Here is a 70,979-nt window from a genome sequence, read left to right as displayed (position 1 = left end):
ATTGGACAGAGTCTATGTAAAAGAATAAATGGACATAAATCAGACATCAGGAACGGCAATACACACAAATCTGTGGAGAACATTTCAGTCTCCCTGGACACTCAGTAACAGATTTAAAAGTAGCAGTCCTACAACAAAATATTTCAAAAATAAAATGGAGAGAGAAATCTCTGAGCTGCAATTCATTTGCAAATTTGACTCCATCAACCAAGGATTAAACAGAGACTGAGGGTGTCTGGTCCCTTCCAAAAGCAGTTTCTATTCTCTGGAAGTTCACACCTCCACATCAGAATCTGATAATGGGCCACATCCCCCTGACTGATCTGATTTGTTTTTTCTCCTCTCTTGATGTATACTACTGATAATGGGCCATTTCCACCCTGACTGAATAGACCTTGCCAGCTCTGGCCCTCCCTTTTACTGGGACCCCACTCTTTAAATACTCCTCTGAAATCCAACCCCCCCAATTATGCATCTGATGAAGTGGGTCTTTGCCCACGAAAGCTTATGCGCGAAAATGTCTGTTAGTCTATAAAGTGCCACAGGACTTCTTGTTGTTTTCGAGAATCTAGGGTGGTGGTACCTTATACTGTCTCTGCTTTATCTTCTTTGCAGAGATAGCAGGGCCAAAGCTAACCTGTGAAACTTCCTATAACCAGTGGGTACAGATCCAAAGGACTTGGCTACCGATGTGTTTTTTTTTTTTGTAGGAGTAGAGCTTGCAGTCTATTGTATCTCTCTTTTCTTACTATCAAAGTAGCAGTAGTGCAAACACAGCACCTGAAAGAGGACTGTCTCTCCCCGGGCAGGCTGGTGTGTATATTCAACCAAGGGTAAGTAGCAGAGCACTTACGTTTCTGTGTAGGGAGGTTCACTCACTGTTGGAGCGGTGCAGTAATTCACCTGTCTCCCCACATACTGTCGCCTGCTGACAGTCACTCTGTCACTGTGGGGGTTTCTGTTCCTGCTATTGCACTCTCTGCTCAGGTCACACTTTAGTCCTCCCCTTCTTAAGTAACAGAGAAGACTACCAAATTATCGTCCAGTGACCTTATAGCAGGGCACCCATCTACCACTGGACTCCATAGTCCTTACATCTCTTCCCCGCTGCACTTTCTTGGTAGTTTAAAAGGGATCCAACACCTGCCCTTTGATTTCAAGCCAAGGGACTCTGTAGCAGACAGGCAAGATCTATTCCCTCAGACTTTCTGTTGCCTCCCATGACCACTTCCTACCTCTTCCATCCTCCCTAAAGAGTGACCACAGATTCTCTCTCTACAGCCAGGCTCTGCTCAAAACCTTCTGGCTTTATAACCTCCACCCTGCTGCTCTCCAGTTCAGCCTGGCTGCCTCTCTTGTGTGCTGTCACAGGTGCTGCCAGCTATGTTAATTGGCCTCTCAGAGCCCCTTGGGATACACCCCCCCACAAGGTCTACATGGGATACACCCCCCCGTTTCTCACTCTTTGCATCCGTCATCAAGGTTTCTTCAAAAATCACAACCTGGATTCTAAAATAGATAGATAGAATATGGCTCAGTGCCCTCCCCCACCCCCAGAGCCAGGCACCCTCAGCCTGCCACTCTAACACAATCCCCCTCTGCTCCTTCAGAACCAGGTACCCCCAAGCTCCCACACTCTGACTCGATGCCCTCCTCCTCCACCACAGCTGCTGCCACCACTGCCGCAACATGCTTCTCCCACCAAGCACTGGGGCGCATGCTCAGAGCAGCAGATGGCACTCCTGGTGCACAGCTGTGAGGAGGAGCCGCATGCTCAAGAGCCACAGGTTGGCCACCCCTGTTCAAGAGCATGGAAGGACCCGGTCAGAAGGGACTGAAGATCACAGCAGCAGGCAGAGCTGTCTCAGGTTCTGTGCTCAAAGTAAAACCCAGACAGCACAGCCTGAGATGGGAGTATGCAGAGGCCACTCAATGGGGAAAAAAGATTTTCCACCACATATTTCTCAGCTGCAGGCAGAATGCTAAAATCAACAAGCATAGAATAACTGCAGATAAAGAGCCAAACAAAGGACACTGAAGGAGGAAAGTCAACATGCCAAGACCCACATTGAGTATACAGCTGACAAAAACTTTATAAAAGATCATACTATATGACTTATCAGCAAGGCGGGTTTTAAACTCTTAGGAGCCCAAGCAGAGTATTAGCAGAGCACCAATCCTTTTATTCTCTCCTTCACAATGCTAGTGTCTACTCTCCTGCAAGCAATATGCTTAGAGAGCAGCATGCACAATAATGCTACCCTGAATGTAGGATTGTCCTAGAAAGTGTTTCTTTGTATGGTTTTTCTTAGCCAAAAGTTTCATGGCTCCCAAAAGCCAGCTCTGTAAATCAGCTGCATGACTTAGACATAAACCTGTGGCTCAACATATATGTCTGGGAATTGTTAACATCAAGAGACATACTGGTATGCATTGTATATAAAATTTAAGGGATAGTTTTAGCCAGTGCCTGATTTAGAGATTAGGGATTATGCCAGACTTAATTACAATGGGTTTGACAGCACAGTATGGCACTCAGTAAGCAAAAACCCTGCAATGATTTAATTAGCAACTACAGTTGGAGCTGAGATTTGATGGCGTGAATTCAAAAGTAAGGACAAGCTGAAACTAATTGCTCCGTGTTCCTGTGGGTTTATGTCCAATAAGACTGCTGTATCATAAATCATTGATGTATTTTATTACCAGCAAGAGCGAATCAAGACAGAAGCAAAATGGATAATGGACTTTGCTTTAGTGAATGTTCCTAACTCTTCCTTCTCCTTATTTGCTATGTTTGCCATCTGATGACTATATTGTTCCCTTCAAATTATTCACATTGTCATCAAGCTTGTTTGCAAATGAAAATTATCTGCTGCATTTATAGGAAACATGTTCAGGATCTGGGGAGCAACATATAAAAAAAACGATGACAGTCTATTATACCTTCCTGCTGAAATCTAAATGGCTGGGATTCTGTAACCCCTGGGATGTTTGACCTCTACACTGGTGACACCTGTATGAAGTCCTGTGGAAGAAATGGAAAACCCATAAAAAGAAATACAACCATTTTAGGGACAATTCTCTTTTCTCTAGGAGGTTCATGGCTTTGGCTCTTGTGTTATTCATGGCTCACAACACAGCAGTGAAGGTTTGTGATCCTAATGTACCAAACAACAGATCCCTTTGAGAGTATGGTGCTAGTTTGTTTAATGGCTAGGCGGGTGGATTTTTGTTTTTGGAAGGGAGCTTTCATCTGATCAAATCACAGTTCTGTTTCAACAGCGCTCATGAGCTAAACAGACCTTTTCCTACCACACACACTATTTCAAGACATTCTTCTTTCTACAAGACAGACTATGTATGAACTAGATTTCAAAAAAACATTACCCTTCGGGACTATCATTTTACTTAACTTCTAATACATTGACATATTCTTCCCCCGCTCCCCACACCCAAACTTTCTATTATAACACCATGTATAGATTTCATAGCCTGGTTTTATTAACAAAAGATCTGACTGTGTGTTTGGCAATAATTCTTTTGATAGGAAGGCAGAAAGTCTTAGCATGATAGTCCTGCTTCTCAAATACATTTGTCCTACACTAGAGAGAGTCTTGTTGAACACCGCTATGCAAAAAGATTTTGTGCACACTAGAAAAAAAAATCTGATGAATTTTGATTCCAAGACTATGAAAGCTTATGTCAGAGAGAAAATTAGGCTGTTGCTGCACGTAGGAAAATACATTGACTCTTTTACTGTGAGAGGCAACTGATCTCCTTGACTTTTCAGTATAGTGCTGACTTGGCACAGAATACAGGTTGGGCTTCTATAGTCCAGACTTCCATCATCTAGTAACATCTGTGGTCTGACGTCCCTATGGGTGCTCCTGGGCTGAAGCACTCAAGGAGGAAAAATCAGGCCCTGATTTCAGCAGCTAATCCCATGCCCTCCTAGTGCTCCTGGAGTGTCACAAATTTGCAGTGCTCAAGCTCAGGGAGGAAAGGGAGGGAACAGGGACTGGGGGAGACCTTTGGAAGGGAAGAGACAGGGTGGCTGTGGAGCCCTGTGGCTGGGCATGGGCATCAGCAGAGAGGCCATCTCCAACCTCCCCTGGTCTGGCAAATTTCTGGTGCAGGACCACTCAGATCCCAAGGGTGCCAGACCAGGGAGGTACGATCTATAACAACATTTGCTAACAGACATCTAGTCCCATGTATTTTAAAATTTTTAAACCATTAAAAAATCTTGATGTTCATTAGTACATTTTGATGAAAATTGGAATTCAATGGCATGCATTTGATTTCTCTTTGCATTGTATTATTTCTTCATTCTCAATTCTAACATGGCCTTCATGTCTGCTAGGGAATTATAATTGCCTTAATTCATAGCTATATTATGTTGTTGATTTTTTTTTTGTAATTTATATAGGCCATTGTCATCTCTTAGCATTTACTGTGACAAAAGAGAATCAAGTAATACGGCTTCATTGTAATGTGTTACCCACTGAGCATTTAATTTTAAACACCCAGGCAAGGGGTCAGCAACTGAAATAACAAGAAGGGCCATTTTTTTTTTGAATTTGGTAAGAAAATCAATAATTCAAGAACCGCAATGCACGTGAATACTAGATGGTCCTTAACAAATAACATCAATCCATACTTTTTGTAACCCCTACTTTAAGAACAGCTCATGCACAATGACTTATAATGTGATACATGATTACTGTATGATGTCCATGAATTTTTTTACATATTCTATTTCCTCACACTCTACGTGTGTGTTGTATCACTGTCTTCCTGACTTTCACTCCCAAACCTTCTCTCTCTATGGAGGATGCTAGGGGAAGTTACCCAACATTTTAAGATCACATATCATTTGCTATTTGAATATGAGTTGTCCATTGTTCGACTTTGAGACATTCAGGCTGTGTCTACACTAGCCCCCACTTTTGGAGGGGGGCATGTTAATGAAGGATTTCAGAAGATGCTAATGGGGCACATCCATGAATATGCAACAGCTCATTAGCATAATGACTGCTACACCAGATTTGAAAGTGCTGCTTTTGGAATGCATGGCACCCATGTAGCCGGGAGCCTTTCAAAAGGAACCCCTAATTTCAAAAGCCCCTTCTTCCCAAAACCAAATGGGAAGAAGGGGCTTTTGAAATCCTGGGGTCCTTTAGAAAGGCCCCCAGCTACACAGGCGGCGTGCATTTTGAAAGCAGCACTTTCAAATCATGTGCAGCCGCCATTCTGTTAATGAGGAGCTGTGTATTCTTTTATAGCACCAGGAGCCACAAAGAAGTCCTTAAACAGCCGCATGCCCAGAGTCTCAGGTTGCAGACCCCTGACCCAAGCTATTAACTCTTTACAGTGGTGATTGAAAATATGTCCTAACTCACAACAGATGATATGCTTGTTTTGAGATTTACCCATATGCTGTACGTTTGTAGGGTGAAAGGCAATCAAGCAATAGGTCTGGAAGATTTTCAGTTCATTCTCAATTTACCTACGACTTTGTTAATCCTCTTGTGATTTATGCAATTACATAATTAAGGGTGCTATGTGTTGGTCCAGACAAGAGAAGAAACTGACAATAGCGTTAGATATAAAAACATAAGAACGGCCATACTGGATCAGACCATTGGTTAATCTGGCCCAGTATCCTGTCTCTGACAGTGGCCAGTGACAAGTACTTCAGAGGAAATAAACAAAACAAGGCAGTTATTGAATGATCCCTTTGCTGTGCCCAGTCCATCTCCAAGTAACAGAGGTTAAGTGATTTTCAGAGCATGGGTTCGCATCCCTGATTATCTTGGCTAATAGCCATTGATGGACCTATTTTTCACAAACATCTAATCTTTTGCAATACTTCTGGCATGCACAACATCCTCTGGCATTTGTGGCATTATATTGATTTTCAAAAATCATCGCATGGTAGAAAGGTTTGCTGAGGCAGAAAAGATTAAAACAAACAAATGTAATTTATAATTTATTACTTGGCTGAGCAAGGATGGGTGTGAAGGTGGGAGAAGGACATATCTGTCCACAGATACCGTACAAACTGGTTTTAGAAAAGGCAGATCATGGCAGACCAAGCTGATCTCCTGCTGTGAGACATTAACTGATCTTTTTTAGACAGAAAAATTTAGTAGATTTGATCTACCTGGATTTCAGTAAGGCATGCCATACAGTTACACATGATAAATTTTTAGTTAAATTGGAGAAGATGGGGATTAATATGAGAACTGAAAGGTGGATAAAGGGTAGACTACAGTGGAGCATACTAAAACATGAACAGTCAGATAGAAGAGAGATTATTAATGGTGCTCTTCAGAGACCAGTTTGGGACCAATCTTATTTAACATATTTATTACAGATTTTTGGCAGAAAAAGTTCTATCATGCTAATAGAATTTGCAGAGTTGGGAGGTATTGGTAATACGGCGGAAGATCAGAATGTCATATAAGAAGAGCAGGATTACTTTGTAAAGCAGAGTAGCAGAAAAGGGATAAAGGTGCTGGTGAGACCTCATCTGGAATACTGCATGCAATTCAGATCTCTAATGTTTAGGAAAGATGAATTTGAACTGGAGCAGGTGTAGAAAAGGGTTACCAGTATGCTGCAAGAAATTGAAAAAAAAACCTCTGTCATGTGAGGAGACTCAATGGCTACATCTACATTAGTGAGTTTTTTCAAAGAAGCCAGGGCTCTTTTGAAAAATCCCATTGAACGGCTACACACAAAATGCTTTCTTTCGATAATCGAAAGAACACGATCCTTTTTCAAGCAGCACTCTTCCGCTCCCAGATGAGGCAAAGCTCCTTTTTCTAAAATATTCTTTTGGTAAAAACATGTGTAGATGCCCTAAGGGCCCTTTTATCGAAAAAGCAGTCTTCCACGGCACTGAATTTTTTGATCCGTGGCATTTCCTGGCCTGTTCTTTCAAAAGAGCAGTCAGGGTGTGGCTGCTGTCCTTTGAAAGAGTGCACTGATTTTTCAATCCAGTTTTTTGAGCGTGGTCACTAGGGTGACTATCTTTCAAATAGCTGAGAGATAACGGTGTTAGTCTGTATCTTCGAGTACAACAAGAAGTCCTGTGGCACCTTATAGACTAACAGATATTTTGGAGCATAAACTTTCATGGGCAAAGACCCACTTCATCAGATGCATGAGTGATGTATAAGTGATTCTTTTTATCTTTCAAAAGAATTTTTTTTGGAAGAGGTCATCCAAAAGAACTTCTTTTGAAGGAAAAAAAAGCATTCATGTAGCACTTTAAAGACTAGCAAAATAATTTATTAGGTGATAGTTTCTGTTAGTCTTTAAAGTGCTACATGACTACTTTTTTGTTTTGATAGAATACAGACTGACACGGCTGTCTCTCTGTCACTTCTTTCGAAGGACTACTGTAATGTAGACATAGACAAAGAGTGTGGGTTCTTTAGCCTAACCAAAAGGATGCTCAGAAGAGATATGACTGCGCTCTATAAATAAAACACAGGGATAAATACCATGAAGGGTGAGGAGTTAAAGAGCAATGTGGATACAAGAACAAATCACTGTAAACTGGTTATCAACATGCTTACGCTTGAAATTAGGCAAAGGTTTCTGGGTCAGCCTTCCAGGGGAGTAGTAGGGGCAAAAAGCCTAATTGGCTTCAAGACAGCATGATAAGGTTATGGAGGGTATTGGCACATAGCTAGACTGTGACTACTAGCAGCAAACATCACCAAGGTTTTTGAGTTACTACAGAAGATTCTTTCTCCACTTTCTGGCAGGTGGGTCTTGCCTCCATGCTCAGAGTCTAAACGATCACCACATTTGGGATTGGAAGCGCAGTTTCTCCTGGGTCTGATCTGTAGAGATGCCATGGTTTCTTTGCTGAGAACTGTGTGGCATACTAAACGTTAAGGATGATCAATCCCATTTTTTTCCCATGATAGTGAAGCCATACTTAACATAGTCTTCATTGTACTGCCTTTTCTTAATTGTGGCCATAATATATTAATTCAAAAAACAACTATAAAAAGAATTTTCCTGATCAGAATAAAATTAATGGACACAAGTTACTTTGATAAGTTATCACGAATGTTTATTTACTATTATTACATATGGAAGCATGCTGCCTTACATTTACCCCATCAACAGTAACTGCACAAGACCGGCTACCTACTCCCAAGATAAAACAGTCCCAAACACTCCTATGAGCATGCCAGAAAGTTCAAAAATGTTCCATTGCCTTCCACATCATTCTTCAGCCTGCCCACTGACCAAACCAGTATCCCTGCGCATTGAAAGGCAAAATAAAATAAATTGGTCTTTATTTATGGGAAGGGTGGGGAACCTGTTTTGGGTCAAGGGTCACAGACCCACAGAAGAATAAGTCAGTGACCCCACAAGAGAGAAACAAAACAAAACAATTAGAATGTGGGGTTTATATAGCAGGAGAGGAGAAGGGAAGAGGGAAAAAGGGAATTGCCTGTCACTAGTAGGCTCAGTAAGTGAAGCAAATTAAATTAAGTGGGATGAGTGCTATTTGTGTGAATATTAAAGATAGGGAAATTCCTCAGGATAATGCATAAGATAGCTGAGATCTCTGTTAAGGCACAATTTAAATCTGTCAGCTTTGCAAATGAATTCCAATTCAGATGTCTCCCTCTGTAATCTTGTGGTAAAATCCCTTCATACAAGAAAGGCTACGTTCAAATCCCTTACTGAATGTCCAGGGAGGTTAAAGTGTTCCCCAACAGGTTTATGTGTATTCCAGTTCCTGATGTGAGATTTACGTCCATTCACCCTTTGATGCAGACTGGCTGGTTTGCCCAATGTACATGGCAGAGGGACATGGCTGGCACGTGATGGCATATATCACATTAGTGGATATGCAGGTGTATGAGCCCCTGATAATGTGGCTGATGGGGTTAGGTCCTGTGATGGTGTCTCTAGTAGAGATATGTCTAGCAAATGGATCTCTTGTATGGAATGGTCCAGGCTGACACTGGTGGTGGGGTGTAAATTGTTGAAATCCCTGTGGAATTCTTCAAGTGTCTCCTTACCATGGATCCATATGATGAAGATGTCTTCATTGTAGTGTAAGTAGAATAGGAGCACTTGGAGACAAAAGCTAGTAAACATTGTTCTAGTTCAACCATAAAAATGTTGGCATATTATAAGTATGTGAGTATCCATCTGCTGGTTCACAAGTACCTCCTGTTCCTTTGAATTACTTGTCCCTCTTATTTCTTCACCTTGTAGGACCTGGTAGCCACTGCACCCCTCCAATCCACTCTTTCTTGTTACTATCACTGGGTATTCACAGGAGTACCTGTTCCCAGGGTTGGTAGTCCTTGGCTAACCTGTCATAAGCTAATGCTTGCTTTCTGTGATTATTGGTCCTCTCTTCTCAGTAGTACTTCCATCCTTCTGGCTGCTACAGTTCTCTCCTAATTAGTAGGAGGGTGTTGGTCCTTTGCCCCATCAGCACTTGCAATATATTCTTTCGGCTACCTGTGATGGGGTATTCCTATATGCCAAACTATTACCTGGAGGTCTGAAATAAAAGACACAGTTTAAAGTAACAGAGAGAAAGCTGTGCTAGCCTATATACTATCAAAACAAAAAAAAAGCAGTCAAGTAGCACTTTAAAGACTAATGAAATAATATATTAGGTGAGCTTTCGTGGGACAGACCCACTTCTTCAGACCATAGCCATACCAGAACAGACTCAATATTTAAGACACAGAGAACCACAAACAGTAATGAAAGTTGACAAATCAGAAAAAAATTATCAAGGTGAGCAAATCAGAGAGCAGAGGTGCATGGGGTGGGGGGAATCAAGAATTAGATTAAGCCAAGTATGCCAAAGAGCTCCTATAGGCTACGTCTACACGTGAAGCCTACATCGAAGTAGCCTATTTCGATGTGGCGACATCGAAATAGGCTATTTCGATGAATAACGTCTACACGTCCTCCAGGGCTGGCAACGTTGATGTTCAACATCGACGTTGTGCAGCACCACATCGAAATAGGCGCAGCGAGGGAACGTCTACACGCCACAGTAGCACACATCGAAATAAGGGTGCCAGGCACAGCTGCAGACAGGGGCACACAGCGGACTCAACAGCCAGCTGCTCCCTTAAAGGGCCCCTCCCAGACACACTTGCACTAAACACCACAAGATCCACAGAGCCGACAACGAGTTGCAGACCCTGTGCATGCAGCATGAATCCCCCGCTGCAGCAGCAGCAGCCAGAAGCCCTGGGCTAAGGGCTGCTGCACACGGTGACCATAGAGCCCCGCAGGGGCTGGAGAGACAGCGTCTCTCAACCCCCCAGCTGATGGCTGCCATGGAGGACCCCACAATTTCGACGTTGCGGGACGCGGATCGTCTACACGGTCCCTACTTCGATGTTGAACGTCGAAGTAGGGCGCTATTCCGATCCCCTCATAAGGTTAGCGACTTCGACGTCTCGCCGCCTAACGTCGAAGTTAACTTCGAAATAGCGCCCGACGCATGTAGCCACGACGGGCACTATTTCGAAGTTAGTGCCGCTACTTCGAAGTAGCATGCACGTGTAGACACAGCTATAATGTCCCAGAAAATTTGCATCCTGGTTCAAACTACTTGTTAATGTGTCGAATTTGAATATGAAAGAGAGTTCAGTAGCTTCTCCTTCTAAAGCAGAGTGAAAATTCTTCTTCAATAATACGCATACTCTTAAATCATTAACAGAATGGCCCACTCCATTAAAATGTAGACTAACTGGTTTGTGGATCAGGAATGTTTTGATGTCTGTTTTGTGCCCATTAACTCTTTGTCTGAGAGAGTTTGAAGTCTGTCCAATATACAAAGCATCTGGGCACTGTTGGCACATGATGGCATACATGATGTTAGTTGAGGAGCATGAGAATGTGCCCGTGATTCTGTGAATAACCTGGTTAGGTCCAGTGATGGTATCACCAGAATAGTTATGCGGACAAAGCTGTCAGCGGCCTGTGTTAGAAGGAAAAGCCCCAGGACTGGTATTCCTGCGGTAGGTATAGACTGTGGCTATTGGTTAGAATCCTCACAAGGTTGGGAGGTCATCTGTAGGACAGAACAGGCCTGTTACCTAGGGCCTTCTGGAGTGTGGCATCCTGATTAAGGATAGGTTGTTGGTCTTTAATGATTTGTTGCAGTGGTTTGAATTGGGGGCTCTAGATAATGAGCAGTGGTGTTCTGTTCTTGGCTTTTTTGGGCCTATCTTGGAGTAGCTGGTCTCTGGGTATTTGTCTGGCCCTGTCAATTTGTTTTTTTATTTCTCCTGAGCTGCATCTACACGAGCCGGCTACTTCGAAGTAGCGGTGCCAACTTCGAAATAGCGCCCGCCGCGTCTACACGTGGCGAGTGCTATTTCGAAGTTGAAATCGATGTAAGGCGGCGAGAAGTCGAAGTTGCTATCCCCATCAGGAGATGGGAATAGTGCCCTACTTCGAAGTTGAACGTTGAAGTAGGGCACGTGTAGACGATCCGCGTCCCACAACATCGAAATATCGGGGTCCTCCATGGCGGCCATCAGCTGAGGGGTTGAGAGACGCTCTCTCCAGCCCCTGAGCTCTACGGTCGCTGAGTGCAGCAGCCCCTTAAAGCTCCCCGCCCCCATATTTCCTGTGCAGGAAGCTGAGAGCTTGTGCAGGCAGCAGCACTGCCACGTGCCCAGCCTGCACGGACCTCAGCAGCCCCAAGCCACCATCCTGCACCCCATGGCAGCCAGCCAGCCACCCAAGCACCCCCAGGGCACCTCCTCCAAGGGGACCCAGGGTTCCCAGGCTGGCAGCCAGCTGGGGAAGAGGCAGTGGGGCCCCTCCTGGACGGAGGCCGAAATCCAGGACCTGCTGGGGCTCTGGGGTGAGGAGGAGGTGCTCCAGGTAATGGGGAGCAAGAGGCAGAAAGCAGATGCGTTCGCTCGGCTGGCCGAGGGCCTGGCTGCCCGGGGTCACCCTGCCCGCACTCCTGACCACGTCAGGAGTAAAGTCAAGGAGCTGTGGCAGGGTTATGCCTGGGCCCGGGATGCGGCCAGCCAATCTGGGGCCCGCCCCCGCCACTTGCCCCTTTTACAGGGAGCTCAGGGCCATCCTGGGCCCCCGGTACACGCCCCGCCCCGGCCACTCTTGACACCTCGGCCGATGAGCCCCAGCAGGCCCTGGAGACAAGCCCTGCACCCCAGGGCCCCCCCCAGGAGACCACCCTGGGACACCAGAGGAAGAAGACGGGGATTCCTCCAGCAACAGGGGGCTCCGCATCGCCCTCCCGTCCCGCAGCTCCAGCAGGGTGTCCACCCAATGGGTGTCCCCCGAACGTGGGAGCGGACCATCAGGTATGTCCCGCCTCCCCCCGGTGCACACCCCCGGGGTTGAGGGGCCGGGACAAGAGACATGACCAGGGCCCTCCACACGCCCAGATGACCATGGCCCCAAGGAGAGCAGTGGCATGTCCCTCAGAAGAGTGCATCAGCCCCTGCCCCCCAGCAGGACAGCGCCATGCCCCATCCCTGGGGATGGGGGGAGTGGAACCTAGGGTCCCCCGGGGGCAGGGGTGGGACACCCATCATCAGCATCAGCATCTCCGGGGGATGGGGATGGGGAACCAGCAGCAGAGGGGTGGGGGGACAAGGGCCACGGGTCAGGGCCCACACTAATGGCTGTCTCCACTCTTGTTTCCCCCCCCCCCCCCCGTGTTCCGCAGCTGCACCATCGGAGGGCCCAGAGAGCGCCGGCAAGGTGCCCATGGTCCCGGAGAGCCCACCGGGGCCATCCCAGCAGGCCAGCCCCTCGGCGGAGCACCGACCAGCCCCAGGACAAGGCCGACGGAGGAGCCCCCCGCGGACGGCCACGGACCCCCCTGCTGCTCACTACCCTCCGGCATCAGCTGGAGGTGGCAGAGCAGCACCTGCGGGTGGAGGAGCGGCGGCTAGAGCTCCAGGAGTGAGGGCTGGCTTGGTGCCAGGAGGCTTGGGGGGCCTTCGTGCGCACTTTTGACCGCATTGCACAGCACCTGGCCCCCCTCCCCCCCAGCCGCGCTGCCCGCCGCTCTGCCCGCCGCGACACCTGCCGTCCCTCCACCGTCTGCCACCCTGGGGCCTGCTGCCGAGGGGGACCATGGGCCTGCGGACACCGGCCAGCAGTATTTTCTGGTTCTCCCGGCCCCCCACCCAGCCTTGACCAGGGCTCCGGCCGAGACGTGGGTTGTGCCTCCCAACACCGGGCGCTGGACATTAGGGTGCGGGGCCTAGGACGTGGCCCCCCCCTCCTTTGTACATATTCCCCCATTTTAAATAGTTTTTATTGGACTCCTGTTTTAGTAGCTGCCCCCCCATGTACATAGTTCCCCCCTTTTCTTCTGTTAATAATAAGGTTGCACTGTTTTGTTTGAAACAACATTTCTATTTATTTCAAAGAAAAGTGTGCGTGTGGGGGGATGCTCTCGGGTTCTCTGTGGTGTGGGCGTGGCGGCAGGGAGTGTTGTGGAGGATGGGGGGGGTGCAGTGGGTGGCTCACCCACAGCTGGCGCAGCCAGTGTTCACTCCACAGCCTGGTCAAAATGGGCCTGCAGGGCCTCCCGCACCCGGATCCCCTCAGGGTTGACCTGGCAACTGGGGGCAGCGGGTGGCTGGACATCGGCCCTGCCAGCCTCCACAGCCCAGCCCTGGAAGAAGGCCTGTCCCTTGCTCTCTACCAGGTTGTGGAGTGCGCTGCACGCGCCCACAACCTGGGGGATGTTGGTGAGGCCTTCATCCAGGCGGGTGAGGAGACACCTCCAGTGCCCTTTGAAGCGGCTGAAAGTGCACTCGACCACCTGGTGCGCATGGTTCAAGCGTGTGTTGAACCGCTCCTGGCTGGCTGTGACATGGCCCGTGTAAGGGTGCATGAGCCAGGGCTGGAGGGGGTATGCCGTGTCTGCGATGACACAGAGGGGCATGGTGGTGTCCCCCACAGGGATCTCCTGCTGGGGGGATGTAGGTCCCCGCCTCCAGCCGGCGGCACAGGCCCGAATTTCTGAACACCCGGGCGTCGTGGGTGCTGCCAGGCCAGCCAACATAAATGTCCAGGAAGTGGCCCCGGCTGTCCACCAAGGCCTGGAGGACCACCGAATGGTATCCCTTCCTGTTGAGGAAGTGTCCTCCACTGTGCTCCGGGGCATGGATGGGGATATGGGTCCCATCCAGAGCCCCAAAGCAATTTGGGAAGCCTTGGCTGGCAAACCCTGCGATGGCAGCATCCTGGTCCCCAAGCTGCACGAGCCTGTGGAGGAGCAGGGCATTGATTGCGGGGACAACCTGCAGGGGAAGGACATGACAGAACACCGGTGAGGGGTGTGCAGGGTGTGTCTGGCCCTCCACCCCTGAGCTCCCCCCCTCCCCCCAAGGGCTCCCCCCCAGGTTCCCCCCCCGGGCTCCCCTGCCTCCCGGGTCCTCTTACCTCCATGAGGACAGCCCCGACGGTGGCCTTGCCCACGCCGAACTGCTGGCCCACGGATCGGTAGCTGTCTGGAGTGGCCAGCTTCCAGACAGTGATGCCGACCCATTTCTCGACGGTGAGGTCACGTCACATGAAAGTGTCCTGGTGCCTCAGTGAGGGCGTGAGCCACTGGCAGAGCCCCAGGAATGTCTGCTGGCTCATCCGGAAATTCCGGAGCCAGTGGTCATTGTCCCACTCGCCGAGCACCAGCCGCTCCCGCCAGTCTGTGTGGGGTAGCTCCACAGCTGGTGGCGTGTGTGGCGGGGGGGGCGGGGCTGGGAGGGCAGCAAGGTCTGGGGCTGCTTCCTCCTCCCCTGGGGGCAGCTCATCTTCCTCAAATAAAAGATGGTCAGCTGCCTCCGGCATGGCACTAAGCAGGGCAAGCACTGCTCCTCCAGGGGCGGGTATGTGGACCTCTGGCTGCTGCTGCTGCTGCTGCTGCTGCTGGGGGTCCATGCTGCTTCCACGGGTTGTGCATGCTTGTGGCTCTGCAGACCATGTGCCGTGCAGGCTGCGTGTGTCTGGGAGGGGCTCTTTAAGGGAGCGGCTTGCTGTTGCCCGGGAAGTACTAGTCTGCCCTGTGACCCTGTCTGCAGCTGTTCCTGGCACCCTTATTTTGATTTGGGCTGCTTTGGTCCGTAGACGCTCCCCTGCGGTGCCTACTTCAATGTAGTGCTGCCCAACGTCAACGTTGAACGTTGACGGCACCAGCCCTGGAGGACGTGTAGATGCTATTCATCGAAATAGCTTATTTCGATTTTGCTACATCGAAATAAGCTATTTTGATGTAGCATCCCCGTGTAGACGTAGCCCTAGTGGGTAATTGAAGAGAATTTTCAGTCTGCTTTAGAAAGAGAAGCTGCTGAACTCGCTTTCATATTCAAATTTGACACATCAACATGTGGTTTGAACCGGGATGCAAATTTTCTGGGACATTATAGGGGCTCTTTGGCATATTTGGCTTAATCTAACTCTTGACACGCCCCCCCCCCCCCCGCTCTCTGATTTGCTCACCTTGATAATTTTTTTCTGATCTGTCAACTTTGATTACTGTTTTTGGTTCTCTATGCCTTAAATATTGAGTCTGTTCTGGTCTGGCTATGGTCTGAAAAAGTAGGTCTGTCCCACAAAAACTCACCTAATAAATTATTTTGTTAGCCTTTAAATTTCAACTTGACTGCTTTTTTGTTTTGATAGTTTAAAGTAACAGACTGTTACCTGTTTTCACAGATGATCCCTCTTTACTGTCACTCTCTGCGTATGTTAGGATGGAGAAATTGTGGTGGTCATACTTCCACTTGCATTCTAATTTCTTGTGTTCTTCTGAGGCAAACCAGGCTCTCTTGTCAGTGAATATGGTGTTTGCAATTCTGTATGTCATAAAGTGGGCCTTCTTTTCGCCAGTGACTAATTTTGTTCTTGTGTCAGGCCGACCAGGCACAGCCTCTCTAAAAAGCAGGCAGATGATGAAGGTCCATGTGGAGCTAGCTGCCTCCTGCAAAGGAGAGTGGGTTGGGGCAGGAAGAGGAGGATGGGGTTAGATGGGGGGCTGACAGTGCCTGGCTTTGGAGGAGGGGCTCAGAAAGGCAGCTCATAGGCAGCTGGGGTACCGTAGGGCAGTATTTGTATCTCTGTGGCCCCACGAGGGGTGGAGGTGCAGGGTTTTCAACATCATGCTGGGCATTAAAAAGGGATTTCTGTCTTTATAGCATCATGCAGATATGATAGCAGGGTATGCAACATCACACTGGGTACGGAGGATGGGGTCTGGTCAAAGGGGGAAAAAAGGCCCAGAGAAAGCAGAAAAACCCAAAGACCACAACTGGGAGATCAACACCTCTCAATCTTTAAAAGAGACATCTAAAGGTTGCTTAAAGCAAGCTACTTGGGATCCTGTTTCTCTTACAGACACAGATACAAACACCTCTGATCTAACTATATCCAGCAAACCCCTCTGACTGGGTTGTTCAGACTTCAGGGCAGCATTTATTGTTAGAAGAGAGATGTGCCTATAATTTGGGTCTGAAGACTCCTATTACTTCAGCCTTTCCTTTGGACACACACCACCCACAAACCTTAACTTTTGTTTTCAAAAATCTACCCAAAGTGAAGCTAATATGTGAACATCACTTTAAACACATTTCGTGCTCTTTCATTTTTGTAAACCATTTTCTTGCCACACCATTGCTTTCTTTGTCTTCAAAATACCATCCATGCCAAAAGTGTTGCATAAATAACAAATACAAAATAGGTAATGATGTTAACAAGCACACCAGGAATTTGTATTCTAACAAGATAGTTTCAAAATGGGTTACACTGTCAGGTTCTCACATTTCAACTCCATAAAATGAACACATTAACAGTGAAAAGTTGAACATCTGATTTTTTAAAATTCTTTAATAGGTTACCAAAGTTTACATACATACAGAAGATACTGTTTTTATCAGTGTTAGAGTAAAAAACAGGAGGTAATATTATTGACGTATCCTTGGCAATTGATGAGAGTCACTGTTTCATTTTTGCAAGAATGAACCATCAACTTTATTTTTATTTATCTGGTTAAAATATTACATTGCTATTACAATTAGAGACAGGAGCATGGGCCAAAGAGTTTCTAGAATAGACTTTCTTAACATTGTGTGCCTCTTTAGGTTGATCGTTAAGATCTTGGGTTCATAGGGTTTACCTTAACTGATATCACAGGCAATCTGATACAGAGGAAAATGATCCCACTGATTAGCAACATGAGGCCAGATGTGATCCCCATTGGAATAGCAATCCCAATTGTCTGTGCTACTGGGACAGAGGGCAAGTGGAAAGGAGGAGGAAAGGGGATGCTGCTCTTGTTCACTACCGAATAGAAATTCCAGCTCACTGGAACTAAGACACAGAGACCTGTGATTATATATGCAATCCCGCCAGCTAGAAACAAGCAGGTAGCCTGAGTTTCGCGAACTGTTCCCATATAAAACTGCCATGGTGGTAAGAAAGTGAAAAATATCCCTAATCCTCCCAAGAAAGCTGCCAGGAGCAGGAGGATCTGGGCAAGAAACATTTCCACAGGGAAGAAGGCTTCATTGAATTTGAATTCGTTACAGCACATGATACCATAATCACTGGAGGTTTTTAATTCGGGGGGAAAGCAGATTTTCCAGATTCCAACCCGCGCAATACCAGAGGAGACAGTGGTGGCATTATCCACAAGCCACAGCCTCCACTCTGCATGCCTCATTGTAATAAAGGATAAAATCCAGCCAAGGGAGCCCAAAGAAAAGCCAACTAGTTGGAAGGTAAGTCTTTTAGGCAGAGCAGACATTGACTCGAGATCTTCATCAGTCCTTATTCAAGCAAATTAGTCAACATCATCACAGGAGCACTGAAAAGAAACCCAATGTTTTTATTATTATTTTACCATTAATTTTCCGTGAAAAAACTTAATAAATAATCCTTAATATGATAATAATAAATATCCGTTTAGTGAGGAAAACATCTCACACTGATGAGTTTTGCTGTCTTTGGCCCTGATCCTGCATGCATTTGCATAGATGCATCCATTAAATTTTGTACCAGTGGATCTGTTCTTATATGCAACCCTATGCTTGTGTACCTGAAGGATCAGGCCCGTGTTTGCACTTATTGAACAAAGAAAGGAATCTTTTTCCTCAGGATGTTACCCTCCTTCATGCTTGAATTCACATTTCATAATTGACTTTCATTGTGACCCATAAATGGAGGAGGCTACAGGAATCTTCAGATTCTGGTATGTATGGTCTGGTTCATCAAAGAATGTCCTGTGAAATTTCAAATAAAGGCTGGTGTCACACATTTCGAAGATTACTAATGGGGCGCTGAAATACATATTCTGCGCCTCATTAGCACGCCACCAGCCGCGGCACTTCGAAATTGCCCTGGCTCACAGCTGTGCGGCTCCTCCACATGCGGTCCTTTTTGAAAGGACCCCAGGAACTTTGAAATCCCCTTATTCCTATCAGCAGATAGGAATAAGGGGATTTCAAAGTTGGTGGGGTCCTTTTGAAAAGGAGCCCCATCTGGATGAGCCACACGGCAGCAAGTGGCAGCAATTTCGAAGTGCCGCAGCCAGCAGCATGCTAATGAGGCGCAGAATATGTATTTCAGCGCCTCATTAGTAATCTTCGAAATGGTCATTTGCATGGCAAATTTGAAGATTTTGGCTAGTGTGTAGATATGGCCACTATGTGTTAAATACATTGACTTTCCCCTTTGAGCAGTAGCTCTCTGGGACTGGGTGTTTTTTATAAGTTTTTGATTAGTGATTCACATTTAAATGATAAATTACAGCGCAGATCCTCACAAGGAATGTGTCTGGATTTTTGAGTTTCTGTAAATATTTTCAGTGATCAGTATTTAATTGCTTAGCCTCTAATCTACTTTACGTGTGAAAATAGTTTTAGCTCACTATTTTTCAAATCCACGATATCCCTGTCCATGATCTTGTTGTTCAATAAGTGTATGTCTCAGCAAACACATTACTTCCTTGAATGCTTTCTACCTGTTCACTGTAGAAAAGCCAGCCCTCAGTGCCACCCAGAGCAGCTGGCGCCAGACCATATGGCACCATGCCTCACCTCCCTCCAGCCAGCCATTAGTGTCACCTGGAACATGCTCTATGGCACTCCGGTGGCAATTTAAAAGGCTCATGACTCCGGCTGCGGCCTTTGCTGCACTAGTGGTGGCAGTAGACTGGAGCCCTGGATCCTTTTGAATTGTCAGGCCCTGGGACAACTGCCCTTTCCCCTTCCGTCCATACCCCATTTGGTAGGACTGCTACTTCTGTGAGTGCACACCCAGAGCCAGAGAATTTTGATTAGTAGTACCCATAGGAGTGACACTTAGGTCTGGAAGACCTAGGCCCTCCCCTGGCCTCATAAAGGCAATGCCTCTCCAACACCTTAATTTCCTTCAACTGAACATCAGAAGCACAGGTGCTGATGCAGACAGGATGGAGGGCATATCCCGAGTGTCACACATCCATGAACAAAATCGTTCGAGGAAGGTAGCTGGGTTTTATTCTTTGATTCAATGTAGTCATCTCTTCTACTTAGGTAACTCACAGCCAGTACTCCTAGGAAGTGGGGCTTTGAATTTATTTAAACATGGATGGCAGTGTAGCCTTCCCAAAGTTTGCATCTAATCGGGATGCAGCAGAAATGATGTACTGGTTTGTAAAAGTATGCACACATGGCCAAGTGACAGGCCTGCTAATGTCCAATGCAGAAATGTCAGTTAGAAATGCTGTTGACATGTCCTGTAGAGCCCTGCAAACCACAGTTATCCGCAGGTATCTGCATCTGCAGATATAGATGCAGATATCCACAGCTCATTTTTGTGGCTACAGATGCAGAAACAAATTTTGTATCCACACAGAGCTCTAATTGACTGTGTTGTCATGGAACGAGCTTACACACTTCGAGGGGGCATAGCTTAGGTTACTTTGTGAGCTGACATTCATGATGCAGGAAGTTATCCATCTGGAGACTGTATCTGACAAGACCACTTGATCCTATATGAAACAAACAAAAGGAGGAGCAGAAAGGTTTAGTCCTATCTAAATATAATGTTAAACAATGCCTGACATCCAATGTCTGAAGACTATGTTCCTCTGGGTTTGAGGGAGACTTAGGTAAGAACAGTGGTAAATATTTAGCTTGGGTCAAGTGAAACTGAGAAACAGCTTTGCACAAAAACTTAGCGTGTGGCTGTAATTTACTTTGTCTTTAGAAAACTGCGTCTAAGAGGGCACCGTCATCAAAGCCTGTTACTCACCACAACATGGGGAGTTTTTTTGACACAGAAGGGAGACAGAAGTTGAGAGAGGTTGAATGGAGGTTACTAGTTCCTAAGACAGTATTAAAAGTCCTGCAAAGGAATTGACTCTTTAACTAGTAGGTGGAGATGACAGACTTCTTTCAAGAACCTCACGATCATTGTCCCTTCTCCTCATCTAACCTTGAAGCATCCATACTGTGAGATGCAGGGAGCTGAGTGTTGGATGCAAACCTGACTGTGATGCTAAGGCAGGATGTCAGGATAAACAAGAAGGTAGATAGGAGGCTGCAACGATAATGCAAGAACCAGTATTTTCTCTGCCATATGGCAGCAATCAAACTGAGCTTAGTGCAGTCCCATTTCACCTTGAGAATGATTTGCAGAACAAGCAGAATGCAGAGCCCAAATGCAAAGCAGCTTCTCTTGTCATATCCAAAGGTAACTGCCAATCAGAAGGTGGTCATGGAGCTGAAGTGGGACTTGTCATCTGCTCTAGCTGGTGCTACTTCAGCAACAAGTCTCTTACTCCCTCTCTCTGTAATGTGTCCCTTATTATGATAGACCCTTTCTCTTTAATATGACCCTTTTTATGAGATACCATAAGCTCTTTATGTAGGGTCACTCTTTGGGTTGGCCACCCACCTGACAATGCTCAAATCCTGGTGAGGACATCAGTCAGGTTCAGCCAACTATTCTAAGTAAAGTAACGCTCAACAACCTAGGGTACTGATAATGTCTATGAACAAGAAAAAAATTCTCAGCAACTCTGACTGTAAAGCATGAGATGAGGAAAACCCCATGGAGCTTTAACTCTAGCCAAGGGTGAGAGGAGAGTGATAAAGCAATGAGGGGATTGAGGTGGCATTGCTCTTATATGGCCAGGAGACCAACTGGTGATGTGTACCGTGAATACCACACCTATGGGTACTTCTCGGCAAAGTTTTCAGTGCTAATGTGCTGGGTGTATGCACCTCAGTAAAATACAATGGCTGCATCTACTCAAAGAAGAAAGTTCCTTAGCTGTAGCATTAAAGGCCTATAACACATACAGGCCGTGTCTACACGTGCACGCTACTTTGAAGTAGCGGCACCAACTTCGAAATAGCGCCCGTCACCGCTACACGTGTTGGGCGCAATTTCGAAGTTGAAATCGACGTTAGGCGGTGAGACGTCAAAGTCGCTAACCCCATGAGGGGATGGGAATAGCGCCCTACTTCGAAGTTGAATGTCGAAGTAGGGCACGTGTAGACGATCCGCGTCCCGCAAGATCGAAATAGCGGGATCTGCCATGGCAGCCATCAGCTGAAGGGTTGAGAGACACTCTCTCTCCAGCCCCTGAGGGGCTCTATGGTCACCGTGTGCACCAGCCCTCAGCCCAGGGCTTCTGGCTGCTGCTGCTGCAGCTGGGGATCCATGCTGCATGCACAGGGTCTGCAACCAGTTGTCGGCTCTGTGGATCTTGTGTTGTTTAGTGCAACTGTGTCTGGGAGGGGCCCTTTAAGGGAGCAGCTTGCTGTTGAGTTCGCCCTGTGACCCTGTCTGCAGCTGTTCCTGGCACCCTTATTTCGATGTGTGCTACTTTGGTGTGTAGACGTTCCCTCGCAGCGCCTATTTCGATGTGGTGCTGCCCAACGTTGAAGTTGAATGTCGATGTTGGCAGCCCTGGAGGATGTGTAGATGTTATTCATCAAAATAGACTATTTCAATGTTGCTACATCGAAATAAGCTATTTCAATGTAGCGTGCGCGTGTAGACGTAGCCACAGAGATCTATGTCTACACTAGACTTTGGTTGACAAAAGTCATGGAGTGTCCACATTACAAATGCACTCTGTTGACAGTAAATTGCCAGAAAGCAGCACTTCTGTCGTTAGCATGCCGCCATTCCCCCAGGAGGCAGAGTGCCCTTCTCAGCAGAATCTGTCAACACAAAGCAAGTGTGTACGCTGTAGGGGAGGGGAGCCCTCTGTCAACAGAACACTAGGCGTCTCTGTCTGCTGTGCTTCCGGTTGGACACTATTTTGAGAGAGCAGCCAGACAGTCTGGCCACTCTCTGTCAGCAGAGCAGATCGACAGAGCGATCCGCTTTCAAGCGTGGCCACAATCAGTCGACAGAAGTTTTGTCAGAAGATATCATCCGTCAGTAACTTCTGTTGACTGATCACAGTAGTGTACAGGTAGGCTAATGCTGATCCTAACCAACAGAAAACATGAAAACACTTACCAGTTTATTATAGTACTCACCAAAGTGGGGAAAAGATGATATCAAAATTATTTTCAAATCTCATCCAGATTTAGCATACTCTGCAGTACAGTCTTTATCAATCCAGCTCCAGTTCTTCAAATCAATTCCAACTTGACAGGAAACACTTCACATGTAGGAAGAAGACAGTCACCATTAATAGTAAAAATGTGTATCTAATCAAGGGTTTCTTAGACAAATTAGCTCTGATATATTTCCCTGTGTTACCAGAATATGCTAATCCCCTCATAATATAATGAAGCTATTTCATCTGATATGTTATCTAAAAAGACATTGAAAAAAATCAATAAATAGCAGCTGTTAAAAATACAGTAATATTATGTCTTTTTTGGGAATATGCTGTTAGATAGTCCTGTTTATTTTATTTATACCTGTCTAAATATACACCTGTTTAATAGGATTTTTGTGTGTGATCCAGTTATTTTTCAGATGGGACCAATCTATCAATTTATTGATATCAATAAATAGAAAAAAAGACAAATTTCATATATAAAAACAGTCTCATAAAATGTCACTGCCATTTCTTACACAGTATAGAAGCCCGAGACAGGTAGGTTGGAGGCATGGCCAAAGCAAGCTGATCCCCAGGTGACAAAGCCTCTTGAGATTGTCACCAGCTGGCAAAAATTAGAGTAGCACTCTGGCTGGTCTGACCTATGTTGGACTAGGATGGAGCCAGGCAGAACATCAGGAAGGTATAATAGATTCACTGGCAAGACTGTTCTCTCGACTGCATTGTGCAGAATTGGAGCACAGAATCTAGCCAATAGTTCTCATCTTGCTAAGAATTTCCACAGAAGGGCTTGCACACTACAATGAGCTTGCTCAGTTAGACTGTTATTCCTCACAGCAATAACGCATTCACTTATAGGAATCATAATTACTTTTTTTAAACCAGCCGGAAAAAAGCCCTACTTTTTGTATCACAAGGGGATTATTGGTACAAAACTATAATTGAATAACTGAAATTGGCACAGTACATTATTTTCAAAAAGTCCCCACTCAAGAACCAGTTGACATTCAAATCAAGAGAAGAAAATGGGGAAGACTAGCCATACTCTCAGAAAACCATCTTCCAGCATAGTCTGTCAAGCTCTCAAATGGAACCCGCAAGGAAAAAGCAAAAGAGGAAAATCTCAGACAAAGTGAAGAAGATCTACTGAGATTGAAGGACAACAACAGGGGTACTCCTGGGGTCAGCTAGAAATTTTGTCCCGAGACAGAGCGAAGTGGTAACTTGTAGATGAGCTATGCTCTACCCGGAGTACAAAGGTTTAGGTCAAGTAAGTCCCCACTTTCAAACTGATCTTTCACTTTCAAACTTTGAAACGGCAAGCAAGGTTTGCAATTATTATTTTCCAGTCTGTAGTTCTGAAAGTGAATTTAAAATAGATTTGTAAGTATAGATCTTTAGAAACAGATTTATGAGCAATACAATGTACAGAATGAGCTTATATAATTGAAGAACGTCCTTGAGTAGCTCCAGAGCAGCACCTCTGAGCTGGCATACCAGTTCTACCTCTGGTTAGGGAGGATTTTTGCCTGTTGCCACTGTATCTGTCTTGAGTCTTGCGTTACATTATCAGCATAACCTTTTGCAGCAGGGTCGACAGCTGACGCAGGTCCTAGGGCAAGGTAGGAGGGGAATCTGGCTCCATGCCCAGAAGAAGCAGGGCCGAGAGAGGAAGAAGTGGGGCCAAGACCAGTCAGCTGTCTAGGCCATCTGGACCACAGCGCTGCCCCTCCCCAATTCCTTACAACCATGCACAGCAGTAGCAATGCTGCCACAGTAATTTCAGGGGCCCAGATCAACTGCCCCCTTTGATGGGCCTTCCTTATTGTGATATGCCCCCTTTGCTAACTCCTTTGATAATAATGGCCCAAGTAACTGTGCAGCCAAAATGTATCATGCTGAACCATCCTCCTCTCCCAGCTCACTCAAATCTACTTTAAAGGCACATTTATACTTTCATGAAGATTGCAGCTCTGGAGGTTGATCTGCCAGGTTTGATTTAGCACATCTGTTAGGGACACACTTACTTAAACATTGCTGGTGTTCCCATCAACTCCAGTAAACTCCTATGAAGAAAGACTGAAAGAATTGGGCTCGTTTAGTTTGGAAAAGAGAAGATTGAGGGGGGACATGACAGCAGTTTTCAGGTATTTAAAAGGGTGTCATAAGGCAGAGGGAGGGAACTTGCTCTTCCTTGCCTCTGAGGATAGAACAAGAGGCAATGGACTTAAATTGCAGCAGGGGAGGTTCAGGTTGGACATTAGAAAAAGTTCCTAACTGTCAGGGTGATCAAACACCGGAATGAATTGCCAAGGGAGGTGGTAGAATCTCCATCACTGGGGATATTTAAGAAGAGGTTAGATGGATGGCTTTCAGGGATGGTCTAGAAAGTGCTTGGTCCTGCCATGAGGGCAGGGGGCTGGACTCGATGGCCTCTCGAGGTCCCTTCCAGTCCTACTCTTCTATGATTCTATGAAACCTCATGAGGAGTAAGGAAAGTCAACGGGAGAGTTTCTTCCTTTGACTTCCCGCAGTGGGGCCAAGCTGGAAATTCTATTTAATGTACGCCAACTGCAGCTCCAGTAGTGTAGACCTGGCCTCAGTTACGTAGGTTTACATATCACATAGCTAGAGAGTAGAACCCAGAACAATTTATTATATGTCTGTAATAACTCTTGGTTTGTATCATTTATGCAATGACTGGTCTACACCTAAAACAGAGTTCAACCTAACTACATCACTCAGGGGTGTGAAAAATTCATGCCTAAGCCCCTGGGAGGCAGTGTCTGGTCAATGGAAGAATTGTTCCATCCATCTATGTGCCAGCTGTGGGAGAGATGGATTTAGTCAAAGATGGAAGAACCCCTTCTGTCACTGTAGCATCTATCCACACTACAACACTGCAGCTATACCACTACGGCATTTCTAACACAGCCATACTTTACGCTTTCTGATGTCCATTTATGTATTGACTCGCCATACTAGTAAGTAATACATTAAAACAGTAGGGCATTTACAGATTAAAGAAAAGCAACATTTAAAATTCCAATAGTTCCCACCTAGTTGGGGCTCTTCCAGATAGTATTTGTGGCTGAATCAGAAGTCATTCTGAAAGAATAAGCATTGTTAAGAAAAAAAAATATCTGATCTCAGAAACTCTCCATTCCCAGTGTGTTTCTGCCTTTTCAGAAAAATGGAAAGGACTCACCCAGACTGTTGGCTTAAAAATATAAATAGACATTCTCATCACCATCCCATATATGTTGTTTCCATGGTCACTGTTCCTGATTGGATCCTTTGATTATTCTATAACACACAAAGCTCAGAAAGTTCTTAGAATGTTATCACATGATGCAGGACATCTTTGTAACATCTGCTTATCTGAACCATCAGAGGACTTGTCTACATTTGCTCCCAACTTCAAAAGGGGCACATTGATCAGGATGATGGGAGATTACTAATGAAGTGCTTCATTAGGCTAATTCTCCCCCATGGCAATTTTGAAGTGTCAAACTTTGAAGTGCTTGCTGTTACTTCAAAGTGCCTTTACTCCCCAAACTCTTGACACTTCAAAGCTGCTGCGGGGGAGAATTAGCCTAATGAAGTGCTGCGTATTCACTACAGCACTTCATTAGTATTCTCCTGTCACCCTCATTAACATGCCCCCTTCAAATTTGGGGGCAAGTGTAGACCCAGCCAGAGTGTAGGAAGCAAACTGAGCTAAGAGAGGCAGTACAATGGCTGAAGCACTAGGAAAATTAAAAGGAGGTAGCAGGGAGGGAAGTCTGTCCACCCATAGGATGCAAGGAAGACTAAAAGGCAAAGACCTTCTCTTTGTCATTAAAACTGACACAGAACATATGTTCAATGGAATTAAATTAACGTCATGATATTACAGTTTAGGAATATGAATATAAAACAGTAAGATAGACACCTCCATTTTAATGGCATAGATAGAGTACTTTATTGTGGCACCATAATTTATTGAGTCAGTTTTATTTTCAGGAAGTACCCAAGACCAAGCAAATGAGTAAAGAGAGGGCAGAGCCATGGTTCTTCACTGCTCTTTCCACGGGCCAATATTTCAAGGGACATTTTTGACTAAAGGTTCCAGAGTCAAATGTTCAAACGGCTGAAGTTGGCACGTGAATGCATAATTTTAACTCTACCCAATGGGCACATCCATTATGATAGCAAGAGGCATCAGAGGTGGCATCCTGGTCCCCCATGTACCCCGACCAACACCCCCGCTCCATTGCAGCCATGGCCAGAGCTCTGGCTGCGGTCCTGGCCGCTGTGCTGCAGCAGCTCCAGGTAGCCACCCTCCTGGACACCATCCTCAGGGTGCAACATCCCCAGCTGGTCCCCTGGGACATACGCCGCCTGTGGAGCTTCCCCACAAGCAGCAACTGGTGGGACCGGCTGGTGCTGGAGGACTGGGGTGATGAGCGGTGCCTACAGAACTTCAGGATGACCAACGGGACATTCCTGGAGCTGTGCCACTGGCTCACCCCAGTCCTCCAGCACCAGGACACAAACCTGAGGCCAGCGCTCCCCCTACACAAAAGGGTGGCCATTGCCCTATGGAAGCTGGCCACCCCGGACAGTTACTGATCTGTCAGCCACCAGTTCGGGGTGGGCAAAGCCACCATTGGGGCAGTCCTCATCAAGGTAAGCCATGCCCATCTCACACCTAGACTGCATGTGGGGGGGCGAGGGGTGCTGCTGGGAGTGGGGGGTGCACAGGTGAAGGGGATGGTGGGGGGGTGTGGGTGCTGGAGTGACCCACGATGGAGCGGTGGCAGGGGCCAGGTGGCCGACCACGGCCTGGGTGAGGGTGTTCAAGTTGGACCTCACCCGGTCCCATGCCTGCCACTCCATGGCAAGCCACTCCTACATGACACCCATCAGCTCCCTGAGGGTGGCCATGTGGGCCATGTCCCCTGCCTCCTCCTCCCTGGCCTGGCGGTGCTGGCGGAGGGACCTGCGGTGGCCCCGTGCTGCCCCTGTCCGGGGCCTGGTCTGCTCCATCTCGCCTTCTGTGGTCGGGATCCCCGGGCCTGTCATGGGGCTGGTCCAGCTGCTGGCCACTGGAGCTGTGGAGACATAAGGGGAGAGGAACAGGTCATTAGTCCCAGTGAGGGACCCCCCTGAAACTCCCCACCCCAGCCACCCCGTCCCAGTGGTCCTGCAGGGATTACACCTGGGGTTCCCCACCTGCGTTGCAGGAGTGCTGGCTCTCCCCTGCCCCCCCTCAGTCCCTCCATGGCCTGGCAGCCTGTGGTGCTGTCCAGGCCACATGTTGCTGAGTGCCACACGTCGGCCCTGTGAAGCCGGGGTGGCGGGGCCATCTGGCCTGCCCATGACATGGGGCTGATATCCCTGTGGGTGGGCTGCAGCCACCCCAGGCAGGATTGCACACCCCCTTTCCCAGCCCTGCAACCGCCTGCATGCATGGTACATACCTGTGGGTCCCTCTAGGAGCTCAGGAGAGGTGTGATCCAAGTGGGCCAGGCTGGATGGACCCAAGGGGACTTTGATGACAAGGGCACCCTTGCTTGAGCCCTCATCATCACCACTGGCTGGGACCCCTGGTGGCTGCCTGTGGGTGGCTGGACATCTGGGGCATCCTCCCCCCCAGTCCTTGTCCCCTCCTGCTCCGTCGGTGGGTCCACCATGTCGAGGAACACAGCCAGGAGGTCTTCCGATTCTAATTTCGAATGTACTTGCTAGTATAGTTACACCCTGTAAGTCCTGATGGAGAGCCTGTTTGCTTGAAAAGCACATTGTTAACTGCTGCAATAACAAATGATTCTTCCACAGTTTATCCGAGTCTAAAGGAAACAATATTTTTTGTGTGAGAAAATAATTAAGCTTTGTATTTCGAAAACTGTTACATGAAACACCAAAACATCTTTGCGGTATTAAAAACTTGGTACCACTACACAGGTCAGACAAAAATAGTGTCTTTTCCATGTAAATTAAATTCATCACATTGTAATGCTTATTTTCGCAAAGGTAATGAGGGGCTGCCATGTATGTGCCCTCTCCTTTAACCAGATGCCTCCGCTCCCCAGCCTCCAGTATTTTTCTCTGTGTTGACTCTAGTCTGCAGGGCGTGAAGAAGGAATGGATGAGATGAGAAACAGAAGCATTTCTTAGAGCTCAGAAGCATCTATTACAGTATTGTTGAGAATCAGACTCTTTATGTGTCTGACTTCAGGCTTCTAGGTTTGAAAGATTTTGCACCCCATAATTATATGGAAAGTATGGATGGGGTCACCTTGATTAGAACTTGAATGGGATTGGGTGGAAGCTTGATATCTGGCAGTGGAGTTGGCATCAATAAATGTATCCCATATTTTTAGCCACATATAACTGAGTGGCAGTGATATTCCTCTTATTCCCCCCAAAAATTAATGTATATATAGTTCTTCCCTTCTTTAGTATTTAGATCTACCAGTCCTTTGTTGTTTATATTTGACTCCCTCTTCTGGATCTTCAGTAGTATAACACAAAACTGGTAGGTCAGCAAGTGCATTTTGTATGTTCATTCTTCTTTTCTTGGTGTCAGTGGATACTTGTAAAAGCTTAGATTCTCAAGTACGACTTCTTATTTTGTCTAGCTTCACAATGTCATAAGGTTCCTTGACTCACCTCTTTGATGATACCTCTGAATGAGACAAGGTGCATGAGGTAATCTCTTTTATTGGACCAACTTCTCCTGGTGAGACATACAAGATGTTGAGCTAATATAGAACTCTCCTTCCACTCCCTGTAAGCTCACAAGCTTATTTCTATCTCACCAACAGAAAGGGATCCAATAAAAACCTATTACCTCACCCTCTGTGTCACTCTAACAATCTGGGACCAAGACGGCTACTGCAACCCTGCCTCTGGCAATGGATGGTCTTCCTTAACTAGTCTGCTAGGAGACAGGAAACAGTTCTGTGATTTAAGGTAATATATTGGCTTATGTCCAATGTCACATATCTAGATTCTAGTCTGTCACACCGTGAGTTTGTGATCTCTCTAGGGCCTCACTGTAATTGTTCTGAATACTTTCCATGTCAGTTGGAGTTTTGTGAATTTCACACACAGACCTGAAGAAAAGCCACTTTTACCTTAAATGGAAGCTTATATTGTGGGGGGTTTAACCCAAGACTGCAGTGGGGATGAAGGCTTGGGGCAGGAGTTCCCGAGCAGCAGCATTTCTGAAGGAGTTATAGTGACCTATCGGGCTCATTGCAGTGGCTCTGACAGAGTGCATGCTGGAATGGAAGGATGGCCTTCTCCTGCAGAACACAGGGCATGTTCCCTTCTGTCAGCTCAATGAGTGGTGAGCACATGATTTGGGTGTTCATATATTTAGAACCCTGCATATCCACCGCTATCAGCTTCATATACATGGATAGTACAGCAGATACCCAGGCAGGGATCTCTCCTCCCTGCAGCCAGGCAGAATGGTGAGCAGGCACCAGAGCAGACTCTTGCCGGGAAAGGGCTCAAGAAACTGTGCCCTAAATATCACTGCAGGAGGGGCCAAGTGCCAGTCCTGCCCAACTCCCCTCCCCTCTCTTTGTGAATCTATAGAGCCTTGGGCCTCACCTCTGCTGCCCCTTATCCCCAGTCCCTGCTTTCCCGCTGCCTACCTCTTCTCTGCACAACCTGTCCCCTCCTTACTAATCCGTGGTCCCTGCCCCTTCTTTCCAGATTTGTGGAGGGGTTTCAGGTAAAATCCAATCACACATTAGACGAGGGGTTGAGCCTGACAGATGCAGATCCACGCAGGGCTCTAGGTCTCTTTCCACATAGCCCAGTTACTGAAAAGTGCAGTGTGTATCTGCTGTGTGTCAGCCTTTCTGCTGACAAAATACTTCTACTCTTCAAGAGCAGCGTTTGCTTTGCTGGCAGAAGAGTGTTGTGCTGACAAAGGGCTGTTCGCACTAGCACTATTCAGGACAAAAAATATGTCTTGGGGAGTGCGGGGGGGCAGTTATTTAATACCTCTGAACAACAAAAGTTTTTTCACCCAATTGCCAGTGTAGCCACAGCCCAATTGCAGACAGAATTTATGTATGGATCCTTTGCCAAAAGGAAATCTTAGAAGTCTTTTTGAGGACACACACACACATCCTGGCAGATAGAAACAAATGTAAAGATTTAACATTCTTACAAGCTATAGTCGCACAAGTTGGGAGACAATGCCAGAGTGATTACAAGAGAAAAGCCACAGGAACAAGAAAGATACACACCAATTTTCATTTTTTTTAAATTTTAACAAAAGAGTACAAGAGAAGGTAACAGACAATAGCAGTAATAGAGGGAAACAACCATTTGTTTCAGTGATAAACCTTTCCAAATGTTTGACAACGAATAGGAATAATTGTATATTCAAAGACACAATCTGACAAGATACTAAGCACCTCCTGAGTGGTACTTAATGCCTCCAACTCCATCAATTTCAAATGAGTTGAGGGCATACAGCACCTCAGAGGACTGCACCCTTTCATTATGTCTTATTAGTACTCAATAAGTTCAAATTACTAGATGGTTAATGTAATCGTAAGTGGCAATAAGATCCCAGAGCACACTCAGGACACAAAAGGCTCAGTTCTGCTCCCAGTTACACAGGTAAAACTCCTGCATAACTGGGAACAGAACCTGATAAAATCCTGCTGTCAGATTTGTACTTATCTGCATTGCAGATCTCTCTTAGAATGATTCACCATATGGAGCCCAAAGAGAAATCAATGAGAGCTTTTGTTGAGAGACTTAAGCAGGTTTGGACCTAGGTTTTGTTTAATGTAGCATATGGGTCTCCAACCACACTCCTGCCAAGTGGGAAGGATTCTTCATGTCTGACACCTGTTTTCCTAATGCTCAACCCTTCTTCCCCGCTATAGGAAATAAAATTTGAGGCAGCTAGTTAAACTAAAAATAAGAAAGTTCTCCACCAACTATAAAAATATTAGTGTCAGCTATTACACATCTGGATGGTCGGTGTGGAAAAGGTCCAATAGGAATTTGAAAGGAGGACCTCTCTCCTTGTCCTGGTACCTTATTTTTTTTAAGTGTGGGGCCTATAAGTGGAAGGATCCCAGAGCAGCTACCTGAGCCAAAAGGTCTCTGTGGGCCCCAAAGTTCAATCTCCAAGAAAGATCCACAGTGTGGATAAGTATGGCCTGATCTGGCAGAAAGATGAGTGGAAGGGCATGTTTGCTTATGGTTCTGTGCTATGTGATCTGGTTCTTCCTTTTTAGGATGCACCTTACAGGGCAGTTTAGGAAACCAGTCATACAGCAGTAAGATCCCACTTAAGAGCAGCAGGAGAGCAGCTACAAGGCCCACAGGAATAGCAGCACCAACTTTCTGAGACTTTGGAGTGGAAGGCACGTAGTAAGAAGGAGGGAAGACAATACTATGATTTTTCATTGTAGAATACAAATTCCAGATTACTGGAATGAAGATAAATACACTTGACATGATGTTCAACACCCCCCCAGTTAGGAAAAAGAATAATATATACTTTTTCTTAACCTCTTTCTTATAAGCACTCCACAAAGCAAAGAGAACGAAACCTATAGCTATTGCTTCCATGACAGTGGCTAACATTAAAAGATCTTGGGCTGCAAATATTTCTAAGGGGATAGAAGTGTTCTCATTAGTGAATCCTTGACAGAGTATTAAGGAAGAGTCATTGGCAAGTTCAGGGTTAACAGTAAAGCAAACATCCCATATTCCAATCCAAACGATACCAGACGAGATGAGGGAGGTGTTGTCCACATGCCACACTCTCCATTGTATAAGTCCTATTGAAATAGTACAGAGAATCCAACCTAAAACACTCAAACCTAAACCAAGTAGTGGAATGTGAGAAATAATGGCCAGAAAGCTCACAACCTGGAAATTTTCATCTTGTGTCACAGCTCTGTCAGGTGCATGATCAGCCATTCAGATAATTGCAGGCTCACTGAAAAACACAACATATATACAAGCAGCATATGTGGACAGGTGTATGCATTTAGTATGCTCCATGCCATTTACATACCATGGTCATTGCTGTAATATCTGAGCTTCTAACCAGATGCACACATCATTCAGAATTAGTTAAATGTTAAAATTTCATTTCCTCATGGTTCATAAATTTCTAATTCAGGATTTTAATGTCCCCATTCTTCCCTATAGATTAGGCTCCTGGCTTCAGGAACATTTCCTACAATGCACCTGCAGTCCTGAGGCCCTCTGCACCATGCAGCTTAGTCAGAAGGGAAATGATGTCCTCCAAGGAGCTCAGACATTAGTTGCAAACTGGGAGCCTGAATTACAACTCCCGTCAGGCAACATGACACCAAAAGAAAATGCAGTTTAATGTTGAAATGACTAAGAATTAATTTCTGTTTCCTCAGGTCAGTTCATAACCTCTCAACTGCTCCAATTTGGGTGGAACAAATCTGAAACAAAATGTTTCGTTTAGATTTTCCTGATGAAAAAAAAGTTCAATAAAACTGTTTTCTGTTGGGGGAAAAAAAAATCATTTCTGATGGCAAATACACAACCTGGTCTACTCAAATGTCAAAAAAATTCCAAAACTAAATTTGCTCATGTAATCTTGATTTATGATTTACAGTGTTATTGAAGCTATGTTGGTCCCAGGATATGAGAAACAAAATAATATCTATTGCTGTCCCACTTTTATGGGAAAAAGAGACAATCTTTGGCTGCCTCTACACTAGAAAGTTATTTCGAAAGAGTGGTGGCAGTGTGGATGCTCTCTTTTGAAACAGCAGATCACTCTTTTGATCTGCTTTTTTGTATGTGGATGCTCTCTTTTGAAAGATGCTGAAAAGAAAGACTCCTTTCGAAAGCAACAAGAAGTCCTGTGGCATCTTATAGACTAACAGATGTATCTATCTTTCGAAAGACTGCTGTAGTGTAGACATACCCTTTGAGTTACACAGAGATCACCTTCAAGACATTATGATCGTTATCTAAATTTACCTCACCATTCTATGGATCAACAGCTAGCTACTCATTCCTACATGAATATTCTTTGCATGTACAAACAGTAGAAAAAGCAATAGTAGAGCTCTTAAGTATCACAATACACTTGTTAATCTCAGATCTATTGGCAAAATATTTTTGAGGAGCACAATAACCTAAGGCATTCATTTCCTCATGGTCAGTAGTATGTGTTTTATTTATGAGAAATTAAGCTACTTGCAGTACCTCAGTAATGAAGGAAGTACTTATTGAAACATTTAATACCATCAGTCAGGTACAGCATACTCTGGAATGTGGTTTCTTGAATTCGACATTCCACACCTTCATATTCTGATGTAACCTGATAGGTTTTCCATTTCCTGTGGGAAAAGGGTGAAATATGCATTGATACAAAGAGAGTTCATGAATTATATCTCAGGGGATAATGGTTCAAAATACTATTGGTGTATTTTGATTTTCTGAAAACTAAGGGAAACCAGGGACTGTTAAACTGATATTCTATTTAAATGTCCATGGCTGATAAATCAGTAATTGGCAATTGCTAATGACCACACTAGTATTGAGTTCCCAAGAGGAATTTTTCTGAAGTTTTCCAAATTCTATATTTGTAAATTGCAGATATACCTGTGAAATGGGAATGTTATATGTGCCCCCATTTGCCTTTATGATACTGTATAACAAGACTATTAATCAATTGGAAAAGCTATAAACAAAACAAAGTTCAACAGAATCTTGATGCCTTAAGTCAGCGTTTCTCAAACTTTTTTATTATGTACCCCCAGTACCCACAATTTTCAGACACACAATTTTCTTCTACCATTTCGACATAAAACAACCACAAAAAATGCATTTTGAAATAGCACCCAGCTATTTCAAAATAAAATTTCCAGGTCCATAACGCTATTTCAAACATTGGAGCCCATTATGGCTTATTTCTAAATAGTGCTATTCCATGGCTCAATAGTGCCTATTTTGAAATAGCAATTTCAAAACTGGCATCATTCCCCTCACATTGGCTGCGTCTACACTGCAACAATCCTTCGAAAGAAGGTCTTCTGGAAGAGAGCTTCCAAAAAAGACTTCTTTTGAAAGAGCATGTCCACACACAAAAAAAGGGGATCAAAAATCAATTCTCTCTTTCAGTAGAGAAAGTCTACACAACCCACATTCCTTCAAAAGAACAAGCTGGGGATCAAAAAATTCAGCACCATGAAGACTGCTTTTTTGAAAAAAGGGCCCCTAGCGTGTCTACATACATTTTTTCCAAAAGAATCTTTCAGAAAAAGGCACTCTTCATTATCCAGGAGAGGAAAAGGACTGCCAGAAAAAGTGCTGCATTCTTTTGATTTCAGATCAAAAGAGTGTATTTTGTGGGGAGCTGTTCTGCAGGTTCTTTTGGAAAAGGCCAATTTTTTTTAAAGAACTTGATAGGGTAGACGCAGCCCTTGAGGGTTACCAATTTTGCAATAGTACACACCCCCTATTTTGAAATAGCATGCACATAGCCTGCAAGACAGCTCAGTTATTTTGGGATAACTAGGTGGTGTAGCCATATCTCTAGACACTATAATAATAAATAACAGCACTAAAGCTCCAGTCACCCGTAGTTATCACATTGCTCTTATTAAAACCAGCTCTCTCCCAATAGAGTTTAATTGATTAATTGAGACATCTTAACCCAAAGCATTGTCCTTTTAGCCCTTGTAGGCAATATTTGAGCTGGATTAAGAAAATGGCATTTTCAGACATCCATCCTGTGATCCAATGGCTTGTACTGCTTTCTGGAAATGGATCCTGCAGCCCAACCAAGTATAGTGCACAGCATACCCATCAATGGACAATTTATCCACTATAGAGAAGAATGATAGGAACAGGATCTGAAACAGAATGTAGCTAAGAGAGAGAGATGTTATCCTCCTTGTCTTTGCCTTTTAGGACTATGTTCAGAGCATTTACTGAGGCTCCTACACCGGGTAAGTGGAAGGAGCAAGGGAAGAGGAACACTGAAGCACTATAACAAACAGATTACTCAGGATAAAGCAAGTGCTATCAGGAACTGAACATCAGTGCTTCTATAGTGCATAAACCTGTTAGGCAAAAACAAACATACTCTTATTAAATATATCCAAGAGATTATTTTTTCTGAGGCAAACTTTAAATGAAACTCGAAGTAGATCAATAAAGATTTAAAGACTTTGAAGTTCAAAGACATCTATGTGATGCAGCAAACCAAAGCAGGAGAGCAGAAATAAAGGTGCGCTCCTTCACTACCAACAGCAGAAGTGTAACTGCACCATAGAATCTCTATGAACAGAAATTCCATGTTTGAATATAAGCATGTGCTCAGCAACCTTTACCACCTTGTACACACTTCAGCACTCATTATAATTTCATGGCACACCCAATACATATAGCCCAATCCTCTCCCATTTCTCCCGAGCTGGGCAACCCCAGCTCCCCTCTCTAAACCAATCCCCCTCCCCCAGAACCAGGCACCCCCAGATCCCCCATCTCCCACCCCTCCCCTTAGAGCCAGACACCCCCAGGCCCACCCTTCCTCTCTAACTCAACTCTGGTGACTCACCAGAGCTACTGCCACCACAGCCGCTGCCCCTGCTCTCACCACCCCAGAGTCCCCACCACCTCCACTACTGCCATGTGCATCTCCCACCGAGCAGTGGGGTGCGTGCGCAGACTAGTGGACGGCACACTGGTTGGGGAGCACTGCACTGGGCATATACTACCAGTCACCTGACCAGGATGGTGTGGTGACTGAGGTGCTCAGGGAGGTTAGTGAGGCTATAAAAGATAAAAAAAATGTAACAATTCATGGTTGATTTCAACTATACCCATATGAACTTGGAACATGTAATAGGATAGAATGGAGACATAAAGTTACTTGACACTATAAATGATAGTCTTTTGGAGCAGCTAGTCCTGAAACCCACAAGAGGAAAGGAACTCAGGATGTGACCTAAGAGGTAAATATACCTGAACAGCTTGACAATAGCAATCATAATTTAACATCCCGATGGTAAGGGAGAACACCACTGCAGCCCACCACAGTAGCATTTAATCTCAGAAAGGAGGACTAAGCAAAAATGAAGACCCTAGCTAAACAGAAATTAAAAGGTGTCAGCCCCCGAAGTGCAATGCCTGCACACTTAACAGACACTTTTTTAAAACACCATAATAGAGGCTCAACTTACATGTACACTCCAGATTAAAAACAAACAAAAAAATTATAAGGGGACCTGAAAAGCACCAGAGCGGTTAAACAACAAAATAAAAGAAGCAGTGAGAGACCGAAAAAAAAAATCCTTTAAAAATTGGAAGTTAAATCGTATTGAGGAAACTAGAAGGGAGCAAGTCAAGTTTACAAATATAATTAGGATGCCAAAAAAGAATCTGAAGAGCAACTGGCCAAAGACCCAAAAATAACAGCAAAAATGTATAAGTGCATCAGAAGTAGCAAGTCTGCTAATCAGTGAGGCAACCAGACAATCATGGTGCTGAAGAAGCAGGGAAGATGAGGCCACTGCAGAGAAAAAAAATTAATTCTTTGCACTCTTTGCATTAGTCTCCACTGCAGAGTATGTGAAGAAGATTCCCACATACGAGGCATTATATTTAGGTGACAAATCTTAGGAACTATCCCAGTTCTTCACCGGATGACTGGAGAATAGATAATGTGACATCAGTTTTTAAAAAAGGCCCCACAGGCAATCCTAGCAAGTATGGATAAGTGAGCTTAACTTCAGGCAAATTTGTTGAAACTATAATAAAGAACACAATTTTTACATACATAGACAAACATGATTTGTTGGGCAAGAGTCAACACAGCTCATCGGAAGGGAAATCACGCCTCACCAGTCTATTAGTAATCTTTGAGGGGAATCAACAGACATGTGGACAAAAGGTAATCCAGTGGATATAGTGCATCTAGATTTTCAGAAAGCCTTTGATAAGGTTTCTTACCAAATACTCTTTTGCAAAGTAAAAGTCTCAGGATAAGACAGAAGGTTGGATACACTACCAGTTAAAAGTTAGAAGACAAAGGGAAAGAATACATGGTTAGTTTTCAGAATGTAGACAAGTACATAGCATAAAGTATCAGTTTGCCAGAAGCAGGGAGGAGATGATGGGATGCATCACCTGATGATTACCTGGGCTATTCATTCTGAAGCTCCTATCTCTGATCACTCTCAGAAGACATGATACTGGGCATACATGGATCATTGGCCTGCTCCACTGTCAGCACTCTTATGTTAATAAGACAGGAAATGATGATGGGAAGTATAAGAGGAAGTACTTTGGCTCTTCTGCAGCAGTGGCAAATTCTGCTTTCTGCCCTTCTGATTCAGGGAATTATTCAAAGTTACATGCTATGGACTTTAGGGCCCAGATTCTCAAAGATATTTAGATACCGAATTCTTATTGAACTGAATAGAAGTTAAGCGTCTAAATACTTTTAATTATCTGGCCACAGAAGTATTCATTGTTAATTAAGTATGGTTAACTAGATTCTAGATGTATGGACTACTGGGTAGCATACCAGGAATCAGGAGACCTAGGTTTTATTGCTGGCTCAGCCAATAGGTTTCTGGGTGATGTTAGGCAAGTTATTTTCCCATCTGTACTTCAATTTCCCCTTTTGCAAAAGGAGAATAACGATAGTGACCTCTTTCGTAAGTGCTTTAAAGATCTCTTGATAGAAAGCACTCTATAAGAGCTAGGTACTGTTATTAATTCTCAGAAAGTGCTGTGTGTCTTCCAAACACAAAGACAAATACAGTCCTGAGCCCCCAAATCCAAGCAACCTTTTCTTAATTTAATATTGGAGGATGGGACAACTGTATTGCTATGTTTGCAGTACTACGCTTCCCTTCATTAAATTAAAATGTGGCAAACCAAAACACAATTACTGTACTAAGCCCTGTCACTAAAGGATACAATAAAATAATAGGCTATTTACACTTTTTACAGAGTATGTAGATATTCCAGTTGGTCAAGACTCCTCTTTGACTGTCTCATTAGCAGAACAAATATTACTGAACAAGAACTCTCCTAACTGCTCCAGAACGTAAAACTAAACATTCTCTTTCCATAAATTCTGTTCCCATGGCTATTGTTTGTAAACTAGCTCACTTGATAATTCTATAACATACACACTTCAAAATGCACTAGATCCTTGCCACATGAGGCGGGACATCCTTCACAGCAAAGTCTGCTCACCTGAACACTTTAATCACTGAGGAGGGAGTAACCGGGGGGGAAGGTGAGGGCAGATTGGGTAATGTCAGACAGAATAACAGTTACAGTCCACTCTTCCATAGCTCCATTAAAAAGCTGTTGGTGACCAGAAAACAAAGGTGTGTAGTGCATCTCAGTTATGGCTCTGGAAAGAATAACTAATAAGCTTTCAGCTGCTGTTCAGGCGCTGCAAAAATTCTTTAGATGACATATGTGTTCAATCATTTGATCTAAGCCTATCATGAATCTTTCCTGTCTCTTAAAGGATAACACAAAGGCTTAGAGCAGGGATGTCCAATCTTTTTTGCCACTCAGCAGTTTTTAACATGTTCCAGGAGCAGAACACAAAATAGCCTCAAACCACCACCATCACCATACCCAAGATTAAACCCCACACAGCCCCTGCCCACCCCCAGGCTTAACCCTCCCTTGCATCCCTAAACCACCGCCCAACCCAAAATTAGCTTACCCTGGAGCAACATGTGCTGCTGCTCCCACTGCTCCTTCACCAGGCCATCTCCTCTTCACTACATCTGTGTGGCTTCCCCCAGCCCTCCTATTCCCCACACGAACATCACAGCAGGGGCAGCTGCCAGTGTCCTGCCACACTGAAAGAACAGGACTCAGTTTAACTGGTTTAACAGCCAGATCCCTTCTGCCAGCTGTTAAACCAATTAAACTGAGCTCTAATCCAGTGTTTCTCAAGCTTTTTTTTTTCATAAAATACCCCTTAAAAATGTAAGTACCGCCAGTCCCCATAATTTTCAGACACAAAATATCTAATACTCCCAACCCTCCCCCAGAGCCATGCACCCCCCGCTCCTCACTTTAACACAATCTTCCCCCCCCCCAGAGCCATGCACCCCCCGCTCCTCACTTTAACACAATCTTCCCCCCCCCCCAGAGCCATGCACACCCAGCTTCCCCCACCCCACTTGCTTTAACCAGTCACCCCTTCCCATCCTCCAGTGCCAGGCCCCCTGCTATAATCCAGTACCAGCAACTCACCAGAGCCCCTGCTGCTGCTGCCACCATCATTGCAGCTGCCACATGTTTCTCCCTCCAAGCACTGGGGAAGGACACATATGCACAGAGCGGTGCACAGTGCTCCCACAGATCTGAGAATTTTATTGCTCAAAGAGCTGCATGCAGCTCCAGTGTGCGTGACCCTTGCCACTTCTCTCTGCCTCCTACGGCGCTGTACAGGAGCCAGAGGAGGAGTCAGGCAGCAGAGGTGGGAGCCACAAATACCTCCTTAAGGAATCACATGCTGCTCGGAGCCACCCAGCTGCCTATTGAAAATGGTGCCGCTGCTGGCTTTGCAAGCCAGATAAAAAGGCTTGGCAGGCCAAAATCTGGCCTGCAGGCCACATGTTGAACATCCCTGGGTTAGAACGTAAGATCTTCCACACCACAGCATAGACATCTAACTCCTGAGCTAACAAAGTGATGCCACTAGCTTACAGCAGCAGTACTATACTGTGCCAGCCTGTCATCAATACAAAACAAAGATACTCTTCATCAAGATTCTAACCCAGATATTAAACACAAAATAAAAAATGGCTCTGGTCCTCATAACAGCCCTTCTCCTGAGCTCTAAAACCCATTACCAAATCAAATTACTTTTCCAGGAATCGTCCTGGTTTACGATTTCACTAAGATTACAATCAAAGCTCTCACTCACTACTTACCTGATTGTAGCAAATTCCTTAGTCAAAACATCCTTCAGGACAAATATCTTTTTGTTGCCTACTGTCATTCTGCTGGAATCGCAGTGAAAATATAAACTTATTCCCTGAATAATAAACTTCCTATCCAATCTCTTTTTACTATAGACCTAAATGGATTTTCCTTGCCAGAAAGGAAACTGAAATATTTTGAATATTGTTGTGTTTGCCAGCCCAAGGCTGGATTATCAATTGTTGTGTAGCTTCATTGACTTCAGCTGAGAGTCTGGATGCAGGTATTTATTTAATTCAAGCCAGCCTTTTCTGGAAGCAAACTGGAGCTTTGAAACTGTGATGTCTTTGTTTTCTGTGTATAGAATTTTTGACTTTATAAGATCTCTGCCAGCCGTCATTTTGTACTCAGAGTGGCTGCAACCTGTTACCCAGAATGTCCTTGTGAGACATTCTGTGCTGGATTCACAAAAGGACTTATAAACCTAACTGTCACTTTCAGCTCCTCTAACCAATATTTATGTGCCACTGGCATTCACAACCCCTGTTCAGCTGCCACTTTACCCTGTAGGACCGTGTCTAGACGACTGTTTAGCACAGTGCTGTTGCTGGTGGCACGAGCCTGATGACAGGTCATGGAATTGCAAATGGAGGACTATTGGCTAATTAGTATAGCTGCACGAGTTTTTATTGTTGGCAGGGAGTGTGCTGGCAGTACAATGGCCACGTGGATGTGCCTCTGCCAGCTAAGTCCCCCACTGCATAACCAGTCCCTTATGCTGCTCCATGAATTTGGACCCTAGATACATACCTGGTTTTGCCTATGCATTAATCTGACCCTATGTGTGTGTTCATAGAAAGACATAATACATTATTTTATTTCTATTCTGCTTTATTTTAGTGGACCTGCACTTGTCTACATCTGCCCACAACAGGAACTGGGCACTTCTTGAAGATATTCAGACCATGACCTCCCTGGGCACAGCTCACCACCAGATAGTTGCCCTGGCTTTCAGTGTGTTAGGCTGGATTCTATGCATCATCTCAATAGGACAAGTACAGCAGAGAGTGCGGTGTATAAGCAGAGGAGGAAAAAGTACTCATAAAGTACTTTAATAAAAGTGCAGTTGTTTTCACATCTGGATCCTTAAGTACAATAAAGATGTGACACACACATGTGTGTGTGTGTGTGTATTTCACTCAAGTAGGTTTCCATGGGGAAAGTGGTGCCTTACACTTAAGTACGTTGAGTACTTTTTCCACCTCTGTGTACAAGTGACACCACCATCACCTCTTTTGTCATTGTTTGAGTAGGAATCTGGAAAGTTTGTTTTGACTGTCATGGCAAAGTCTCCAGAGACCTTCGAATAATATTCTGTAATAGATTTTTAATTTCAATGATGCCTTCATTCCCCAGGGAATGTCGGTTGCCCAGTTCCTTTCACTGGCTGTCACAGTACTGAGGACACTAGGAAAAACTTCTAATAGCTTTGCTCTAAGGAGTATTTATATGAGACTTCTCAAAACTTGGACTATCAGCTCTTTTCTAGCTGGGGGAATCTTGAAAATATTTGCTTGTCTTTGTCTTAATTCCAGTGATCTGGAATTGCTATTCTGTAGCACACAATTGTGCTATCCCATTTCCTCCTTCTTTCTACATGCCCTCCAGCCCAGAGGCTCAGGAAGCTGGTGCTGCTATTCTTGGTAGGATTGTGCTTGTCATCTTGTTGCTGATAAGTGGGATCTTTCCCCTTTCTTGCAAACATCCTGTGATGCCAGATGTTGGGGTGTTTTCTGATAACAGAGACGAGCTGCATGAGAGGAAAGCTGGAGTTTAGCTACAAGATAAACATAGCAGCCCAGTGACCTTGTCTCTTCAATGAGCTTTCTGAATTTGCAATTACAGTAATACACGAGCACACCAAAAACTTATGTGATTAGTGATTTTCACATAACCAGTTATTCCTAACATTGTGAGACATTGCTATGGACTCAGCATTGAAGTGAATTGTTGATTCACACTACAGTTGTTGACTGCTATTCTTTGTCTTCCATGTATGTGAACTTTGTATGTTTTTATTTTCTTTCAAAATGTGTATTTAATTTTGCACAGTTGATCTGTTCATTTATTTGAGTTTTTCCTACTCAGTTTTTCCTAATCAAGGTCAGCAAGAAGTCCTGTGGCACCTTATAGACTGACAGAGATTTTGGAGCACAAGCTTTTGTGGGCAAAGAGCTGCTTTAAATCAAGACTGGCAGTCTTTCTAAATGATATGTGTGCAGCTAGTTATGCTCTCTGTTATGCATACAGACTAGATGATGATAATGGTTCCTTATGGCTTCAAATCTATGAATGCCCTATTTTTCCATCCACTTTTTTGATTGAAATGAGATGATTAACCAGCTTAATTCATTATTAATACAGCATCTATCAACTTTGTGCTCTTCTACTTAAGAACCAGCAGAGGGGGCATGAGTTACAAAATGCCATTCCTTGAGAGATTAATTGCTGATTTTGATAAAACAAGGCAGCAGCACTGTAGCAATTTAAAGACTAACGAAATGATTTATTCGGTGATGAGCTTTCATGGGACAGACACACTTTTTCAGATCAATTTAGCTTCCAATACAGACTGACATATATAAGTACAGAGGACCAAAAAAAAAAAAACAATAAAAAACTGACAAATCAAATAGGATAGAAGGAAAAGGGTGAGAGGTGGGGAATGTTAATTGTCCTGTCTGAGATAATGATGAGCATCAAAGGAAGGGAAGCATTCCTTGTAATGCATGAGGTAGTTAATGTCTCTGTTCATAGCACGTGTTAATGTGTCAAATATGAATATGTACTCTAACTCAGAAATCTCACGCTCTAATCTGTTGTTAAATTCTCTATGTTGCAGGTCACAAATTCTCAGGTTTTTAATGGAATGGCCTACTCCATTGAAGTGTTCACTGACAGGCTTATGTGCATTGAGTTTCTTGATGTCTGCTCTGTGTCCATTTATTTTTTGGCAAGGGTTTTGCTCAGTCTGTACAATGTACATAGTGTCAGGGCATTGTTGGTACATAATAGCCTATATAATGTTGCTGGAAGTGCACAAGACTGTGCCTTTGATCTAGTAACTAACATGCTTAGGTCCAGTGATGGTATCCCCACAGTAAATTTGTGCACAAAGTTTGCAGCAGGGTTTGTTGCAAGGAAAAGTTCCAGGATTCATACTACTGTGGTATAGTCTGTGATTGCTGGTGAGAATCTCTGTCAGGTTAGGAGGTTGTTGATAGGAAAGGATGGGCCTGTCACCTAGAGCCTTCTGGAGCGTAGCATCCTGATCCAGAATAGGTTGTAGATTTTTAATGATGCATTGCAGGGGTTTGAGTTGGGGGCTCTAGGTGATGACAAGTGGTGAGCTGTTGTTGATCTTCTTGGACCTATCTTGAAGTAGCTCTTTTCTGGGTATTTGTCTGGCCCTGTCAATTTGTTTTTTTACTTCTCCTGGTGGGTATTCAGTTTTATAAATGCCTGGCAGAGGTCTTGTAGTTTTTGGTCTCTGTCAGTAGGATCAGAGCAGATGTGATTGTATCTAAGGGCTTGACTGTAAAAGATGGCGCCTGTGATGTGAGCTGGATGGAAGCTGGAGGCATGTAGGTAAGTGTAGCAGTCAGTGGGTTTCCAGTAGAGGGTGGTGTCGATGTGGCCATCAGTGATTTGTATTGTGGTATCCAGGAAATGTATTTCTCATGTGGAATACTCAAGGCTGAGATTGATGGAAGGGTGCAGGTTGTTAAAATCCCTGTGGAATTCGTCCAGAGTCTCTTTATTATGGGTCCAAATGATAAAGGTGTCATCAATGTAGCTTAAGTAGAGGAGGAGTAACAGGGGATGAGAGCTAAGGAATAGTTCTAAGTCGGGCATAAAAATGTTAGCATACTGTGGGGCCATTCAAGTGCTCATAGCAGTGCCGCTAATCTGGAAGTATGAATTGTCCCCAAATTGGAAATAATTGTGGGTAAGAACAAAGTTACATAGGTTAGCCACCACATTTACTGTGGTAACATCAGGGATGGTATTCCTGATAGCTTGTAGTCCATCTTCATGTGGAATATTGGTGTAGCACACCTCTACATCCATGGCGGCAAGGATGGAATTGTCAGGAAGGTTTCCAATGTTTTGTAATTTCCCCAGGCAGTCAGTGATAGCTCAGCGATAGCTAGGTGTGCTGGTGGCATAGGGTTTGAGGAGGAAGTCTACATAACTGGACAGTCTGGTTGTAAGGTTGCCAATACCTGAAATGATAGGGTGTCCTGGGTTTCCAGGTTTGTGGATTTAGGCAGTAAATAGAATAATCCAGGTCGAGGCTCAGATGGTGTGTCTGAGTGAATTTGGTCTCAAGTAGAGTCAGGGAATTCTTTAAATATATAGTGTAGTTTCTTTTGGAATTCCAAAGTGGGATCTGAGGAAAGAGGTCTGTAAAATGTGAGGTTGGATAGTTGTCTAGATGCCTCCTGTTCATAGTCTGACTTTTTCATGATGATGACAGCACCCCCTTTGTCAGCCAGCTAGATTATAATGTCCGAGTTATTTTTGAGATTCTGGACAGCATAGTGTTCTGCACAATTGAGACTGTATTTCATTTGGTGTTATTTGCATATAATTTCAGTCTGTGCACGGTTGCGGAAGCATTGTATATAGAAATCTAGACTGCCTCTACATCCGTCAGGAGGAGTCCTGAATTCTTCTTTTTTTGGTGTTGGTAGGAGGGATCTAGTGAGTCAGACCGATGCTCATTGGTGTGATGGAAGTATTCCCTTAGATGGAGATGATGAAAGAAGGCCTTGAGATCACCACAAAATTGTATTAGGTTTGTGGAAGCAGTGGGACAAAAAGAAAGACCCGGAATAAGAGAGATTCTTCATCTGGGTTAAGTTTGTAGCTTGAAAGGTTAACAATATTATCTGTGTGTTGTAATGGTATTATCCTGGAGTATGAAGTAATTTAAATAATTTGTCCTCTCTTTTTTGTATGGAGTGGAAGTGTGTATTACACAGTTCCTGTCTAGTGTAAGAAAAGTCCCACTCTGCGGGGTCTTGTGTAGAAGCTTGATTATTGACGAGAGTTTCAAGTTCAGAGAGGTCATTCTTGATCCTTTCTTGCTCACTGTAAAGGATACTAATTAAGTGGTGCCTCAGTTTCTTAGAGGCTGGGTCTACACGTGCCCCTTCCTTTCGAAAGGGGCATGTTAATGAGCAGGTTCAAAATATACTAATGAGGCGCTGCAATGAGTATGCAGCTCCTCATTAGCATAATGGCAGCCGCAGCGATTCGAAAGTGCAGCTTTTCAAATTGTGTGCCGCCCATGGAGATGGGACCTTCCAAAAAACACCCCCCAGTTTTCAAAAGCCCTTCTTCCGATCACCAGATAGGAAGAAGGGCTTTTGAAAACTGGGGGGGGGGCCTTTCGGAAGGTCCCATCTCCACGGACGGTGCACGATTCAAAAAGCTGCACTTTCGAATTGCCGCGGCCGCCATTATGTGAATGAGGAGCTGCATATTCATTGCAGCACCTCATTAGCATATTTTGAACCTGCTTATTAACATGCCCCTTTCGAAAGGAAGGGGTACGCGTAGACCCAGCCAGAGCGTATGTGGCATAGCTTCCCACTATAATCAGTGTAGTACATTGATTGTAATGGGTTTTTCACAGTCAGTCCCTTGGGTATGATGCCCATCTTTTTGCATTTGGAGAGAACTGTCCATATCCATATTATGTTGCATTTGCTGATTTTGATGATAATGATGAAGATGAAGAAGGCCAAAAGAGAGAGCCACAAATTCTAGGGGAGAAACACATTCTCTGGTCCTGTGTTAAATCCACAACAAATCAAGCCACCATGATCAAATGAAAAAGAGCAACATTGACAGAGAGAACACTTTTGTGTCATGTTTTAAAAAAGGCTTTACAAACAGGGAGGATTAGGTTAGGTGGCCGAACTCAGGCTTAAGAACAACCTTGCTCTTATACCAGCTCTGACACAAGTTTTCTGTGTGTCCTAGGATGAATCACTGAACCTGTCTATGTGGAAAAGCCTCTCCCAGAGAGCAGCACAAGTTTTGTACTGTACACATCCATATTATGTTGGCAGAAGATGCCAGCAGAGCCTCCTCTTCTCACCCATGGCAAAATAATTACATTGATGGGTAAGTGCTCTCCCACCTGCATAACATCTCATCAGAAGACTGGTTACAGTGTTGCAGTTGTGCCAATGTAGTGTTTTAGTGTAGACTTGCTCTAGTTGACAGGAATGCTGTGAGGATCCGTTATTGGATTACCATATGTGACCTTTCAAAAAAGAGGACACCCCTGAGAGAGAGTGTACCTGTACCAGTACCAGCATTGAACAACTCACAAAATTTTGGGGAGTAAAGGGACTTTGAAGAAGCATGGGCACTTCAAAGTGCCCACGGCTGACCTGCGGCTACATGCAAGCTAGCACTACGAAGTTTCACACCTTGAAGTTGCAGCGGGAGGGATTTTGACTAATGAAGCGCTGCATAAACACCGCAGCACTTCATTAGTAATCTCCTGACATCCTAATTACCATGCCCCCCTCAAAGTTTGGGGCTTGTCTAGACACAGCCAAATGGAAGTAGGTGTCTGACACCAGACCAGAAGGTGGCACCTATCCCCAGCTGCAGTTCAAAGCCATAAACTATCCCCTAAAGTTAGATGGTGATCCATTTTTGCAAGAAATGCAGGAGGAGCAGGTGGTGTGTCCTACTTGTTGCCTTTAGCTGAGTGTCTGGGTTCTCTCCCAAAAGGAGGCAGACTCAAGTTCAGAACCTTCTTCCATATCAGACTGAAGGGGGAATTGAACTGAGGTGTCCTTCAGCCTATGCTCTTCACAGGCCATTTTGTGGAGCGGTATAGGTATGTGCTAGGTTGCAATACCACTCACTTAAAGTTGGCCTGGCCCCTCTTCTGTCATAAGAAAAGGATAGCTGGTGCATACCTTGAGCAGGCAATGGAGCTTCCCCTTGCTGTGAGCTTCCTCGCTGCTTCCCTTTGCTGTGAGCCCAGGTCCTGCACCAAGACTTTGCCTTCCTGTGGAAAGGAGTGTGTTTACCCATATCTGTGTTGCAGGAGCTGGATGTGCTTGATAGCTCACTAGTACAGCTACATTGGCCAATACAATGTTACTATGAAAACATCAGTGTCACCAGAGCATCTAATTTAACTGGCCAGCGAGGGGGCCCAGAAGTTTACGGTTCTCTACAGCACGACACTGAATTAATCCAGCCCTGCGCACATACGTACATGCAAGATCCCACTCCTTGGCAGACCTGCTAAGGGGGCAATACAGGCCTCCCCAAGGGAATGCCTGCTGCCTCTGTGCTGGCTGCCATGGCAACTAGTGGGCAGGATTCTGAGCCAGCTGGGAGGCAGACAGGACCAAGTGCAGGGAGCTTGTCTCTGCTTCAGCTCCACCTTTTTGCTTTTTCACTTCAGGAAGGGCTTCTTCCCTGGAAACTTTATGCCACAGGCCTCTTTCGGCTCCCATTGAAGTCAGTGGGATGGTTACCAGAAGAGCTGGATCAGGTCCCTTTATTTTAATCTTCCCTGATCTCCTGCCATAATGTTTTCTCTGTGCCCTTTTGTCAGTATATTTTTGCCTTCTTTGTAAAGTCTCTTCTCTCTTCCCCTGCCCCCTTCCCTGTTCACCTCACCCTACTGGCAGGTTGTCGTTATTGATTATATGTATAACAACAGTGCCCAGGAGCCTGTTGTAACTTTCTCTTCACTTCCCTTCTTCTCTCCTCTGTGTTCCTCTACTTCCCCTCATATTCCATTTTCTCTCCACAATCCTCTCCTGTCTCTGCATTTGCCCCTCATTACCAGGGAGCCTAGAAATGGGAAAAAATGTGGAATTTGATTTTTTTACAGACTCTCTTTGGTTACTATACATTGTGAAAAAATAAGAGCATATGTAGAATCCTGTTTTTCTGATCCATTAGTTGTCTCTCTGTGTTAACTGAACCACCAGCTGTCTAGGGCTGAATGCCCTAGCTGGCTGGTGGTTCAGTTAATACGGGGAGCTGGATAATGGAGGCTCAGATTAATGGGGTTTACTATATAGCAATAGACGGTTCTGTTCAACTGATACCTGATATATATATGGGGGTTAGAGAAACTAAAATTCATCATTTCATTTTAATTGGGGAAAAGCAGATTTTAATTTTTTATCAGAGAATTTTGGATATTTTTAATCACCGAAAAGAAAATAAGTTCCCTGCTCATTATTATTTAACCCCACATAATGCCATATATGCATGAATTTATTTTTCATCCTTCTTCATTAGGCATGGCCAAGGGACTTGGGGCACTAGAAGGCAAGCAGAAAGAGGAAGTACCGCATGTTTCCAGTTGGGCACAAGTGAGGCGTAGGGAAAAGGTGAACCTGTATTCAGTCTTATTTTGCACACAGGTACCCTCTGAGTTACAAACATCTGACTTATGAACTCCACACCTACAAACAGAAGCTCACCTGCAGCCTCAGAGAGCAGGCAAGAGGCACAGGAGGCAGCGAGTGGCACAAGTGCTGTCTGGAGGACTCCGGAGGAGCAGGGGGAGGGGGCAGTTGTGTGGCCAGTGGCTGGAGAGAAGTGGTGTTTTGAAGGGAAAAACCTCTGCTTCTCTCCAGTTGTGGATTGCACAGCTGCCTTCTGCTTCTCTGCAGTTCTTTGGTCTGCACTTATACCACTCACCACCTCCTGATGAGTGGGGCTGGGCGTAGCCTGTTGGGGAGGAGGGGTAGCAGCCGGGGGATGAGGCTGGCTGCAGTAGCCATTATACAACCCGCAGGTGGGGGGGCGGTGGCAGCCATGGGATGCCCAGAAGTCCCCTGCAGAATCTCTACTTCCTCCTCTAAGTAAACCTGCCTTTCTTCAAGCACCAGTATTCACATATACAGCATCACAAGATTTACCCAGTGTTGCTCAGGTCCTTAACCCAGATGAGTTTTGTTTTTTCTCATTTTAAATCATTATTCTGAGGTGGGGCTGGGTATGAGGGTCCTGCCATGGGGGCAGGGGACTGGACTTAACGATGGACTTTTTCACAGTTCCGTCCAGTTCTGGTGTTTTATGATTCTGTATGATCTTGTCTACACTAGCCCCCTCCTTCGAAGGGGGCATGTAAATGAGCCAGATCAGGGAATAGCAATGAGGTGCTATACTGAATATGCAGCACCTCATTATGTAGACCCGGCGCAGACAGGCAGTAGGATTTATGGATCTGGGACGGCTCGCCAATCTGATTTAAGGTTTGCACCTCTCCCGAGTTAACAAGGGAGTCTGCGACAGAGCCTGTCTCAAGCTAGAGGTGAGTTTTTTGGGACTTCCAGTGATTACATAGACAATATTTTTAGCAGCACTTAGGATTTGTTTAGCAGCACGATGATATTTAAGCAGTACTTAAATACAAACTGAAGGTGTATAACACAGTCAGTATCTGGTTACAATCAAAGGATTTCACTTAACAATATTCTAAAGCAATACCAGTTACTTAACTAATTGCACTTAACGGTTTAAACTTATGCTAAGCATGCAGGATACAATTCTCACTGATTCATTTGAACCTTCTTGAAGCTGAGACCAGCTCACTTCAATCAGTGAGGAAGCAGTTATTGCACTGGTTAGGTTAAAGAAGAGAAAAAAAATTGTTCCAGGAGAGACAGCAACCATCAAAAGAGATAATAGAGATAGGAGAGAGAGAGAGAGCCAACTGGGCGACGAACACCCCTCTGGTGCAGATCCATCTGGCACACTTCCCCTCAAACAGCAAGGGGTTTTTATACCTATTTTACCACACAGTGCTTAAATCAGGTTCTGCTCTCATAGAATCTTTGACAATTGCTGACACCCCAAGTTTCCCGATGATCTCAACATATTTTTGATAAAAGGACAAGGGAGAAATACCTTCAAGTGACCTTTCTCTTAATTCAGCTGGTAATTTTATGCCTTTTTGGTGGGGGAAACTTGGCCACCAACTGGCGCCAGAAATGTACGCTGGATAGTGAAGATTTACTCACATATCTTACCATTACTAATATGACCTTAACCTTCCTTATGGAAAACATTAGGCAAAAACCCCCTCATGCTGCCTTTGACTGGCAGGCTGCTTGAGTTACTGCTGACAGGATAGGCCTAAATTAGCTAAACTATTATGGCTTCTTAATACCTATGGGTATAGTATAACAAATCCTTACTCAAACTATATTTTAAACTACAGTTAAGCTAGCACAGGCTACAATTACCATAATGCTTGCTGCACAAACTTTGAAGTTGCTAACTTCAAAGTGGCGGAAGCGGTGTAGCCACAGACACTTGGAAGTACCTGTGCTACTTCGAAGTCCCCTTACTCCCAAAACATTGTAAGTAAGGGAACTTTGAAGTAGCATGAGTACTTCGAAGTGCCCGCAGCTACATGGCTTGCTGGCACTTCAAAGTTAGCAACTTCTAAGTTCGCACAGAGATCGTTATGGTACTGAGGTGCTGCACATGCACCGCAGCGCCTCATAGCTATTCACCAATCCAGCTCTTTTACATGTCCCCTTTGAGGGAGGGGGCTAGTGTAGATGATCCCTATCACATTTATGCTCCATGTCTTTTCAAAACTCACTTGAAACCATCTCTATTTTCCCCTTTCCTGTCACTTAGCGTTTATGTCTTCTGCCCTTTCCTGCCACTGTAATTTACTTCTGCAGTGTTTCATGCCACAGTTTTCAGTACTCTTAAAAGTGTTGTACTCTGAATTGAGAGTGAATCTGCATGTAAGTACAGGTTGAACCTCCCTAGTCCAGCACTCTCTCCCATCTGACAAAATCTGTAATCCAGCATGATTTTAATTAGCTAGATGACCACTTATGAGCATGGAGCAGTTTCCCATAAAGTCCCATAAAGTTTGTTTACAGCCACCAGTCCTGGATGTCAGTGTTCTGTGCTGTTATTTAGCTCCCCTCACAATTTGGGACACTCGAGTTCGATCCATTTGCTCCGCTGTGATGGCTCCATGCAAGACAACTGTCTGCAGTAGTTTCTCCAACCTCTGAACATAGGTTGATAACTTTTCGCCTCTCTGTTGTCTGGTGCTCAAGAATTTGCAATAAACTTCTTCCGAATCTTCAGTCCTCCCAAAGGCATGATTGAGAGCTTCTAAGCAGTCATTTGCACTAGCCTCCGGATTACCCAGCTTCAACGTGCGAATGACATCCAGCGCGGGACCCTGGAGACTCTCTATCAGTCGCCTTCTCTTCTCAGCTTCAGGTACTGCCCACTCTCGGAGCATTTCAGTGGTATGTTCTAACCAGGGTTCAAACGCTTCTTCCCCGGGTATTGGGACCACACCACCCAAAAATAAGCATAACTTACGGTATGAACTAGATTCATGATGAGGTTGCAGGACCTTCTCCAATGCTTGTCCCAAAGCTTTGGCCCATACATCCATAGAAGGGCCAGGGGCTGATGGTTCAGCACTCAGTAGACTTGACACATCAGCCATAGTCTTTCCTTCCTGTGCCAAAAAGGCTGTCATCTTCTCCTCAAATACAGCATGTGAAGTGGGGCCTGTTACAAAGGCCTTGGCGATCACAACTTTCAAAGTGCCAGTGGGAATCTTTATCTCACTTGGGATCTGCAAAGAGTCCACAGCTACTGGCAATTCACATAGCACCACAAATGCTTTGTCATCTACTTGAGGTCTACGCCCCCGTATGCGACACCTCGTTAGAGAATCAATGGCTTTTGTTAGAAGGGCCTCAATCGGGCCATCTTCCATACTCTCAGGTATCCCTAAAACTAATAGACAATTTCTAGGGTCAATACCCAACTCCTCACACCACTCTTCTAGCATACGGCCAGCCATGGTATAAACTCTAACTTATCCCGCAACAACAACTGCTTCTCACAATGTTATATATATATGTGTGTGCTTGCGAGGGGTACTACCCAGCAAAAGAGATCCCGGACGAGCCCCCACTTATGTAACCCTTCTGTTAACGCCAGATGCCTGCCAGAAGGGCCGGGTTCAACTCTTGTGGGGTTTTCCTATCAAGGATACAATCAACCGGCTTGAGCCCCCACCCAGTGGCCTGGGACAATTTCACCCCCGTGCTGGGTGCCTGAGATAGAAATGGCTTGTTTAATGACCGTAACCTACCCCAAGGTTACAGCGATAGATGCAGTATATCTCAGCTTTGTCATCTACTTGAGGTCTACGCCCCCGTATGCGACACCTCGTTAGAGAATCAATGGCTTTTGTTAGAAGGGCCTCAATCGGGCCATCTTCCATACTCTCAGGTATCCCTAAAACTAATAGACAATTTCTAGGGTCAATACCCAACTCCTCACACCACTCTTCTAGCATACGGCCAGCCATGGTATAAACTCTAACTTATCCCGCAACAACAACTGCTTCTCACAATGTTATATATATATGTTATATATATATGTGTGTGCTTGCGAGGGGTACTACCCAGCAAAAGAGATCCCGGACGAGCCCCCACTTATGTAACCCTTCTGTTAACGCCAGATGCCTGCCAGAAGGGCCGGGTTCAACTCTTGTGGGGTTTTCCTATCAAGGATACAATCAACCGGCTTGAGCCCCCACCCAGTGGCCTGGGACAATTTCACCCCCGTGCTGGGTGCCTGAGATAGAAATGGCTTGTTTAATGACCGTAACCTACCCCAAGGTTACAGCGATAGATGCAGTATATCTCAGCACAGAAGAGACAAAACCCCTTTTACCCAGATACCATCCCCATATGCAGTAGAACCCAGTCTCTTGCTGGGGCTCTTGGCCCTTCTCCACACACACGCAGTTACAGGGTGTACCCTCTGCGGTGCAGTCCCAAACTCAAAACCCACAGATACATCACCAGGGCAATACTAGCTGTCCACTTGTCTGTAGCCTCCCCTTGCTGTCACCAGCCGTCTGCCAGTTGCCGTCGTCTGCCGCCGCTCCTACCGGCCGCCCGCCGGTCGCCGTCATCTGCCACCGCTCCTACCGGCCGCCCGCCAGTTGCCGTCATCTGCCGCCGCTCCTACCGGCCGCCCGCCGGTCGCCGTCATCTGCCGCCGCTCCTACCGGCCGCCTGCTGGTCCTGCTGTTGTCCGCCAGTCCTAACCCCACTGCTTGGGACTGCCCTAAGGCAGAACCCAGTGATTTCAGCTCTGTGTGGCCTCAGCTGCCACTCTGTGATTTCAGCTCTTGGTATCTCTAGTGTGGGGTTTCACAAACACCCTAGTATCCAGCTCTATCTTTTAACAGGTGGGGAGGGTTAGTCAAGCCAGGCTTATAGCTATATGGCCAAGACATAGGCAGGGCCAAGCCACTCAGCAAGCTGGCTCAACAAGTACCCCTCCCCTTGTCTCTCACAATGCTTTAAACCAGGGAGCCCTGTGTAATCAATGTCTTACACAGCTAAGGCGACTGCCCTGTCCCCCACAACAACCCAGAGCATTGGTAAGATCTCACAACTCCCACGTTAAATGTCAGCTTAAATTGTGATTTTACAACTACATGTTTACAATAGACCAAATCTCATGGCTTACTTGCTACCCATTAGGCTTTGCCTGAAAAGGTATCACACATGCACACCTTTTGCATTCTCATGCAGATGACCTCTGGGAGACTCATTCCTCCCAGCCTTCAGCAGCACTGCATTCCTTCTGCCACATTCCCTACAGTAATTTACCCCAAAATGTCTTCTAAGAGCCCAGTAAGCAGTGGAAGTGTTGGTAATGCTGCTAAGCAATATTAACCTCCCATTGTCCAGCAAATTTTCTCATTTGGCACCAGTCAGGTCCCCAGGGTGCTGGATGAAAGAGGTTCAACTTGTAGTTGGAAAAAGATTTTGGAATGTAAGAGAGGAAGTTCACCAGTCACTCTCTGATCTCTGTCCACAGTAATGTCTAATCATATATAGGAGAACAAATATATTTCTTCCTCACATTGGAATGTGCTTAAGGAATAGAAGCACTCAAAATCAGTAGTAAAGATAGAAAGCCCATATGGAAAATTGTTGGCTCAAAAATAAATTTTGATTTCCTTTCAGAAAGTATGTTCTGCAGTACAACCTCTCCTGTTCTCCTTTGTTTTAGAAGTAACTTCTTTGTTTTAGAATAATCCTCATTTTCTCTGAGAAGAAGAAATCTCCATTAGAATAAAGATATATTCAGTCAGTCAGATATTCACTTATATTTTCTCCATATTTTGGACTGTTATGTCCTTTTCAGTTTGGTCCATTATTTAAATAACCACTGCTGGGAATTCAGTAATATTAATGGCATATAAAAAAGTGACACATTAGAGTCTTTGTAATTTTATTTTGGCAAACTGCAAATATGTTTCTAGAAAGGTTTTTTGTGTGACTACACAATTTTCACAGAGACACTTCCAAACTATTACAGTCTGTAAGGTCTCAGTCCTATTCCCAGTTATGTCAGTTGTTTTATCAATTGATATCAGAGCAACACATATTCAAGTGAAGTAGATGTTACAAACAAATCAATATTCTAAAATGTCGAAGAGGTGTATTATCCTTCTTCTTGCATGTGGATTCAATGATTAGCATGGGAATAGGCTACCTCAGGAGGTGGCAGAATCTCCATCGTTACAGGCTTTTAAAACCAGCCTTGTAAAGCCCTTGCTGAGATGATTTAGTTGGGCTTGGTCCTGCTTTTGAGCAGGGGGTTAGATGAAATGACTTGTAGAGGTCTCATCCTACCTTAGTATTCTATGGTTGTATAATTCACTGAAATTTATGGGAGTTTTGCCATTGATTTTGATGGGAACAGAATTTCATTTCTGTTTTGAGAGATGTCAAGGGTATTAAAACTCTATGGCATATGCTTATAGACCTATGTGTTAATGTACATAAATATACACTGAGGACAGTATTGCTATTGCTGTTGAACATTAAGTTTGAACTGCAGAGAGAGACAAGGTTGTAAATTAAAGTATGCATTTATATGCTGTAGACATGTATAAAGAAAAAATACTGTTTCAGGAATAGACAAGCCCACAACTGCAATTATCCAAAGAAAAAGGACACAACCCAAAGTTTCGGACAACCAAAGGAGCTCATCCAGCTGGCTTTGAAATCTGTGATCTAACTCCTAACACAGACTTCTGTTAGACTGGCTGCCTCTCTCAAGGAGGATCCATTTTCATAGTCCTTCTTATTTTACAGTGCAGACGTAGTAGAGCTCAGAGGTTCCATACCAAACGTGCTTCAGTATCACCCTTAAGGACACAGTCCAAAGGCATCAGCACTGAGTGGAACAATACAAACATATACCCAAATTTCTACATGTTTTTGTTTTAGATAAGAAGAATGAATAAAAACCCAGCCTACAGCTTCAGTGAATGTAGTTGAGGAAGACAGTTGGAGTTACACACACATTTTTTCTCCAAATAAACTCATTAACATTTGTGTTGTTGCTTATTTTTATTAAATTTCAAACTTTACCAATGTTTAGCCAGAAATATGTTCATAATTTAATTCTTAATGAAACACACACTCATACTTCTATCTTGTTCTAGTACAAAGACAAGAAAGTAAAATGGAACTTTTATATTGTATAATATATTGGGAGACCTGATAGAAGTTTATTTATTTGGAACTTTTAAAATTTACACTGGATAAAGCATTGCAAAATGTATCATGTATATCCAGTTTTGGGGGGCTGACAGAATTGCCTGGACCCTGGGCAAAGGCAGGGAGACTGGCACCATGCTTCCAGAATGGGAGAAGTCTTGAGAAGAAACGGCAGGGCTGGGGGCTAGCCTCCTTCTGCCAGCCTTTCCGTGCTGCCTAGTGTATGCCACTCAGATACCTGGCAACAATTTGAAGGGCAATAGCAGCAGCCGTGATGGGTGGGAGTCTCAGGCCCTTTTGAATGACCAGGCCTGGCCCCCTTTGCTCCCTCCTCTCTTGCCAGGCTTGTCCAACTTTCATTAGCAGCAGACTAGAATAAATTAACTAATAGGTCAACTCTATTTGTAATTCTTTTGGTTTTATAAAGTCTACTCAAAAGTGCTTTATAGGCTACGTCTACACGTGAAGCCTACATCGAAGTAGCCTATTTCGATGTGGCGACATCAAAATAGGCTATTTCGATGAATAACGTCTACACGTCCTCCAGGGCTGGCAACGTCGATGTTCAACATCAACGTTGCGCAGCACCACATCGAAATAGGCGCTGCGAGGGAACGTCTACATGCCACAGTAGCACATATCGAAATAAGGGTGCCAGGAACAGCTGCAGACAGGGTCACACGGCGGACTCAACAGCCAGCTGCTCCCTTAAAGGGCCCCTCCCAGACACACTTGCACTAAACAGCACAAGATCCACAGAGCCGACAACGAGTTGCAGACCCTGTGCATACAGCATGAATCCCCCGCTGCAGCAGCAGCAGCCAGAAGCCCTGGGCTAAAGGCTGCTGCCCACGGTGACCATAGAGCCCCGCACGGGCTGGAGAGACAGCATCTCTCAACCCCCCAGCTGATGGCTGCCATGGAGGACCCCACAATTTCGACGTTGCGGGACGCGGATTGTCTACACGGTCCCTACTTCGACGTTGAACGTCGAAGTAGGGCGCTATTCCGATCCCCTCATGAGGTTAGCGACTTCGACGTCTCGCCGCCTAACGTCGAAGTTAACTTCGAAATAGCGCCCGACACGTGTAGCCGCGACGGGTGCTATTTCGAAGTTAGTGCCGCTACTTCGAAGTAGCATGCACGTGTAGACACAGCCATACAGTTACACATAGCTATAGGATTAAATAATAAATGTAGCAGGTGAGGCATTTCAAGTTATGCTTTCAATAGGGTTTGCATAGGTGAAATTGAGGCAGAATTGGCTTAAATAGGCAATTTTGAACAGGGTCTTGAAAAGAATGGGGGAGAAAGTAAAGTTAATTGATCAGGAGAGAAGATGGATATGGTAGCATGTCTTCCCAGAAGTGGAAAATTAGAAGAATTGCAAGAATTTGGCATTGCTTGCATCATTTTAATTTTTTAACCTCAGAAATTAGGAATGAAAAGCAGCAAGTGAACTACTTACCAGAAATAATAACTGCTAGACAGAAGCAGTGATTTGTTGTCATTCTACATCTTGTACAGTTCGAGTTTATGTGAGTGTTTTAGCAAACACATTGTAATGAAAGCAATGAATCTCTGTGCGTGTTAACTTATATTCCTATTGTGGCAGATCTGAAAATTCAGAGCCTCCCTTAGGATTTACTCAATAGAAGGACTCTTTTCACGTGTTCATACCCCCTGAAGCCTTGATTTTTATGGGCTCCTCTAGTTTATTGACATGCTTTGGACATTGTTTAAAATCCAATTAACACATAAGAACATAAGAACATAAGAACATAAGAACATAAGAATGGCCATACTGGGTCAGACCAAAGGTCCATCAAGCCCAGCATCCCATCTGCCGACGGTGGCCAATGCCAGGTGCCCCAGAGAAGGAGAACAGAAGACAAGTGATTTATCTCCTGCCATCCATCTCCTGCCCTTGTTATGAAGGCTAGGGCACCATACTTTATCCCTGGCTAATAGCCATTTATGGACCTGACCTGCAAAAATTTATCAAGCTCTTTTTTAAACCCTAATAGAGTCCTGGCCTTCACAGCCTCCTCGGGCAAGGAGTTCCACAGGTTGACTGTGCGCTGTGTGAAGAAAAATTTCCTTTTATTAGTTTTGAACCTACTACCCATCAATTTCATTTGGTGTCCCCTAGTTCTTGTATTATGGGAAAAGGTAAATAATTTTTCTATATTCACTTTCTCCACACCATTCATGATTTTATATACCTCTATCATATCGCCCCTCAATCGCCTCTTTTCCAAACTGAAAAGTCCCAGTCTCTCTAGCCTCTCCCCATATGGGACCCTTTCCAAGCCCCTAATCATCTTAGTCGCCCTTTTCTGAACCTTTTCTAATGCCAATATATCTTTTTTGAGGTGAGGAGACCACATCTGCACGCAGTACAATTGCTTGCACCTAAAGTTTTACGCATGTATTCCTGATGTTAGAAAGAACAGATTTTGATAAAATATACTCTAGCAGTGATACTGGTCAAAGATGTTTTCCTCTTTCATTTTTGAAGTAGTTCAGTCTTTGACCAAGAAACATGTTGTCTGCAGACTTTGTGGACCTTTTAAATGAGTAACACACCATACTTCCATGTGAAGACTTGCAACAAGCAAAGAAGATACATATGAATAAATAGAAGATCAAATACATTCAACTTAAGTGGGCATCCTATTGACAGAAGAGAAACTAATAAGACCTCTTTAGTATGACACATGGAGACGACTACAATTCAGTTGTAATGGTACCCACGTTGAGTTTCATGTCACCAAAAGTCTTCTGTGTAGAGCAAAAGCTAAAAAAAGATAAGTTCACATTTAGAAAATATAGTTGCACAAGGTGCATGATAGTGGAGAGGCCCAATTCAATGAGACAACATTGATTCATTTGGCATTTTAAACAGCTTGTTTTTCCAAACATTAATAGATTATTAAAGTCCATGTATAGAGGTGATAACAAATACTCAAGGTCAGAGGCAGTAGTACAAATTAACCATTCACCTTACTGATGAATCCTAGGTAATTTGTGACAATTAATAGTGGGTGATTTTTTTATATGCAAATGCACTAGCCATGACCATTACTGGTGTTGATCTGATTTAAGTGCCCAAATATTAATGCCATCATTGTCAGTTAGAATAAGATCCAGAGAAGGTTTTCATATGTAGTTGCTGGAACGTTTTGTATATATCTTAACTGTGCTCCACCTGTCTGGGGTAAAGTTCAAGTCTCTGTTACTGGGATTATACCCCACCACTTGGGATGACAGGAAATCTGTAAGAAAAGGAAAATATTGCACTCATCATCAGCAGAATGGCTGATATGATCCCCACAGGAATAGCAGCACCAACTTCCTGAGCCACTGGACTGGAGGGCATGTAGAAGGAAGGGGGAAAGACAATCATTTGGTTGTGAACTACAGAATAAAAATTCCAACTCACTGGAATTAATACACACAGACCTGCAGCTAGGTATAAGAATCCAGCCACTAGAAAAAAACGGATGATGTATTTTTTGTAATGTATTCCCATATAGATGCTCCTCAGAGCAAATATACTGGAAGCCGTTCCTAGTGCACCGACAACCATGGCAATCAACAGGAGACCCTGAGCAACAAAAATTTCATTGGGGATGGAGGTATCATAGTCATTCATTTTATGACAGATCTGTTCTTTAAGGTCTGAGGAGACAGGGAGGTAAGTGATGAAGCAAACTTTCCATATGCCCACCCAGGCAATTCCAGAGGAGATGATGGTGGTATTGGCCACATGCCACACTCTCCATTCCACGAGTCCCATTGAAATAGTGCATAAGATCCAGCCTGTTGTACCAAAGGCAAAAGCAGCTAGCTGGAGGTGAGAACTACTGACGAGGGAGGTCATGGTCCGAAGATCTTCAACAAATGTCACAATTCAGTTGTTGGCATATTAGCCACACAGACAATTGCAGAGGCACTGAAAAAGAAAAACCAGCGTGTCACTAAGAACACAATTGTATTTGTGTGTGTGTGTGTGTGTGTGTGTGTGTGTGTTCATGCCAGAGTACATGTACAGAAGGAGTATGATAATCGCCTTTCTTTAACCAAGGTGAATTTTTGAAGGTTAGTGTTTATAGCTGAATATCATCTAGATTTTTTTTAATTCACTTTGTCATAGTGAGGGGAGGGATCTGTCTCCCACTGGTAAGTATTATAGGATTTATTATACATTTTATAAAGCAAAAGGTAAGCATTATGGAGTTTCTGAAGTTATTTTCCCCAATGGTACACATTGTTACAATGAAGTTGTTTTTTCACTTACACAACTTCTGATTCACATGGAGAAGAACTAACCAATGAAAATCTGATGCAACTAACAGTGGCGAGAGCAGTGGAAGAAGAGGTCCAAGAAGTTAAAGAAGAACCAACTCATCAAAATTTGACTGCCAAATGTCTTTTTGAAGCTTTCCTAATGATTGGAGTGGACGTGCAAATCCTTAGTAGTGAAAATTATAGCAGGAAGCGCAGACACAAAGTGATAAGCAGAGTTGGTCATGTAATGAATTGCTACAAAGAAATTTACGAAAAAAAACGAAAGCAAAACAACAATTACTAGATGTGGGTTTTTTTCAAGTTGGGAAAGTTTAGCAAGGACAGCAAGAGGAGCGGCTGGACAATTAACTCTCTGACTCTGCCACCCTCAACCATGCTTCACTATCATCATTGTTGAGTACAAACTGTTTGCTTAAAATTGTTTAAAGCTTATACTGTATAGCTACATCTACACGAGAAGCATCTGTCAACAGAAGCGACCACCAGAAGGGATTTCCTGGCAAAACTTCTGTCGACAGATTGCATCTACACATAAAAGTGGATTGAAAGAGCAATCGGCTGTGTTGACAGAGAGCCGTCAGATTGCCCAGCCATCTCTCGACAGAATGGTTGACTGGAAGATCTGCATACAGTGCTGCCCTGTGAACTTAAAGCACTGCCTGTTGACTAAAGGGCGCCTGGAGAATCTACAAGATTGTTGCTCAACAGAGCACTGTTTAGAGAGGCATCACACCTGAATGGAGAGAGGTATAATGCTGCCAGCGGATGTGCTGGGTTTTGTCAAAAAACTGTCAACAAACCACATTTTGCATGTAGGTGCTCCATGGGTTTTTCTGACAGAAGCCCAGTTTTGCCAGAATAACCCTTTCATGTAGAGGTAGCCTATATGTGTATAACCATAGAATCTAGAGATTCCACAAGGCACCACAGGAGGTCATCAAGTCTAGTCCCCTGTCCTCATGACAGGATAATGCACCATCTATATAACCCCTGTTAGATATTTACCTAACCTCTTCTTCTTAAATATCGCCAATAATGGAGATTCTACAACCACCCTAGGCAATTTATTCCAACACTTAACCACCCTGACAAAAATTTTTTCCTTCTGTCCAACTTAAACCTCCCTTGATGCAATTTAAGCCCATTGCTTCTTGTCCTTTCATCAGAGGCTAACAAGGACAATTTTTCTCCCTCCTCCTTGTATCATCCTTTTAGGTACTTGAAAGTTGCTATCGCGTCCCCTCATAGCCTTTTCTTTTCCAAAATAAACAAACCTGATTCTTTTAATCTTCTCTCCTAGGTCATATTTTCTAGACCGTTAATCATTTTAGTTGCTTTTCTCTGGATCCTCTCCAGCTTCTCCACATCTTTCCTGATATGTGGTGACCAGAACTGGAAACAGCACTCCAACTGAAGCCTAATCAGTACAGAGTAGAGCAAAAGAATTACTTCTTGAGTCTTGCTCACAATGCTGTTAATGCATCCCAGAATCATATTTGCTTTTTTTGCAACAGTGTCATACTGTTCTCTCCTACTCAGCTTGTGTTCCACTATGACCCCTAGATGTCTTTCTGCAGTACTCCTTCCCAGAAAGTCCCTTCCCACTTTGTACATGTGCAGCTGATTGTTCCTCCCTCATTGGAATACTTTGCATTTGTCCTTATTGAACTTCATCCTATTTGCCTCAGAACATTTCTTCAGTTTGTCCAGATCATTTTGAATTCTGATCCTATCCTCCAAAGCACTTGCAACCCCTCCCAGCTTGGTATAATCTGCGAACTTGATAACCATCCCCCCTACACCATTATCTGAAGCATTGTTGACCATATTGAACAGAACTGGTCCCAAATCTGACACCTGTGGAACTCCACTTTTTATTCCCTTCCAGCACAACTATGAACCATCTGTAACTACTCTCTGTGAATGGTTATCCACCTGATAGTAGCCTCATCTAGGTTTCATTTCCTGATTTACTGATAAGATCACCATGCAATATTGCGACAAATGCATAATTAAAGTCCAGGTATATCATATTCACCACTTCCCCTTTATCCACAAGGCTTATTGTCCTATCAAAGAAAGCTGTCAGGTTGGTTTGAAATGACTTGTTCTTGACAAATCCATGCTGACTGTTACCTATCACGTTGTTATCCTTCAGATGGTTGCAGATGGATTCCTTATTTATTTGCTGCATTATCTTTCCTGGCACTGAAGTGAAGCTGACTGGTCTGTAATTTCCTGTGCTGTCCTTATTTCTCTTTTTATAGATGGGTACTATATTTGAATTTTTTCGCTCTTCTGGAATCTCCCTTCCATGAAGCTTGTTTTCTTGTAGAATTAAATGAGACTAAACCCCTTGATGATTATTCCCACTACCAACCAAACCTATCCACATCTTAGCTTAGCACAGTTGTCATATGAGACACAAGAGGGAATTTTTTAAAAATTGAGAAGATTGATTTGCAACTGTTTTTCTTTCTTTCTTAATTTTATTGAAACTTGCAAAAATGCTTCTTGAAATTTAAATAAAAAGGTGGAGGGATTTACAGTAAGAACCTGAAATGCATTTGGACCCATTGAACTGTTTGAGGATGGCAGCGATGTGGTTGCATGTTTCTAGGATGCTCAGAGAAGAAAATTTTATGGATATCAAAACTTTTGTTTTCCCTGTTTCCTGAAGGAAGGGGAGCCTTTAAATACAGGTAAATAACATTACCTTATTCTCGATTACAGCTGTATCAATCAAATATTTTCAAAATGTATTGAGCGAAAGTACAGTTGACCTGCAGAGGGCATTTCACTTCAAGATTCCACTGGCTAATTTATGACTGAGCAAAATAGACAAAATGCATTGACTGTACGGCATGCCGAGAAATATATTATTGGCTTGAACTGCTGTAGAGTACATTCAGCCGCCTTCGTAGCATTAAACTTAATATCAGTCTGTCATGAGCCAAAATTACACAGCAAAATCCTGACAGAACAGTTGGTTAGACCAGCCTACAAGCAGCACGAAGATTTCTGTAACATGATTTCCATGACATCTTTATGATTTGGACCCCGGGTATAGAGACTCTAGAAGAATTCCACGGAGACTTTAACAATCTGCACCCCACCATCAACTTATGTCCTGACTACTCCATGTGAGAGATACATTTCCTGGATACTACAGTACAAATCAAGGACGGCCTGATCAGTACCACACACTACTGGAAACCCACTGATTGCTATACTTACCTACATGCTTCTAGCTTTCATCCTGCACACACAGCTAGATCCATTGTTTACAGTCAAGCCCTTAGGTACAATCACATTTGCTCTGATCCTACTGACAGAGACCGAAAACTACAAGATCTTTACCAAATATTCATAAACCTGAATTACCCACCAGGAGAAACAAAAAAACAAATTGACAGGGCCAGACGCATACCCAGAGACCAGCTACTCCAAGATAGGCCCAAAAAAGCCAAGAACAGAACACCACTGGTCATCACCTACATCCCCCAACTCAAAACACTGCAATGCATTATTAAAGACCTACAACCTATCCTTAATCAGGATGCCACACTGTAGAAGGCCCTAGGTGACAGGCCTGTTCTCTCCTACAGACAACCTCCCAACCTTATGAGGATTCTCACCAAAAACCACAGTCTGTACCGCAGGAACACCAATCCTGGAACTTTTCCTTGCAACACGGCCCATTGCCAAGTTTGCCCACATATCTATTCTGGAGATACCATCACTCGACCGAACCAGGTTATTCACAGAATCACGGGGACATTCTCATGTTCCTCAACTAACATCATATATGCCATCATGTGCCAACAATGCCCAGGTGCCTTGTATATTGGACAGACTTCAAACTCTCTTAGACAAAGAATTAATGGGCATAAAACAGACATAAAAACACTCCTGATTCACCAACCTGTCAGCCAGCACTTTAATGGAGAGGGCCATTCTGTTAATGACCTGAAAGTCTGCATTTTACTGTTTGGAGAGAGAGGCTGCTGAACTCTCTTTTATATTCAAATTCGCCACATTAACACGTGGTTTGAGCTGGGATGGGAATTTTTTAGGTCGTTATAGGGGCTCTTTTGCATACTTGGCTTAATCTAATTCTTGACTCACCACCCCCCCATTCTTCCCCTCTGCTCTCTGATTTGCTCACCTTGATAATATTTTTCTGATTTGTCAACCTTGATTACTATTTTTGGTTCGCTGTGCCTTAAATATTGAGTCTGTTCTGGTATGGTTATGGTCTGAAGAAGTGGGTCTGTCCCATGAAAGTTCATCACCTAATAAATTAGTTTGTTAAGTCTTTAAAGTGCTACTGGACTGCTTTTTTGTTTTGATAGTATATAGGCTAGCAGGGCTATGTCTCTGTTACTATTTGTAACTGTGTGTGCCACAGGAACAAAGACACAAACTAATGGTGCTACATATTATGAGCCAAATTCAACCCTGAAGCAGACAGGCACCATTTTCATAGGCTTCAACAGTATGCTTCTTATGCTGTTAAAGAAGAACTGGATTCATTATACTTTTCAGTTAGAATGTGGCCTTCAGGAAGAAGCTAAGAAATATCATTTTTAATTAAAACCTTTGGTTTCTCTGCCATTCCCTAAAATATCTAAGAAAAAAAGGTGGAACCTCAAGTGCTAGGCACATTTAGATCTAGATTGGATAAAGCACTAGCAAAATATACTGTAAGGAAACAATCAAACACTAGCACCCAGATGAACTGGATGACTTACTGGACTGTAAACTTGGATTTCTGTGAATATGAATATAAGCATTCATATGAATGTGAATACTATGAATATTTGAAATTAATAGCATGAGTGTGATAAAACTACCAGATATAGTATGATAATACAGCACAACTAACAATGAAATTCCCTGTTCAAAGCAAGATAAATTATGTTTTGAGTACAAGACAAGCTTATTGCATATCTAATATGCCTAAGGTACCAGCTCCTGGAGTCACACAAAAAATCTCAGTTTATGTAGTTTTAATAAGAATTTTTGTTACAAAAATATACTGCAACATTCTACTGAGTTTGCAGAGACCCAGAAACAATAGCTCAGAGAAGGATGAGATGCTTGTGAAGCTATATGTGGTTAGCTCTAGAACACATCTCTCTCTAGGGCCCCATCAACACCATGCTAGAAGAGGATTCATACAGATTTGCTCCAGCCACTATGAAAAGTATTTTGGGCCCTTTCCATGTCTGCAGACCTTCTTCTGATAGTATCAAACTTAACTGGTGCCTTTTTTGTGCCCGTACTTGCCAGTACTGAGTACTGGCACCTTGGCAGCCCCAGCTGTTGGATTGGCTGGTGGGGAAGGAGCCAAGTGAGTACTCGGGGTCCTCTTTTCTTTTCTTTTTTTTTTTAAACAAGAAAAGCACTGACCTTAGCTATGAAGTGATTAACAGGCACCTCTGGAATTATAGAAAATGCTAGTAGCCAACTGTGTATGATGTCATGGTTTCCGTGAGGATTAGGTTTAGAGGAGTCTACAGGAAAAGGGAGATTTCTGAGAAGGGAATATTGTGAAAAGAGGTGCCAGGTTTGTGTAGGCTAGATGCTGCTACTCCTTTGATAATTCCTTACTATTGTTTTGTCTCTTATTAAGGCCTTCATTTTTCCATCCACCAGGACATTATCATTTCATTAGTACATTCCCTCTAGCCCCAACTAAATACAATAGGCATGAGTAAATAGAAAATGTAAACTTGAACGTACTAGGTGGAGATTTGTAAAATAGTCTGTGGAAAAAATAGACCACGACAGCAAGGGAACAGGAGAGGATATATTTAATGAGCTTGTCTGAATAAAAAATCCCAGTTATTTCTACTATTCTAGTCAAAACGTTGCCTGGCAACTGTTGGCTTATAGAAGATGAAAGGTGAGAGAAACTTTATCCTGTACTCCAAAAGGTCTTGATTTGCTCCCATCGGGTACGAGGAATGGAATGGCAGAGCTGGACTTGGGTCTTGGCTCCATCTCTGGTCTTGCAACTTCTGGGAGTGAGGCAGAAAGCAAGCTGCCCTATGAACTGCCATTTTGTTTTAGAGTTTTGTGCAGTGTTTTGTATTACGTGGCCTAAGAATGGCACTGTTAATAATCCTATAGTTGTTCAGTAGATAAAACTCCTCCATTCTTTGACAGAGGTAAGATTTGTGGCCATGTGTGCTACTGTGTGGAGAAAAAACAAAAAGTCAGCTCTTTTGTAATGGACTCTGAGACTGGATACAGATTGAAACTTTCTTTCTTGTCACTTCTTTTATTCTTCAGATCACGAAGGACTGAATGACGCAGTCTTGTGGATGTGTTACTCATTCTCAGTGAAACAAATAGCAGCAAACCTCTTTTTGTTTTGCAATCTATGCTACATACAATTATTTCTAATACAGGGGGTCCTTGTTATAAGTCCAAGTTACATTCCTAAATAATGCAACTTATAGTGAAATGACTTATAAAGGGGAATTAATATCCATAAGAAATAATGTAATTAGCTTGAGATACATTCTCAACACATACAGTTCATATACTTGTGGTACATGTAAGGTACCTATAACCCACAAAAGCCAAACATAGAAAGAGAATATAAATAAATAAATAAATACATAAATGACAGAGAAATAAACAAACAAATATGTAGAAAAAGATAAACCAGCTCCCCAGCAGTCCCTGACAGTTCCCCACGGCTTACTGGTTCCCCACCAGTCCCCACTGGCTCCCCACAGCTCCCTGATCAAATGCATCTGAGGTTGCTGAGGGAGTTGGTTGATGTCATTGCCAGGCCACTGGCTGTTATCTCTGAAAACTCATGGCAATTGGGGGAGGTCCTGGACAATTGGCAAAAGGCAAATGTAGTACCATCTTTAAAAAAGAAAGAAGGAAAGTCTGGGAAGCTACAGATTGGTCAGCCTTACCTCAGTCCCTGGTAAAATCATCAAGGGGATCTTCAAATCATTCATTTTGAAGCACCTGGAAGACAGAAAAGTGACCAGGAACAGTTGACATGGATTCACCAAGGGAAGGTCATGTCTCACCAAACTGAGTGCCTTCTGTGACAAGATAACTGATTCTGTGGATATGGGAAAGGCGGTGGACGTAATATACCTTGACTTTAGCAAAGCTTTTGATATGGTGTCCCACAGTAGTCTTGCCAGCAAATTAAAGAAACATGGCTTGGATAAATGGACTGTAAGGTAGACAGACAGCTGGCTAGATTGTCAGGCTTAGTGGGTAGAGATCAATGGCTCTATGTCTGGTTGGTGATCAACATCAAGTGGAATACCCAATGGTCAGGTTTGGGGCTGCTTTTGTTCAATATGTTTATTAATGACCGGGATGAGGGGATGGAGTGCACCCTCAGCAAATTTGTGGATGACATGAAATTAGAGGGGAGAGTTTGATACACTGGAGGGTAGGGATGGGGTCGAGAGAAACCTAGACAAATTGTAGGATTGAACCAAAAGAAATCTAATGAGGTTCAATAGGACAAGTACAGAGTCTATCACTTAGGATGGAGGAATCCAAAGCACTGCTGCAGGATAGCAATGAACTGGCTAAGCAGAAGATCTGCAGAAAAGGACCCGAGTATTACAGGTGATGAGCAGCTGGATATGAGCCAACAGTGTGTCCTTTTAGCCAAGATGGCTAACAGCATACTGGGGTGCATTAGTAGAAGCATTGCCAGCAGATCAGCAGAGGTGATTATTCCCCTTTATTTGGCACTGCTAAGGCTGCTTCTGGAATATTGTGCCCCATTCTGGGCCCCACATTACAGAAAGGTTATGGATGAACTGGAGATAGTCCAGTGGAGGGCAACAAAATGATTAAGGGTCTGGACCATGTGACTTATGAGGACAGGCTGGGAGATTTCTGCTTATTAGCTACAGAAGAGAATAGTGAAGGGGGATTTGATATCAGACTTCAACTACCTGAAGGGGATTCCAAAGGAGATGGAGAGAAGTTGTTCTCGGTAGTGACAAATGACAGAACAAGCAGCAATAGTCTCAAATCGTAGTGGGTGAGGTCTAGGATGGATATTAGGAAAACTGTTTCACTAGAAGAGTGGTGAAGATCTGGAATGGGTTATCTACAGAGGTGGTAGAACCTTCTTCCCTAGATGTCTTTAAGTCCCAGCTTGACAAAGCCCTGGTTGGGATGATTTAGTTGGGATTCGCCCTGCTTTCAGCAGGTGGTTGGATTTGAGACCTCCTGAGGTCTCTTCCAACCCTATGATTCTATAAATGGTGTGATCAGGAAAAATGTGTATTGGTTAGTATTGCCTTGACTCAAGAGCAAAAAAGGCAGGTGCTCATTGGCAGTGGGTATAAGAAGCAAAATGAGACAATGACTGGGTGTTAGCCCTCCCCCTCTTTCTATCCCTATTTGGACTGTTCTTGAAGGCTCCCGCAACATGTGGATCTGTTGCTCAACAGCGAAAAGTCTTCCAGCCTGGTTGACCTATTAGCATAACATCAAACCTGTGAAAGAGCTATTTTAGCAGTAATGAAACCATTTAACAGGCAGGTGTTACCCCTATTCACTGACACGAACAATTGAGCATTACTATGTCTACAGAACCTTAGTTTAAAATGTGCTTTAAATATTTCTTTATTTTGTGGCTGAAGATAATAATTTCACACCTCTAAAAATCCTTGCATAGATATTTAGATCCACAATCTGAGTACCGAAGACCCGTGATTTACATGTGGGTTCCATTCCCACACACTCCTGCATAACCTGAATTTTGCATAAGTTGGGGGAGGCTTTTCCCCTGGCAGAACACATGTTCTGCAGCTAGGGAAGCAGCAGGAGCAACTGGAGCTCCTTTTGCAAGGTAAGTCTTGGGGTTGGGGGGGCTGTGGGGGAGGGTTAAGCCTGGGGTGGGTTAGAGCTGCAGGGGGCCGGGGGGTGGAGTTGATCTGGATCCGTGAGGCTGTTGAACCAGGGTTGGGGGGGTTGAACCAGAGCCACACGCGGGCATGGTGAGCTGGATCCCTACTCAGATGGTGAGCCGGCCCACTGCAGGTTTGAACTGGGGCCAGTCCAGGGTGGGAGGATGGAACCGGAGCAGCGCGTGGGGGGTTTGAACTGGGATGAGAGGGGCTGAGTGGGAGCCACATGTGAGGGGTGGTCAGCCAGAGTCAAAGCTGGGTGCAGGGGTGGGGCAGCTGGGTGGGGGATGAGCTGGGGCTGTGCAGGGCTGAGAAGGGTATTGAGCAAGGAGCCGGGGGAGAGAGATTTTGAGTTGCATTTAACTCGCTTTCGTGCAAGTTAAGCACAACTTGAAAGCACACATTTTGAGGGTTTACTGTATTCAGCTGTAGCCTTAAATGCTTGGATCTTCAAAAATTCTCCAAAAAACCCACTCATCTAAAATACACATTTTAATTTCAATTACTGTAGTACCTAAACTTGCTTCCAAAGTTTTTCCTGTCCTTTGTATCCATCCCTGCTGTCCTTTCACCCCCTTAAAGAGACAACATTCCTTTTCTTCCAGATAACTGGACAAGTGAGTTTCCCTTTTCATAGAATCATAGAGCTGGAGGGGACCTCAGGAGATCATCTAGTCCAGCCCCCTGGTTCAAGCAGGATCAACCCCCACTAAGCCATCCCAGCCAGGACCCTGTGAAGCTGGGACTTAAAAACCTCCAGGGATGGAGAACCCACCATCTCTCTAGGCAATGCATTCCAGTTCTTCTCTACCCTCCTGGTGAAATAGTTTTTCCTACTATCTAGACTACTCCTCTCATTCTGTAACTTCAGACCATTGTTCCTTGTTCTGCTGTCATCATTGAGAACAATTGCTCTCCATCCCCTTTAGAGCTCCCCTTCAGGATGTTGAAGGCTGCTATTAAATCACCCGTCAATCTTCTCTTCTGTAAACTAAATAAGCCAAAATCCCTCAGCCTCTCCTCATAGGTCATGTGCTCCAGCCCCTTAATCATTTTTTTGCCCGCTGCTAAACCTGCTCCAGCACATCCACCTCTTTTTTATATTGGGGTGGGGGGGGGGCGCAAAACTGGACACAATATTCCAGATGTGGCCTCACCAGTGCCAAATAGAAGGGAAAAACCACTTCTCTAGATCTGCTTACAATGCTCCTCCTAACGCACCCTAATATGCCATTAGCCTTCTTGGCTACAAGGCTACTGTTTACTCATATCCAGCCTTTCATCCACCATAACCCCTAGGTCCCTTTCCTCTGTACTGCTACTTAGCCAGTTTGCTCCCAGCCTATAACTTCTGCCTTATAGCCCTTTACTTCTGACTATTTGATGAACTATTTTTAAGAGAATACTTCACCAAAATCAGTACCTTACTAAAATATAGACTCCTTTTGTGTCTAAAATCTTTGGAAACATATTTTAATATAAGCATATAGTTAAATCTCAGAAACATATCTTGTTAGGAAAATCACACAAACTAAACCAGTGTTCCATTTTTCAAAAAGCAATGAATTTTGT

At 44.3% G+C, this 70,979-nt stretch overlaps 3 protein-coding genes across 3 annotated transcripts; all 3 read right to left on the bottom strand.

The window, feature by feature from the left end:
• Window positions 1–16,983: 16,983 nt before the first annotated feature.
• LOC142006845 (claudin-34-like) lies at window positions 16,984–17,815 on the bottom strand. The gene has a single exon (XM_074983343.1). It carries the CDS (start codon window positions 17,813–17,815, stop codon window positions 17,159–17,161), a length of 657 nt encoding a protein of 218 aa, XP_074839444.1. The 3' UTR covers window positions 16,984–17,158.
• A 2,152-nt stretch (window positions 17,816–19,967) lies between these two features.
• LOC142009354 (claudin-34-like) lies at window positions 19,968–40,598 on the bottom strand. Its single transcript, XM_074987307.1, has 4 exons — window positions 40,531–40,598; window positions 33,851–33,945; window positions 31,696–32,436; window positions 19,968–20,041 (listed from the first exon to the last, which is right to left on the bottom strand). The coding sequence occupies exons 1-4, from the start codon at window positions 40,596–40,598 to the stop codon at window positions 19,968–19,970; spliced, it is 978 nt and encodes a 325-aa protein (XP_074843408.1).
• Window positions 40,599–59,231: 18,633 nt separating this feature from the next.
• Window positions 59,232–60,061, bottom strand: LOC142006844 (claudin-34-like). The gene has a single exon (XM_074983341.1). It carries the CDS (start codon window positions 60,059–60,061, stop codon window positions 59,423–59,425), a length of 639 nt encoding a protein of 212 aa, XP_074839442.1. The 3' UTR covers window positions 59,232–59,422.
• Window positions 60,062–70,979: the final 10,918 nt, after the last annotated feature.

The sequence above is a fragment of the Carettochelys insculpta genome, chromosome 1, assembly GCF_033958435.1.
Source record: "Carettochelys insculpta isolate YL-2023 chromosome 1, ASM3395843v1, whole genome shotgun sequence".
Classification (NCBI taxonomy): Eukaryota; Metazoa; Chordata; order Testudines; family Carettochelyidae; genus Carettochelys; species Carettochelys insculpta.
Note: the sequence above shows the minus strand (reverse complement) of the source record. Positions and strands in the feature narration are given on the sequence as shown.

What these genes read in the sequence shown, in the direction of transcription:
- LOC142006845 (XM_074983343.1), bottom strand. Translation starts at nt 17,815, where the DNA reads ATGTCTGCTCTGCCTAAAAGACTTACCTTCCAACTAGTTGGCTTTTCT.
- LOC142009354 (XM_074987307.1), bottom strand. Translation starts at nt 40,598, where the DNA reads ATGACAGTAGGCAACAAAAAGATATTTGTCCTGAAGGATGTTTTGACT. An exon ending in AAGGAATTTGCTACAATCAG is followed by an intron (nt 33,946 to 40,530) that starts GTAAGTAGTGAG and finishes CTTTTCCCACAG; the next exon opens with GAAATGGAAAACCTATCAGG. An exon ending in ACAGAGACCTTTTGGCTCAG is followed by an intron (nt 20,042 to 31,695) that starts GTAGCTGCTCTG and finishes TGTTTCATATAG; the next exon opens with GATCAAGTGGTCTTGTCAGA.
- LOC142006844 (XM_074983341.1), bottom strand. Translation starts at nt 60,061, where the DNA reads ATGACCTCCCTCGTCAGTAGTTCTCACCTCCAGCTAGCTGCTTTTGCC.